At 39.1% G+C, this 52,384-nt stretch overlaps 2 protein-coding genes across 5 annotated transcripts; both read right to left on the reverse strand.

The window, feature by feature from the left end:
• Positions 1-513: 513 nt before the first annotated feature.
• On the reverse strand, positions 514-27,454 carry pabpc4 (poly(A) binding protein, cytoplasmic 4 (inducible form)). 4 transcript variants are annotated; one of them, XM_055656371.1, is made up of 16 exons: positions 26,596-26,735; positions 24,701-24,880; positions 18,834-19,027; positions 17,343-17,458; positions 15,678-15,817; positions 14,684-14,778; positions 12,143-12,280; positions 11,460-11,555; positions 10,568-10,840; positions 9,158-9,248; positions 6,985-7,098; positions 6,416-6,555; positions 5,601-5,694; positions 5,281-5,411; positions 2,703-2,811; positions 514-1,080 (listed from the first exon to the last, which is right to left on the reverse strand). In XM_055656371.1, the coding sequence occupies exons 3-15, from the start codon at positions 19,005-19,007 to the stop codon at positions 2,725-2,727; spliced, it is 1,689 nt and encodes a 562-aa protein (XP_055512346.1). In that variant the 5' UTR covers positions 19,008-19,027; positions 24,701-24,880; positions 26,596-26,735; the 3' UTR covers positions 514-1,080; positions 2,703-2,724. The 4 variants fall into 4 exon arrangements, 3 of the variants coding, with proteins under 3 accessions (XP_055512346.1, XP_055512344.1, XP_055512345.1); XM_055656369.1 differs by lacking the exon at positions 24,701-24,880 and having other exon boundaries at positions 26,596-27,432; XM_055656370.1 differs by lacking the exons at positions 514-1,080; positions 2,703-2,811; positions 24,701-24,880 and adding an exon at positions 4,669-4,820 and having other exon boundaries at positions 26,596-27,438.
• Positions 27,455-30,390: 2,936 nt separating this feature from the next.
• Positions 30,391-49,140, reverse strand: pdia6 (protein disulfide isomerase family A, member 6). The gene is made up of 13 exons (XM_055656372.1): positions 48,955-49,140; positions 47,115-47,250; positions 45,291-45,348; positions 43,070-43,196; positions 41,474-41,577; positions 39,695-39,825; positions 37,773-37,887; positions 37,246-37,389; positions 36,942-37,026; positions 35,255-35,327; positions 33,651-33,809; positions 32,980-33,076; positions 30,391-32,329 (listed from the first exon to the last, which is right to left on the reverse strand). Exons 1-13 carry the CDS (start codon positions 48,986-48,988, stop codon positions 32,261-32,263), a joined length of 1,332 nt encoding a protein of 443 aa, XP_055512347.1. The 5' UTR covers positions 48,989-49,140; the 3' UTR covers positions 30,391-32,260.
• Positions 49,141-52,384: the final 3,244 nt, after the last annotated feature.

A 52,384-nucleotide genomic window follows, 5' to 3' on the forward strand; every position in this document is an offset into this window, starting at 1 on the left:
TATGTCCTGCATGAGCTGGCACGTATTTTTTTCCGACTGCTTGGACTGTTATTATTGTACTACAGGTATTATGGTGACTATAACTATACTAATACATCAAAGTATTAACCCCATCACCTAGTTGCAAAGCATCTAAAAATATACACTCCAGCATTTTGCATTACGATTAATATTAACTGTTCTAGATGAGTAATACATGACCTTTAGAATAAGTTCACTGACAATGTTAATTTCCTCTCAAGGTCAGAATATTAAAATTTGTCAAGAACTCAAATCTCATGATTATGAAGTGAAATCCAATTCAAATTAAACAAAATTGAACTTTAAACATGCATATGTAATTTGTTGTGCAAATATAAAATAAAATATATTAATGCCCAATGAGTGTACAATTTATTTTACATTTTCTCAATTTCACATCAAGTAAGAATCTACTCCCATAATTTAGTCAACCGTGCTCTCATAATTTAATAAATTAGAAAAAACGACTACAAAGTAAATTAAGACAATTGATACATTTTAGACAAATGATTTTTATTTTGTTCTTTCCCCAATCAGAAACACTTCCAGATTTGGGCAAACTTCAGTTTTAGAAATGAAAACACACCCAAATCATAAACCCTAACTGCAAAGTTAAAATCTAGCTCCATTCTCATACCTACAACCTTTCGTATCCTTTTGAAAATAAAAAATAAATAATTTCAAATTATAGGGCATCGACCCAAAACTCTGTTTCTTTCTCCACAGATGCTGCATAACCTGCTAAATATTTCCATAATTTTCTGTTGTTTTCACATGTTCAGCATCCACTGTATTTGGTTTCATGAATAAATCTATCCTGGCCACAGATATCCATGCTCAAAACAAAGCAGAGTGATGCTCTGCTTTGTAATGATATAGTTTGATCTATCAAAATATATTTCTTTTCAATACTTAAAGTACATTAAAATCTTTCAGAAACTGGTTATTTGAAATTTTGCTTTTTTTTTGTTTATTTTCCCCCTCAAAGCTAAGCACGATGCACGCATCCAGCCTGAATATATCTGAATCAAATGTGTGGAGTCGTTGGTTCTTGGCAATCTGCAAAGAAATGAAAAAATACCATAAACATTTTGAAATTCAGGTACAACTTTTTAGTTTGGAATCCTGAATGGTACATTTATAATTCATTTCAGTCATAACTAAATGCATATTCCATTACCTATATAAAAAAAATCATCAGTTAGGTGTGCAACTATTTGACCATTTGTCTCTTATTTAAATAAAATCTCATCTAAGATCCTAACACTGACATAAAACCTAACATCTGTGAAATTGTGGACAATTCTATCACAAGGACAAGTATAATTTGTGGTGATCCTAAAGGGGCTGTCCCACTTGGGTGACATAATTGGCAAGTTTAGATGAGTTTAGGAGAGTTTGAAAAAATGTCATATTGAAGACCTCCTTCGACCATGTTGAAGACTAGCTACGACTAACTTCAGGAAAATTAGACACAGAATAGTGGAGAGTGAAGATGACCTCCTTCGACCTCCCTTCGACTATGATGAAGACTATCTACGACTACCTTCAACTACCCTCGATTACCTACGACTAATATGCCGACCTACTACGACTAAACCTACGAGTAAAAATAATATCGATTTTTTCCATGACGACCTATATTTACTCGCGGGCATTTTTCAACATGTTGAAAAATACGCCACGACCTAGCTGAGGCCACGAGTACACGGGGACTACTCGAGCATGAAGGAGAGTTACATAGACCTCCTACGACCTCGTGTCGACCATGCTGCGAGTATGACTCGAGGGCAAACTTGCCAGAACTCGCAGATTAGGTCACCCAATTGGGACAGGCCCTTAACTCTGATCCTTTGTCAGTAAGTAGTCATCAAAGAAACATCTCTTGTCAAAAGTTTCTTGAAAATCCACAAATATGTCACCCGGGCTGCTTTCATCTACCAAGCTTGAAAATTACTCAATTATTTCATGAAACATGATGTTCCTTTCCAGAACCCATGTTAAATTTTCAGTGACCTTTCACTAGCTAAGAGGTCAAACATGAGATCAGCAATGAAAGCCAATTTCCCCAAATCAAAATAAATTAATCTTGCTTCTCGCTTTGTATGACAATTCAATTTGAATAACAATGTAACACAAACCTTATTCCTGTCCATGGGTCCTTATGGGAAAATAAGAATAAGAATATAACCAAAGGGTTCACAGGCGATAGCTTCCTTTACGCAGTCTCAGTAAGCTCTGTCAACCTCCAGCACCCAACTAGTACTCTGCCTTTGTGAAAAAATGGAAAGCACTACCCTACACCAATGAACATTGGACAAAAAAGATCTCTCCCCCACCATTGTCTAAGAAAGAATTGCAGATGCTGGAAAAATCAAAGGTAGACGAAAATGCTGGAGAAACTCAGCGGGTAAGGCAGCATCTCTGGAGCTAAGGAACAGGTGACGTATCGGGTCGAGACTCTTCTTCAGACTTCTCCCCCACCATTAGTGAGAAAGGATGAATTATGCTGGTATAGATATGATAAATGTTATCAATTGAACCCAACAGAGTATCATTTGAAAGTACATTTCCGATGCACTTGGTCATTCAATTTTCACCAAAACAATTTAGTTGACCAAACTGGTTTTTCACAATTGAAGCCAATGAATTTGAAATAATTCAATGATATAAATGCTCACCGTTGCAAATCTAATTCCTGCTTCAGGCCGTAGCTACAACCGCAGCTGCCTTCTGGGCAGCCTCTTTCTTGGCCTGGTGAGCTTGCAGCACGGCCACAGCTTCTTCAACCTGCAGGTACCAACATGAACCAAAACCAAAGTACTGAGTGCTGCATTGGTTTCAATAACATTTTTATTTGAGTCATAAAGTGATACAGGGGGAAACTTGTCCACACCTGCCACCATGTGTCAGCTACACTAGTCCCACCTGCTTGCGTTTGGCCCATATCCCTCCAAAGCTGTCTTATCCATGTACCTGTCTAACTATTTCTTAAACGTTGCAATAGTCCCTGCCTCAATTACCACCTCTGGCAGCTTGTTCCACATTACCACCACCCTTTGTGTGAAAATGTTACCCCTCAGATTCCTATTAAATCTTTTCGCATTAAACCTGTGCCCCCTTGTCCTCAATTCATCAACTTTGGGCAAGAGACTGCGCAACTAACTGATCTATTCTTCTCATAATTTTATACACCTCATCCTCGTGTGCTCCAAGGAATCCCAGCCTACTCAACCTCTCCCTATAGCTCAGCCCCTCTAGTCCTGGAAACATCCTCGTGAATCTTCTCTCTACCCACTCATGCTTGATGTCATCTTTCCTATAACATGGTGCCCAGAACTGAACACAATACTCTAACTGTGGCCTCACCAACACATTATACAACTGCAACATGACCTCCCAATCTATACTCAATACTTTTGACTGCTGAAGGCCAATACTCTGCGGGTCTGGTGGACGGCGGCACCGGGAGCCCGCGGGTCCCCGGAGGGAGACCGCTTTTCAGGGCTCCCGCACGGCGACTTCTCCCGCCTGAGTTGCGGGGTCGAAGAGCTCCTGGATCGGGGCCTTACATCATCGCCCCGCCCGGCTTGGAATGGCCGCGGGACTCTGCGAGCGCACGCCGGGGGCTCCAACATCAAGAACCCGGTGTGCGACTTGCCCCCCGGCGTGGCTTTAATGGCCCCGGGACCATTCACCATCGCCAGCTGGGGGGCTTTTGACTTTGTCTGAGGGGGGGGGATCCAGCGGAATGCAACACACAGCGACATGGATGTTTATGTAATTATCTGTGTCTTTAATTTGTTTGTAATCCATTACCATTCCTCAGCCCATGGGTCCAATCAATCAATATCCAGCTGCATTTTTTCACAACCATCTTCACTATCGTCAAAAACACCAACTTTTGTATCATCTACAAACTTGCTAATCTTGCCATGTATGCTCTCATCCAAATCATTGATATAGATGAAAGATAATAATGGGCCCAGCAAACATTACTTGAGGCACATTACTAGTCACAGGCCTCCAGTCCGAGAAGTAAGCTTCCACCATCACCCTTTGCTTCCTTCCTTGAAGTCAATTTTCTATCCTTTCAGCTATCTCTCCTTGGATCCCATGCGATCTAACCTTCCAAAGCAATTATAATTGATACAGTCAGATTTTTTTTTGTTGAACCCCTGGATGTAATTTAAGTAGTTTAGTTTATTAAGTAGTCAAGTGATCAAAAATTAAACCAGTTAATACAGTTATGCATTCAGTTGGCTGCCAATTTTCAGACTTAATTCCCCAAATACCTCCAGGTCAATCCCAACTGGAATGTAAACTTTGGCATGGAATCACATTTGCATTCTTCTAAGGCCTACCTACCAGGCCTCTATGTTAATGACAATATTATGTGAGTGCCTCAAGCTAATGAAAGAGACAACGTACGTAAAGCTCAGAAAAGTTTTCCCCGCTGCCATGACCACCCACCCTCAGCCGACACCCACAACATCACATACAGGCGATCACCGCTTACGGCCATTCGGGTTACTTATGGAATTCACAAATCACTACCTAAAAATCAGAGATAGGGAATAATATTTGCTCTTATGGAATTCATGAGAAAAAATATTAACAAAAATGTGATACATAAAATGTGAAAGAAACAACAAATTTTGTCTATATTTACTTTGTTCAACTCACATTTCGTGACGCATGCGCAGATAAAGCTGCTTTTTTTTAAACGCAGTAGTTTCATTTTGCTGTCTAGCAGTTTTCTTTTCAAGCGTTTTCCATATTATTTACCCTCAAGATGTCTGAAACAGGGCCAGCAAGTTTTAGTGCAAGTTGTAAAACTAAACAGCCATGTAAAGGAGTTTTCACTGGATGTAAAAATGTGATATTTTTACAAAGGTAAGATGCTGGAGAAAAACTGTGGGACTTGCTACAGCATCGGCAGTCCCTGGTCTCTACAAATGCAGCTGCTAGCTACTTAAGATATTTGCCTTGAAATTTGACAAGGCAATCAGTTATGTGGCCCCCCCCACATGAACCAGCAGCTGCAGTTCTATCATTGCCGTTGAGAGAAAAAACATCCTATTGGATCACATCTCCACTAATGGGATTCAACAGGAAGTAGGATATTGCATTATGCAAAATCACGATGTGAATGGTTTTCTAAGAATGTAATCCCTTCGTAATGCAGGGATCGCCTGTATTTTTCAATGCACAGCTGTCAGTCGATGATGATTACATGAATGGGCTGACTCAGCATACCTTTGACCGGAGTGATTCTGGAGATTCCAACATATGTAGCAACTCAGAATTGTCTATCTCAAGAAGCATTCCAGTGATTTTTCCAGCTAGGGAAGGGTGCATACTCTGGATCAACGGGAAGAGACGTTCACCTGCAAGAAAACAACAGGAAGGGTTTTTTGATCATTCACAATGGAGGGAACAGTGTATGAGAAGTGTTACTTTTAAAATAATACACATCTGGTTCTACGTATACCATTTAAAATAGGATAATATTTGGAAATTCAAAAGAGTACTTTAAAAAAATTTTTATTGGGAGAGGTTTTTCAGCATTTATTTACCTAGCATCTGTTTCTGTTCCTGAGGAGGAGCCGCTGCTAGCATGGAGGCAGTCAGTGGTTCCTGTCCTTGTACGAGCACTGCAGACTGAGAGGCCTTAAGAAAGACGAATAATTGTTAGCTAAAATGTCTATTTTCCATAAGGATGGCAACGGTTGATAGTGAGGAGGAAGGATGTAGATTACAGGAATGTATCAATGGACTGATCAAGTGGACACAAAGTAATAGGTGAAATTCAATCTGCAGGTACTGTATTGGGAAAGGAACTGCACATTAAATACTTTGATACTGAGGAAAAAAAGGGGCTTGGAGAGCATATATTTATAGATCGCTAACGGTAGCAGCTCAGGTAGAAAAGGTACTTGCAATACTGGCTATATATATATTGATTTTGATTGATCTTCCGTTAAATCCCTGGAAGACTTTGACTCCAAGACTGAGCGGCACAGAGCCTGGAAAGATGCCAACACCAACAACGGAGAGGTCATCACAGACCTCACAGTGAAACCACTGGGTTTTGACCTCCATCGCAAGCAATGACTAACCCAGAATAGAATCCACACCTTCCATGCAAGAACATATGTAGGAGATGACAGTCACCCCTGCTTGTGACTGCGGACATCCAGACCAGACCATCCCACACATCGTGAATGACTGCCCGCTGAGGCTATTACCTGCGGGGCATCAAAGCCATCCACCCAGTAACTGATGCTGTCCTGGCCTGGATGTCTACCCTTGATCTACAACTTTAGGCTGTGCACGCTATATGCAAGAATATTGTCAATATTTGAATGGATACATTATGAACTTCTCATACCTGCTGTACGCCCATTTGAGTTTGCACGACTGATTGCTGTGGGTTCCGGACTGTGGAGGCATATTTATACGGTGGAACACCCCGTGGTGTTGGGCCAGCAATTCCAGGGCGATGCGCCAGATTCTGAGCTGTAGATAATCCTGAAATAACAAAGCCATGAAGTTTCCATAAACTTGAGCTAAAAAAAATCAGCAAGTTTCGTGAATGACTAATTTCACCTTCTAAATTTAAGCAATTCTTTCTAATGAGAAACCATAGACAAACCTGATTCCAACAATTAATATGAAATTACTACATTTAGCACGACACCAGACTCCAATAAGAAGGTTTTTGACAGATAATCTGGTAATTTCATGGTCATCTTTACTGATTACAGATTTACATCAGGAATTAACTGAATTTAAGATCCACAATTAACAAGAGAATGTTAGGATTTTTACTTCATTTGCTAAGAACTTGAATTAGTAGTTCAGTTACATATGCACTATTGTACTGCATTGTAAAACTATTTCATACATTGGAAGCTACATGAAGATTATAGATGTTTTTGTAATTCCATAAACTCTCACCCATTCTTTGTGCATTAGGAACACCTCGAGAACCCTGAGCATTTCCTGTTGGGGCTAGGTGACGAAGAGGCCTAGGACCTCCCTGACGAAGGGCATTTGGCACGGCTTGGAACCCTGTTGAAGTAAAGGACTGACATTGAAAACAATCAAACTAACTGTACAAGAATCATACTCACTTTAGGCTTCTGAAGCACCATCTGGAGCATGCACTAATTTGGAAGATTAGAACTTACACAAAGCCACTCATGCTCTTTCATAAAATGTTAAGGTAGGAAATGAAATGACTTCATTTATAGCCAAAGCAAAAGACAAGATCTTCACTTGCTCATTCAGAAGTTTATTGCAAACTACCCGTGTTATTATTTTCCTCACATTGGGCAAAAGGATGAATTATAAAAGCAGCAGATTAAATTGGGGATGGAAATAGAAACGGATACCAGATCTGCACGTGTTTGGCCTTGAGCTAAGCTTCAATATATATATTCTACCCATCACTAAGACTGAAGACAACTGAAGACAAATTAGTTCTTTAGCTACAAGTTCCAATGCATCTCTTCTGACCCTACTCTCTGCAACTGCCTCTCACTTCTCTATCACACTACTGCATTAAAAAGCATATTCAAGACTTGATTTTAGCCATGATGTCCATCATTCTTTGCCAGCCATTTCACTTTGTACAGTGGGTGACCTACACTATTAGTGGCACTGTATGACCGCCATTAGCAAAGATCTTAGACAAGAGCCTTTGGTCATTAGTGAATACATTCACAGACTAGATATTAAATAGTTTATAATGTTGAATCTTGGTTGTTGAATGGATATTTAATGAATCATTTAATACCCTAAAACCTGAGGAATTGTACCAGGATACATTTATACTTGTGACCTATACTAGCTGTCATCGTACTTGTGCACAAATCACATCTCCAGATTTGAAAGTCAAAAACCTACATGAACATGCAACAATATTACAGATTGTTGTTAGGAACCATAAGTTTGCCACTAAATTGGCAAAATGAAGTAAAAAGTTCTCAACTTAAAAATGTATTTCCACCTTGCAGTTCTAATATTTACTTCAATTTATATTCTATTCACAATCTGTTGCCTTTCCAAAACCAAATTACCATTCAACAACCAATCTAATCAATTGTTCAAGTGGATATTTTCCTAAACATCATCAGGATATATATTTTTTATAACCCATAAAATATTTACTAGCATCAACAATTTCAGCCGTGACAATATCTTCCAAACTCCTGTGTCCTCTCCACTGCACCACCTTTTCTGTAAAATGGTGGCCAGATCTGTCTGTAGTCCTCAGTCTGTGGTCTAATGATGTATATAGTTCCAGGATGACTTCCCTGCTCGTATATTTTTTACCCTGTCCAATAAGATTAGGCATCTTATCTGCCTTTTGAACTACCATTTCTGCAATCCTTAAAAAATCCATAGACATACACTTTAAAGTTTCTCATTCCTCCATATTTCTCAAGATCCTTCTGTTTACTGAGCATTCCCTAGCCTTTGTGTACCTCTCCAAACTCATCATCTGAAACATGTCTAGATAAGAGTTTCATTTGCCACTTTCACAACTGATTAGTTGTCTTTACTTTCCAGAATTCAAAGCACTTTTCATTATTTTTAACTACATATCCTAAGTGTATTATTTAAGGTAGACAAAAATGCTGGAGAAACTCAGCGGATGAGGCAGCATTTATGGAGCGAAGGAAAAAGGCAACGTTTCGGGTCGAGATCCTTCTTCAGACTCAAATTTGTATTATTTACATACTTTTAGATCACTCCTCCTCCATTTAGGCTTATTATGGCATCCCCTGTTAGCTTTTCAGTCACCAGTCAACCCTTTGCCACTGTTTCTTAAATTTAATTGGCATTTTGGGGTTTTTTGACCAGCCTTCGTAATAAGACCTAGCTAAAAGCCTTGCAAAATTCTATGTACATTATATCAAAGGCATTACCCTTCCTGATTCCTCTTGTTAAGTTTTCAAACATTTGTCTCCCATTGTTCTTTCAAATACTACTTGATAGAAGGGATATTTCTTCAAAAAGAAACGTCAGTTTATAATTTTATAGATTTGTAAACATTCAATGATTTTTACATAAACCATACACCTCTTAAATTTCAAGCAAGTTTGTACATAATCATTAAACCTACCTTGGGGTCTGGTTTGCTGCTGTTGCCAACGGGTACTGGGTCTCATCTGGGCCATCTGATTTGGTGCATAATAGGTAGCTCTGTTTTGTGCCTAGAAGAAAACCAGAACATATTTTATCCTTTTTGTAAAAATATTCCTTTCACAACATCTAAATTAAATCAAAGGAATTTCTCTGTTAGACTATTTCAAGCTTTTAATGGGACTTTGTTTTATTTTAGTACAATATCCTATATTTTTATTAAACAACACAATGTGGTAAAGCAAGGAATTATTGCCCATTCTTATTGGACCTTGAGAAGATGGTGAAGGTATCTTTGTGATCAGCTACAATCCACATGATGTGGGATTTTAACAGGATTATACTGCAGAATACCAAGAGGCATAGGGACAGTTGTCTCCTTTATTGGAAAACAGCCATTGAATACACAAAACATAACACACAATTAATAGGTAAAGATTGACCTCAAATCAGACAGACCAATGGCAGGATTGAATGGTGACAGTTGAACTTAAGTTTTGTTGAGCTAGTTAAGATGAACCAAGCATGGAATCCACCCCGACTTGCATCTTTTTTCTTTAATCAGTGCAGAGGCATCTGAACCAAGATTTGTATACATTTTAACCATATGCTTTCATGTCACGTGTGGGACTAAGACACACTTATCAAGGACTTCCAGGAGGTGATATCAGCTGCACTTGTGAAGGACAGTCAATGATGTTTTTCTTCCTACATCTTGTGTTCAGCTACATTCTTCCTGTCATTTCAAGGTTGTGATAGTTATCTGAGGATGTGTGACTAGAATTGAACATTGTGGAATCACCACCTCTTCTTACTCTTTAACAGAATACATAGACAAATCAGATAACGACGGAGACATAGGATAATTTAACAAGAAACTATATTTTAGGATCTGGAGAACACTCATGGCATACACACAGAAATCTATAATCTACTCTATTTCAACAGATGAATACCAGCAATTGTAAACAGAATCAGTGACAAAACTCAAGAAGAACTAACCCATAAAATATCATCTAACCAGTAAACTATAAATCGATGGAGTTATAATTAAAAAAGAAACAAGCACAATACTCATGAAGCTTAAGTTTCAACTGGGAAAATATGTACTAACCCACTTTCCCAGAATCATGTGTCAAAGCCTTCTGTCCAAGTGGACATAAGAGGGTTGAGGGTTGTGTATTTAGACTGATAATGAACAGTAAAATGACTCGATAACCTTTCCCATTTTTTTCATATTTGCTTTGAGAAGAACTTCAGATATCCAATCCACAACTGAAAGCAATATACAGACTGCCCCTAAATCAGTAAGAATCTGTAATTTCCTTTTGATTTCTCAGTCTTCTTTATAGCTGCCTGACCTGGGGGTGAAAAATTATCAAGGTCTCACCTGAGGCACAGCTGGCATAAAATAGCCTCCAGCAGCCTGCTGAAATTGGTTGATGATTGTATTGGCTGGCATGGCACGCATCCCTGCAATTCGTTGCATATACTGATTAGTTAAATGAGCCTTGCGTTCCTCTTTCCTTTGAGCAAGGGCTACATATAATGGCTTGGAACCAACAATACGCCCATTCATTTCTGTTACAGCTTTCGTCGCTTCCTCAGGAGAGGAGAAGCAAACAAAGCCAAAACCTTTGCTTCGACCATCCTCCAGCATTACCTTTAAAGCAGCAAAATATCACAAATGTAAAATGAATATTTAATGCTAGCAATTAAAATGTGCTACAGTTTGTCAATATTAAGCTTGGCTATGGTACCAAATAAGTGGAAAGTCCTGGCCTAAATTTATATCTCAGCAATCCACCTGTTGAAATAGCAAGAGTAGGTCATTTGGCCTCTCAAGCCTTCAACATCCACGTTGATCTTTTACCACAGGCCCAATTACTTGCACTAATCCCATATCCCCCATTTTCACTAATCCCTAAAAACTAATTCATCTCTTTCTTGAATGTACTCAACGACTGAGCTTTCATAGCCCTCTTGGATTCCAAAGATTCATCCCCCTCTCAGTGAAGAAGCCTCATCTTATCTGTGAGTGTGCGACTCCCTTTTCTGGACATCCCAGCTAGAAGAATCTTCAATTCTGCCCCAACCCCGTCAAGCAACTTAATGCAGTATCTGAATCCATGTAAAGAACTAATGGGAATAGCTCCTTAAAGTATATAGACTACCATAAATTCATGGATTATATGCTTTCTTAAAAAAACAATGATGAGTAACAAGGAAGGCAATCGTTCTTTTCAATTTTGTTTCTTATAAAACCTTGTTTATAAACATACCTTGGCACTGGTGATTGAACCAAATGGAGCAAACTCTTTTCTCAGTTTTTCATCATCAATGGTGTCATCTAGGTTCTTGATGTATAGATTCACACCCTAAACAGATTTTAAATAATTTAATAATTGTCAGTAATCCTCGCGGTATTGCACAAATTCATGTTCTCAAATCTGACCTCAGCAACTGGAATACAATTGATTAACAAATGCACTTATATAAGTGTTGCATAATTCCAATTCAATCCAATGACATGATTGTAAAAAGCTTCCAGCTCAAAAATGCTCTACAAATAAATGGTTGCTATAAACGTTGCAAGGTGCTGTTTTGATTATGCAATAAATTATGAGCCACATATTTCCAAGGAAGAAATAATCAAATATTATTGTTATAATCTTTTAAAATTAAATGGATATATTTCTTAAACTTGCATATTCTTTAGAACACATTTGTATTAGTCTGCTATAAGTTTATTGGTAATGCTATGACAGTGAAAATGTACCCATCCGATTAAGGAATGAAAGGAATTTAATTAAACAGACACAGAGTAGGTGTTTCGGACTTAAGTAAAATCTGACTTGCGTAATGGTTCACAGAACTTTACATTAAGTTATATGTCAAGGAGTGACGCAAGAGCCCGTAGTTTATAGACATTCTCAGGACACAACAAAGCAGCTTCTTTACACACCTGATATCTACTGATCCGTTCCTGTTTTAACTGTTCAAACTTTCTTTTCAGTTCAGCCTGCCGTTCCACCTTTTTTTGGGCACGACCAACAAAGAGCATTTTTCCATTTAGTTCCTTCCCATTCATTTCTTCCACAGCCTAAATGCAAATACATAAGTACGTCACCATATTGAAGATAATATAAACATAAGTTATAACACTTGATATTTATCTATTGTACATTAACCAAGATTATTCAAATGGCAAAATACAACAAAATGGCAGATCAACCTACTTGAGGCAAAGCAGGATTTAGATCATCTAAAATCTTTCAATCTACAATAAAATATTATTCTAAGAAAATGCTTCATTTAGTCTAAGCAATCACATTGTTAAATTATTTAAAATCTGTTTAGGGTGTGAATCTATACATCAAGAACCTAGATGACACCATTGATGATGAAAAACTGAGAAAAGAGTTTGCTGTGTATGGAAGAAAATTAAAAAAATCTAAGTTCAAAACCTATTCATAAAGCAATCCATGGAATTTGTTTCCGTAATTCCAGATGGAAATGGGGATTTATTGTCATCTACTTCCTTATTCTCATAGTAATCACTCTGCTTTGGTATGTCAGCTGTACTACTACCTTGAAAGGACTATAATTCAAGCATCGTAGTTGTAAGATTTGCAAAAGTGAAGTCATGAGTCATTCAGTAGACGGAAGGCTCTGTATCCGTGCTGTATTTCTCTGTGACCCAGAGGAATAGAGTATAAAATGAGTGCTATAATGAACATTTATAAACAGCGATTTGGCTATAACTGGAACATTGCAGTTCTGGGCATCAACACTTTAAAAGATGTGAAGGCTTTGGAGAAGTGCAGTAGAAATGTATTAAATAGATTTCAAGAATGAGCACCTTTTGTTATGTCGATAGACTGGAGAAATCAGACTTGTTCTCCTTGGAAAGGAATTTGCATGTACATCTGATAGAAGTATTTAAAATTGTTATTGGTATAGAGAGAAACTTCATATTGCCAAAGAGATCAAGAAGTAAGGAACATAGAACAAATGCAATTAACATAAGAATTAAAACTGAGTTTTCTTTCCCTCAAAAAATGAGTTGCAGCCTGAATGCACACTGTGAGAGGTTGTAATGCAAAAAGTTTCAATAGTAGAGTTGAAAAGGGAGCTGAATGAATATCCAAAAGGAAAGAATTTGAGAGAGAGCCTAGCCTCATTGCTCTAACATACAGCTGGTTTGGACACAATGGGCCAAATAGCATCCTTCTGTGCTACAAAAATTCTGTTATTCTTTAATTGTTCCATTAGACTATTTTTTACTCCCTGTTTTCTTTGCACTTGAATCTTATTTTCGCTCTAACAGATGACAAAAGGTCATCAACTTTAATCATTAATTCTCTCTACATTCTCTTTATTTCACATTTTAAATATTTGCGATTATTTTGTGTTGGAGTATTGCCTGACTACTTAATTACGGAGAACAGTGCAGATTGAGCTTAGGCTTTCCTCACCTGGACTGAATAATAATTTGCTTAATGTGACCATACACGGTCTCCTGTTTTACCCATCATCATTTAAAGCAGGACATTGTGTCAGGCAGAACAGTGGTCAGCAAAAGTAAGATTTTTGCAGAAAAGTGTTACAGATTTCCAGAAGAAAAATAATAAATTGAAGCTAAGAAAAGAAAATCATGATGTGGCAATATTTAAAAAAACACCAGATGGTTGGGGTTGTTTCTGCACCATAGTATTACCATTCTGAATGTTGATATCAGATAATTTTGAATAGGATTCCATTGGAAATTAATTTAAACTCTGAAACTGGTCCAATATTCAATCAACTTCATTTCACCCCACTCTCCCAAACCCTCACATCCAGCATTAAATTATGCGTGAAGTTTAATGTACAAATATATACAAAGATTGGATTGCCCTATTTGATTTCAGCTGTCTATTTTCATTATTGCAAGGATCGCCTATTATAGTAAAAGTGTTGGCAGTTTTCATAAATGGAAGTTCATTATATTCCAAAATCAGATTTTTAGTTCATCACTAAACACAGCTCATAAATATCTAAAATAAAATAAATCTACTTAAATGTTTTAATTACATTTTTAGAATTTGGGGTGATCCAATGTCTCGCTGGGTTCATGTGGAAACGCCTGGTTTTAACAGGTAAAAATCGCGCCTACAAAATACGGCAGGATATAAAAAGCCCAAATGAACCGCTATAGATAACTTTTATTCAGGTTATATATATGCCCCTCCAAACAGTGGCTGCGATAGCCAAAATTATAACTTATATTATCGCCTATAAAACTACACCGGTGATTTTTCCTTAATGATTTACTAGGCTGAACATCTGCGATTAGTACAGCCTAGTAAAAATCGCGTTTTTAAACCCGCCCCCTCCAAACAAATACTGTGCCTAAATAACTATATTCTATATATAAAGTGTATATCAAAAAAAAAAATCTACTTTGTGTCCATTTCCACGTTGGATCAAAAAGTATAACGTTTCTATGAACCACAATACACACCTTGAAGGCATCTTCATGTTTTTCATAGCTAACAAAGCCAAAGCCCTTGCATTTTCCATTTGGATCTGTCATGACTTTAACACTGAGAGTTTTGCCTAAGAGGGCAAAAAGAAACAGAGAAAGGATAGTTGAACATTTGCAGATATAAAAAAAATAGGTGTCAAATAGAAATAGCATTCCTAACAAGGTCTTTAGTAAGGGCTAAGAAGATATTTATGCTGCTCAGCCTCTCTGTGCTCTATTCTATTTTGCAGCAAATATTTATTTTGTTGCTATGGAAGTACACTAGCTCTGTATTCCTTTTATAAGATACTCAAATCTTTTGAGACTCTTAAACAAGCAGTTTGAAATTATCAGCTAAAGAAAATGTAATCTGTTTTCATCCCAGGGCTACCTTGTGAATGCCAAATTTAAATGAGTCCTATCCTGTTCAGCAAAAGGCAATTGATGAGAATGCATAGAACCACTCATGTATGTAGATATTTTTCATGTTATTTTGAGTAGACTATACAACACCTTGTAGTTCCTTTTCCATTCACTAAGCACCATTGCTGACCTGTTTCCTTCAGAACTATTTTCCTGTACTAACCCCATATATTTTGATTCTCCAAATATCTAAAAAATGGTCAAACTCTATTGTAAATACACAAAACTAATTATTACTTTGGTGGCAAATATAGGATTGTGCAATTCACTTGTTATTGTGTGATCAAAGTAAATTGGAAAACTACAGTGTAAATGTATTAAACTTTGATTAAAATTATTAAAGACTGCTTCAATGATACTGAAATCCTTCAATTCTTATTCCAGTAAAGAAATGAAAAGAAAGAGTATCAGGAGAAGAATGAAGAGAATAATGTTTTGTGCTGAAATGCAAATATATTTCACTTCTCAATCCAGGAACCATTTTAAAATATAAATATTGTTGATAAAGTCATCCTTCTCATGGATCAGACATGTATACTCCAGCACATTTGCATCAGATTCCACTCACCAAATTTATCAAACATTTCTTTGAGTCGTTCATCATCCATATCATCTCCAAAGTTCTTTATGTAAACATTGGTAAACTCTTTTGCCTTTGCTCCAAGTTCAGCCTCTCTCTCCTTACGAGATTTAAAACGACCAACAAATCTAAATTAAACAGTTGAGCAATATTTAGTGAAGTTCAAAGGTCACATGTCCCATGATCCATTGAAAATTAATATGTCACCTTTTTCTTCTTGAAAATAATCATGGATATTTTGTTTGCAACATTTTAATATCTCTCATTCTTCTTTCTTCATGATCTAACATTTTTTATATCCTTCCTCAAGTAATCTATGAAGTTTGATACCAAGCAATAACAGTATCATGAATCAGAAACAGGTCAGAAAAGATGAAAAATAAGCCCTCCTAATCTGCTGCAGCCATTCCAGTACCCCCTCAAAACCGCTGCATAGGTGGTTTCAGGATTTAGACCCTGCAATGATGAAAGAAGAGCTATACATTTCTAGGTCAGGATGGTGTGCAATATGGAGGAAGCACACGTGATATTGCTTGCATAAGACTGTAGCCCTTGTACCTCCTGGGGATTAGAGGTCACGGTTTGACAAGTGCTGCTTTTGAGTATACTGAAGTCATGTGGAAAATGTTTTAGATATTAAGAGAATCAGAAAAAATGAAGAAGCTCTGGGAACGCCAATTTGAGGTAGAATGTAAGCTGTAATCTTACTGAAAGGTGGAGCAAGCAAAGGGTTCCCCAAGTTCCTATATTCCTGAGTAAAAAAACATTGTTATAAAATCTTACAACTTCCAATTACTGCTAAACGCCATAAAAAAGAAACATGCTACATAACACTACTTTCTACAGTTACTTCTGTAAGGCCATACCACTCTCGTTGATCTCTCTGTAGCATTCTAAAGTAAGAAATGTTCAATTTTAACACAAAATACGGCATAATTAAAAAAAACAAAGCTTAATTTGCAATGCAGCTATCCTGCACTGAATTTTCAGATCTTTGTTGATTAATTATTCCTTTAAAGAAGAGTTTATTTCCAGCACAATTCCAATACATAAAAATATATTTCAAAATGTGTTTATAGAAAATCTGGTCCAAGCATTGCAACTAAATAATACTTTTTAATGTTTAAAAAAAATTAAAATAAAAGTGCTTAGAATTAAAGGTTGAATATGTATTGTTGAACAACTATTATGATTTTCCAAAGTATAATGGACCAGAAATCTTGTTAGGAGTTTGACAGCCAAAAGGAAGCTGAAAATCTCACTAACTGACACTTATTTCCATTTTCATGCTTTGATTAGGAAAAAGAAATTGTGCTGGCTTTTAAACTACTTCCAGTTTAAAAAATGTAGTAAGATCCATTAGTCTTAAAGCAAAAGGACAGTCCTATTTTTAAATGGTAAAAATGCAAAGTATAAGAATGAAATTAAAAAAATTAAAATAGGAAAAATGAAAGGACAAAAGGGCAACAAAAAAAACATCAAATGGCCCAAATGAAGACATTAAAATGTCAAAATAGCACAATGCAAAACACTACAATTATTTTTGTTAATTTTACTTCTGTGGATATGTAAAATAAGTAATTTTAAAATAAGCTATCAACTTGCAAATAGATTAAAACATGATTTAAATACCTACAGATTCAGAATACTCACACTTTCCTGTCATTTAGCAACATGCCATTCATTTTCTCAATTGCTCTATCAGCAGCATCCTGAGTTTCAAAGTGCACAAAAGCATATCCTTTGGAGCCATTTTCATCACAAACCACCTGAAAAGATGCAATACCAAAGTTTGTGGGCAGTCTCTGAGTTTACTATATTCATTCATGTGCTTTGGAACGAACTAACTACTGCAGGCATGTCTACAAAAACACAGGCAAGTTGGAAAAGCATTGGGACACTACCAAATGTTTGAATTTTCCTCCAGTAAATTGTACTTGGTATATTTCAAGTAACAATGAGACAGGATATCTTGAGGCACATGGTAATTTTAAATCAGACATAATCGCAAGATTAAGTCTTAACAAAATGATTGGCCAAGGTTACGTGAAGCGCAAATAAGGACCATAAGGCAAATGGGAATTCAGTTAACAAAGCAGCAAAAATGAAACAGCAATATTGAATGGCGGTGCTGGCTCGAAGAGCCAAATGGCCTGCTCCTGCACCTATTGTCTATTGTCATAATATGATAATACTCAATTCATATGCTTTTTGTGGTTTGAGTAAGGGATAAATGTTGGCCAAAACTCCAATTTAGTGCCACGGTAAAAGACACACAAGAAAGCTGACAGGTCTCAGTAACAAAGGTTGTCAAAGGCAGGTGCATCATGACAACATCATCAAAATAAGGCTCCTTCCAACTTGCATATTCTGACATTGTCACAGAATCTAAATTCCTGAATCCTTTATCCAACAGCACAGCAGGTGCACGTTCACCAGGACAATGGCGATTCAAAGTGGCTCACTGTCACCTTCTCAAGGGCAGTTAAAAATGAACAATAAACGCTGATCTTACCAGCAATACCCGCATTCCCAAAAAGAAAAATAGCAGTGATGATAAGCAATTTGTATGTCAAACCATTTCAGAATCAATCGAGTACACCACGATAAACAGTAGGTGATTAAAGTGCAACTGTAGAACACAATACTAGATCAAATCTCTAGACCTAGTCGGACTCAACCCCATGGCACAATACATATAAATGCTAGTCTTTACTACACAAGCTCTGTTTAATGGGCAATCATGTAGAAATGTCAACGTCATGAAAATTCATTGGGAGATAAGCTGCAAGATGCTAATTTCTGATGAAAGTAATGGTGGAGGCACAAATTGATTTAAAAAAAAGTTGCATTTCATGATTCCCTGGCTCCCTCTTTTTCTACCACTTTTTGTTCTATTTTGTATAACTGCTTCTATTTCTTTAACAAATCTGGCTACAGACATAATAGGTGTTTCTCTAACCTAATGTTTTTATATTACTGTTATTTAACTTTTACAGTTCCAGAAGTCTCCTGGTGTGGCTTTCTAAGAATGTTCTCAACCTCCAAAACATTCAAAGCTACAAGGAAATCAATATATCAGAGATGGATAGGATAGCAATAGATCCAGGATTAGATTTTACTCTAGAATGCTTGCAGACTCACCTTACACGACAAGATGTTTCCAAATGCAGAGAAAGTGTCATACAGAGCCTTGTTGTCAATGGACTTGTCCAGATTTTTGATGAATACATTACCAACTCCCGACTTTCTTAGCGATGGGTCACGCTGTGACCACATGATGCGGATTGGTCTTCCCTTGATGACATCAAAGTTCATGGTATCCAAGGCACGCTCAGCTACAATAGGAAGAACACTTCAATAGTTTTCCAACCAAAGCTCAAGTTAACAGGCTCACTAACAAAATAGATAATAAGATGATGTTCTGCTCCTTTAATGACAACTAATTTCTCTTGGTGGTGTATGATTCTGACCAGCAAACACAGTTCAGTTTAGTTTATTGTCACGTGTAAGAGGTACAGTGAAAAACTTTTGTTGCATGCTAACCAGTCAGCAGAAAGACAATAATTTACAATCGATCCATTTACAGTGTATAGATACATGATAAGGAAATAATGTTTAGTGCAAGGTAAAGCCAGCAAAGTCTGATCAAGGATCTGTGGGTCACAAAAGAGGTAGATAGTAGTTCAGCAATGTTCTCTGGGTGTGGTAGGCTGATTCAGTTGCCTGATTCAACTGAGAAGTTAAAATATTGTTTGAATAGTGAAAGAAGGTTTCCTTCCCAGAAGCTTTGACAATATCAACAAACTCACTGTTCAAGCGACAAAACATGATGAATAATTCTTGTTCTTGGTCTTTACTAAAAAGATGTGGCATGGAACTGGCACTAAGTTGCCTGATGGATTCATACTGAAGTTCACTTCAGAAAATTAGTAGTATTAACATAATCAACTGGCAGACTATTAACACATTACAAAATACGATAGTGCGAAATTTTATCTGGTACAGGATTGCTTGACAAACGCAGGGCAGATTTGATATGCAGAAGAGCCTTGCTTAATGCCATAATAATTCAATGAATTTAATTTTTGATTCCCCAGTAATTAGCTCTTATTTTTGAAAGCATACGAGTACCTGGAGCAGATATGGAATGCTGTTTAGACAATAACTGAATGGTGGTGAACAATACTGTTCTTATCCTATAACATAGACATATCTTCTGTCTTTGTCATAAAATGCCACATAAAATCTAAGAAAATGGATATAAAACATTATTTAAATGCAGAATAAAATTAGTTAAGTTTCATGGCTATAACCTCTTCTGACATTCCTCTTCCATATATTATATCACACCTAAAGTTCAATATGGGAAGAGGAAATTTCAAACCACTTGGTGTACATACAATTGAACTACTTACAACAGTGAAATAAAATTTCACAACCAGTCCACATCATTATGTTTCAAAAAAATGAGTTAATAGTAATCTGTGGGTTGATATGGCAGTTTGATTTGTTCAACAATGCAAGTAAATTTAAAACATGAAACCTACAGTAACTAAAGTGCCGTTTAAGACCGAAAAGCAAAATACAATACAGATAAGTTTCAAAATCAATTAACTACAATGAACAAAAGCAAACTAAGCAGATGAAATGCATCTCCATTACTAATATTCACCTTTTGATTCACCTATTTCAGACATGGCCAGTTCTATTTTTAAATAAAATCCCCAAGGTCTGTGAAAGTCAGCAAAATGAATATTTGCACATATTGTTAAGCATGGCAGTGAAGCTAGTTAAGCCACTACCTCACAGCACCAGAAACCCAGATTTAATCTGATCTTGCATGTTGTCTGTGAAGTTTTCATGTTTTCCCATTGACCACATACGTTTCCTCCACATTCCAAAGATGTGTGGTCTAGTACACTAATTGACCTCTGTAAAATTACCCCTAGTGTGTAGGTGAGTGGTAGAATTTGTGGGTTGATATGGTAGTTTGAATAGTTCAACAATTCAAGGAAATTTAAAACATGAGACATTACTAAAGTGCCATTTAAGACCAAAAAGCAAAATACATTACAGAAGTTTCAATATCAATGAACAGGAGCAAACTAAGCAGATGAAATTCATCTCCAATGTAGTTAATTTCCTGCTAACCCTGCACAGATTTATGGTATCCAGATCAATTTTGGCTCATCAGCTTAATAATGTATAAAGCTCCCATGTACGTTCCGTTACATTGATGAGAGAGAGGGGGGGGGAAGAGAGAAAAAGAGCAAATACAATTGTATTTCGGCATTTTGTTCCATTTATACACTTAATGTGATTAGACCAAGAATTTTTGCTTGACTTAACCCAAGATAAACGGAAAAAAATAGCAGTCATACATTATAAACCAGAAACACAATTGGCCTTTAAATGGTCACCAAGTGCATGATTCCATGAAGGTCGAGTCGCAGGTAGATAAGGTGGTCAAAAAGGCTTTTGGCACTTTGGCCTTCATCAGCCAGAGTATAGAAGTTGGGAAGTCATGCTGCAGTTGTATATGACATTGGTGAGGCCGCATTTAGAATATTGTTCAGTTCTGGATACCATGTTATAGGAAAGATATTGTCAAGCTTGAATGGGTTCAGAAAAGATTTACGAGGATGTTGCCAGGACTAGAGGATGTGAGCAATAGGGAGAGGTTGAGTAGGCTGGGTCTCTATTCCATGCAACGTAGGAGGATGAGGGGAGATCTTAAAAAAGTATACAAAATCCCAAGAGGAATAGATCGGGTAGATGCACTGAGCCTTTTACCCAGAATAGGGGAAACAAGGACAAGAGGACATAGGTTCAAGGTGAAGGGGAAAAGATTAAATAGGAATCTGAGGGGTAACTTTTTCACACAGAGGGTGGTGGGTGTATGGAACAAGCTGCCAGAGGAGGTAGTTGAGGCTGGGACTATCCCATCGTTTAAGAAACAGTTGGACAGGTACATGGATAGACAGGTTTGGAGAGTTATGGACCAAGCGCAGGCAAGTGGGACTAGGGTAGCTGGGACATTGTTGGCCGGTGAGGGCGAGTTGGGTCGAAGGGACTGTTTCCACACCGTATTACTATATGTACGCAGGACGCAGGAACATGCTGCTGCTATGAATGATATATTTTGCATGAGCAACCAGGATGAATTTCTACTTTTAGTTTTTACATTCAAGACTTCTCTTCTTTAAATAAGTCAAATAATATAATAGCAGGTAAATATGTTTTCTTGCATGATCACAGTATACCAATTCCTTCTAATATTTTATGAGAATGAAAGCTAAACCCCAAGAAAATACACATACACATGTCCTGACAGTTTTAGTTTCAGCTGGCAGCTTCCAGACTGCAGGAATTACCAGTCTTGTATTTTTCAGTAACTGAATATAAACAGTTTTGTAATTTGCTAGGCTTTCTGTGACTCCTAGTGAAGAATATGTTTAAACAGTATTTTATTTTATATGCACGCTGAAAGCTACAATACAAAATTAAAGGATGATACACAGACATTTCACAAAAGCACCACCAATAGACAACATAACTTCTTTTGTACTTCATTGCGGGCTATTTTTAGCAAGTAGTCTTTTAAAGGCATGTGCTGGCTAAAAAGCTGAATCGACATTACACAAGCCACATGGCATGAGCCTATCTCCTTTCCTAAAGTTCAACCAAAATAAAATCTCAATGGAGGGAAGACTATTTCAGTAACTGATTTTGAATCAGGAACATTTGAATACATTATGGCTTTTAGATGATGTATTTAACTCTAGAAAATTATATGCTTCTGAAAGTGATTGCAATACATGCCTTAAAATTGCATTCACATTTTCAAAACTACATTTATTTTCCAAATTACTGCATAAGTATTAAGTTTTTAACGTGCCTATTAAAGTTGTTATTTTAAAAAAAATCAGCTCATGATATTTAAATTCAGCACATTACTTCATCTTTCTGGCATTTCTTCTGGTTCTCAGAAAATTCTGCACTGCACAATGGTGCTATGCCGGGAAGCTTCCACTCTGGGATTCAACTCCATTCAATTATTTCAACATCTAGGATAAAATAATTTTTCCTCAAAGATTCAAAGTTTATCACAACCATATTTGACACATAGTTCACACTTAAAATTAAAGTAATTGCAAAGAAAAATGTTTTAAATTGCCTCAAAGGTGAAGAACAGGAAATGTCACCATTTGCAAGTTCCCTTCCAAGTCACACACCAGCCAGCATAAATTGTCAACAAAGCACCTTTCAGCATCCAATTTAAAATCCTGAAACATTTCACCTGACAACACTGCAGGGATACTTTTACCAAAGGCTGCAGCAATTCAAATACCCGGCATTGAATACCTACCATGATAATGTCCTATGAATATATTTTAAAATGACCTAAAATATACACATGCAATGACAAAAAAAATCAGTTTATTTTGTGAAACATTTTTGTGAAAAATGTGTTTGATGGATAGTAAATAGCCATAACCAAAACAGCCATTCCTTCCCTGCCTGAAATATCACCTATTGATGTTCTCCAGAGATGTTGTCTTTTTGTATAAACCAGCATCTGCAGTTCCTTGTATTTCATATTTCTTTCAACTATTAATGACATTCTGAACAGAGCTATGACAAAGGATCTTTTCTGAAAATGACATCAACGTGCTGCTAAAATTACATGCAGCTTCTGGAAGAAACGTATCTCTTTCTAAAGCACTGTAGTTAAAATAAATTGTTAAAAAGCTCACAGAAATTGTTACTTTTGTAAACAAATTTATTTTCTGACATTTAGTGTTAGCACATCACTTCAGCTTTCTGGCAATTATACCATTTCCTGGTTGCTTTCTACATATTCCTCCACTCCCTGATTATTTTTACTAGTTTGTGCGTAGAAGCTATATCCAGTTCTGGGGTATCAACAAATGTTCAAGTATTCTTCCCTGCGGCTGTCACACAACTTAACTCTACACCTTGGTGATTGCCAGTTACCCCCCCGGAAACTCCCTCCCCCAGAAAAACTGCACTAATGTATGTACATATATATATTCTGCTGTTCATTATTCTATGTTCGCTCTTCTGGGTGGGATGCTAACTGCATTTTGTTGTCTCTGTACTGTACACTGCACAATGACAATAAAGATTTAATCTGAATCTGAATCTTAATGCCAATGGTACAAACATATTTATAATGCCTTCATCATAATAAAATGGATAACGTACTTTGATTTTACCATGGCATGCCTAAATGAATTTATGTTAATAATATCAAATAAAACAAAGCAGATGATGATATAAAATTGTAAAACAGCAGGAAAAATGACAATTTTTGCCTATTAATAATATACCCAGTAAAGCGCGACAAGGACCTAGAAAAATTGACAATTATAGCCTGTGTAAAATGACTATAGTAAAAATTAAAATCATCATCTGGGTGTCTTTCACTCTTAAAAGTGAATTGTTAGATTATAGTAAATATACTTTGATTCCAAGCATGTGCCGCAATTGTGTAAAGAGAATAAGGCTCATTCCTATAAATCACCGAGTCCACTGCACCTGATGCGTGTAAATACTGCTCTCGCTGGTGTTATATAGATGTAATAGAAAATTGAAATTGAATTCTATGACAGGTATGGCAACGGTATAATATTTAGAAATATAATTTTCAATAATACCCATCATTAAAGTGACATTGTTGCAGCAAATACGAACTAATGGCTTCCAAGCATGCTCAATTATGCTGGCTATCCAGGATGGCAGCAGCATTCCTTTAAATGTCACTTGGCAGAAAGTAGACACAAAAAAAAATCATAAAATACATAAATTGTATTAGAGCTGGTGCTGTGATGTCAGGAGGATCACATAAATCAAGTGACAAGAAAAAGTCTTCATTAAAGGAGAATGGAAAAAAAGGGATACTTGAAGATTGAACGTTGAGCATATAAGAATACTGCTTCATACTTCAATATGGATAATGTGTAAGTGTTCGAGTTGCTTCTTACCATGCGTGTAGATTGATGGAAGTTGGACATTTATTTCTGAATAAGATAAAGGAGGATTCCGATTGGCTGAGAACTGTGGTTAAGCCCACGACAGTTGCACAGTTTCGCTCAGCATCAGAACCTTTCATTGTTTTGTATTAGAGCTGGTGCTGTGATGTCAGGAGGATCACAGAACAACAACTGAAAAAGATTTTTTAAACATTTTAACAAACATTTAAACAAATAATCGAAGTGCAATAATGAAATCAGAAAGATCTTGTTATCCACATTTCTCCACAGTGGTCACTATCTTAAGCACTCCATTTTTGCGTTATAAATAATACTTGTATTGAAATTTGCAACTTTGGTTAAGATTTTCTGCTATCTGTTAGGTGGACTTAAAACTCCACCACAAAACTTTAAATATTGTATCATATAGATTGTGTGTGGCTATAGGCTGATTCATCAATAATTCAATGTCAGGAGTCAAAGTGCAATATGAAATGGCTGGAAACCACTCCCTAACGTGAATGTTGATCCCCACCAGTTTCAAATACACAAAACATGACCCCATCAGGAAAAAGAAAAACATTTACATGACAATATTACTGTGCACAAAATAAACAATACCAGATTAGAATGATTGAGCATATTCCATAAAGCAGATAGATAGAAAGAATTTATGTTAATATCAAAGAACAAACTACCATAACCAACATTACAGTATGAAATACATATATCACTGACGATCAAAGCACTACTTGATCATTTAATTGACACGGATACCCAAAAGGTTGTGGATTATGCATCTAGGATTCAGTAAGTAGCCTAAACCAAAGGTGAATTTTACACACGAGACATTCAAGATTGATGAACGGATCAGATTCCTATATTTTTCTCAAATTTATCATTGGTTCAGTAATTGAACAATTACAAAATTCTTCCTATATTAAACCCCGAGTTTGCATTAGCAGCAAATGAGGGTGAGAGGTGGGTGAATGCCTCAAAGGAGAATGGTGCCGAATGGGTGGTGGATGTGGATAGAATCCCAGAAAAGGGGAGCAAGGTTGGTGTAGAAGGAATGCACGGAGGGACGGGGACGGGGACGGGGGGGGGGCATGGAGGGTGGTTCCTGTTGGAGAATGTACCAAAAGGGAGTGGACGAGTGGAGGCAGTGCCATCACACTGAAAAGGGACATGGTTGGAGGGAAAATGTGACATTGGATGCCGACAATATACGAAAAATAGGCGACGCAGATGCGTGGTTGTGGGGTACTTGCACTAAGAGAGGGCAGGGAATAAGTCATTGCAAAGTCAATCTACCTAAAGGCAATGAATTGGAATCAAAATGTGTGTATGGAAAGTGCAGAGTTTACACTGTTGTCAAGGTAACACACCAAAAAGGGTCCATTGGTTGAGGTAAGACGTATGTGGATGCAGAGATTATACATTGAAATGGGTAGGGACAAAAATGTATGGGTGCGTATATGAAACACCAAGAGTGGTGGTAGGTGCAGAGATAAGTGGGGATGTCAAAAAGTGGGCGGACGCATAGAGAATGCACAAAATCGGGAGTATATGGAGCCAGAGAAACGTACTGAAATCCCCTGTTCAAAGCCTTGATATGAACGGTGAGGTGCGAGACTGAATGCCAGAGTGAGTGCTTATTTAGTGAACGATTTTCATCAATGTGACATTGGTGGGAAGCGTCAAGCGATGTGCAATCTACCCCAGTTGACATTTTATTAAACTGCCTGGTGAAATAACAAAGCGACGATGACCCATGAGTCTGCTCATGAAGGCCTCTGTGTGTTATTTAAGAGGCATCGGTCAGGTGTTTTATTTTTGAAAACCAAAGGGGGCTTATTTATTGATCTGCGGAGGTCTTGAAACATAAGGAAAGGCATGACGCTCACCGTCTGCGGGCTGCTGGAAGTTGACATAGGCGTAGCCCAGCGACCTCCTGGTGATCATGTCCCTGCACACTCTGATGGAGAGCACTGGCCCGGCCGGGCTGAACTTCTCGTATAGCATCGCCTCGGTCACATCTGCATGCAGGTCGCCGACGTAGAGCGAGGCCATGGGGTAGCTGGCAGCGGTCTGGTTCATCCTCAGAGAGGCGACAACTTTCAGAGGGTGGAGGTGTGAGCGAGTGACACAACACACCGGGGCCTGAGGGGGTGGGGGACGGTCTGACAGAGAGTGGTCGACTCAAGCTGGGCTCCTCCGGCCGGCAACAAAATCGCAGTCTCGTTTCTTTCTTTAAACCGTTTCGAATACTTGTTTCCAGAAACTTCGGAAGGTTTGTCCGGTTCAAATCTCAAGAGCGTGGCTAGGGCCTGGTTCCGTTTCTTTTAAATATAAATTCACTGGTTTTTTTTTTTAATTTAATCCACTTCTGAAACTTAGTTGCAGTTTTTTTTCTTTTTTTAATTGTTGGTTTTTAATTTTTTTGCGGTTTTTGGAGTATGAGTGTGCGCTGCTCCAGCTTTTGCACACCCACGTTTATCAGAGTCTGTGGCCAGGAGACGGAGGCAGCGCCGCGGCCGCGCCGCCTTTTATACCCCACGCCCGCTACGGCGTCATTTCCGCCAGCCCGCCTGCGTGGAACGCCCAGTGAAAACTAAAATAAATGCTGCAGATGCTGACAAACCCGAAACAAACACTAAATACTACTGCAGGAAGGGACTGCAGATGCTGAAAAACCAAAACAAAAACAGTAAATTGCTGTGGGAACGAACTGCAGATGCTGGTTTACACCGAATATGGACACAAAATGCTGGAGTAACTCAGCAGGACAGGCAGCATCTCTGGAGGTAGGTGATGTTTCAGGCCGAGACCCTTCTTCAGAGTGAATGTAAGACTGGGGGAAATTGATAGGATGAGTCAGGGCATTATCTGCACTTTAAGGTGTATAGTCTGTGCAATAAATTGTCAATAGTGGGACTTGGCAGGATTGTCATACGAATAGTCTAAGAGAAAAGGGAGATGAAACTACAGAAATGTGTCTAATAGAGTGAAAACGCGTGGCAGATGGAATCGTTTGCCCTTACAAGTACCACAGCTCAAAGGTTCTCTAACTTTAGTTGCTATGACATTTGTATTGTGCTATATATTATTGCTATGACATTTTACCAAATATTCCACTATAAAGAAAAAATCCAAACTGTAAATTCCAGTTTTTCACTTTTTTTATTTCCAAAAATAAACTTTATTCTGGATAAAAATATACAAATCATAAAACTGTACAAAGACTCATCATGTCTTATCCTTAATGTCTATACATTCAATAGCGTCATACTCAGTAGTGCTTGCCCTTATCTTCACCAAAATACCTTTACCATTCATGTGGCCCTCTGGGGTGATATCCATTCCCTTGTTTGAGGGATGTCTCCACCGGACTCTGCCTCACAATGTTCAACAGCAGAAGAACCCTAGACTATGGATCTCCCCCCACTAAACCTTCACGTTTACTGCAGCTAGTCCCTTAGTAAGTCACTCAGTACCTACTGAGGTCTGGAATGGGCCAGTTAGCAACGTTCTCCGACAAGACATCTGCTGAGAAATCAACAAGTTTTGGGCAGACCAAAGAGCATCTTTCACCAAGTTTATGATCATACAGCAGCACAATGTTTGAATGTGTTAGTGGGAATAGCCTGCAAATCAGAGTCCTCTGTGAGAGCTGTTTGGGATGAACTGTGACAAGGAACCTTGTATCGTTCACGAGATTCTTTTTTTAAATCCATAGTCTGTGAAGAGATGGGCAACCATCTCTCCATAGCAGCCGTCCCAAGGGCAACGTGCATCGATAGCAAGATTCCTTCAGCACAGGATCCGACTGGAGGACCTTCTCACAGCCAGAGAAACAAGGTCTTAGTGCTTTTTGGTTAGCTCCGACAATGAGGATTTTCGCTAGACAAACTGGGCAGTCTCCTCAGAGAACCATGCCACATGATCCATTAAGTCTTTGTCCTGCAGTGCCTGCAAGATGTTCCATGCTGACCACTGCCCGATGGACCTGTGGGCAAAGGTGTTGGTCTGGAAGAACCATTCCATAAAGGACAGGTGGAACAGCAACGTCCTTTCACTTATTTCAGATTTTAGTTAATGTGGGCTGGAGCCCAATCTCTGAAGAAGTCCACATTGACATGCTGGTAACCTGCCCTTCATTTCAGGAGAGTGGGAGCTATTCAAATAATTTATTCTGATATACATCGCTGAGGTATGCATTCTCTTATCAGTGATTTGAGTTCATACTAAGACTTGATATTTATCACTAACATGTATATTAACATAGTATGGATCATTAAAAGACTCATAACAATAATGTTCAGTAAAATCATTAGTCCCACCCCCACCACAATCAAATCCTACAAATTAAAGGCATTAAGTTAGTGATGCACAAGGTATATTTGTTATGAAGGCTCATACTTTCTTAGGCCTTCTTCAGTCATGGTTGACCATGGATGTCTCCAGGGTGCTATTTCCTATATGGAGGATGCCTGTGCGTGACTTTGTTTAACGTGGGGAGACGATTCCACAGACAACCATCCCACAGTCCTCGACAGATTTGGGTCAGGATCCAGTGGCATGGAGTCCAAGATGACCGGAGACCCTTTTCTGCTGCAGCTTTCATCTGCCTTCCCAGCCGTTGTGTCGCTCCACTAAGGTCAGCCATCGTCCTCCGCCTGTTCCACCGTTGAGGCACTATCAATATGTGCATGTGATCCCACAACACTAGAGAAGATTGTTTTGGTAATCGTGCAGAAAACTGCAGATGCTGGTTTATATCGAAGGTAGACACAAAGTGCTGGAGTAACTCAGCAGGTCAGACTGCATCTCTGGCAAAAAGGGATGAATGACATTTCCTTCAAGGGAATGTAATTCCCATGTTGTTAGATGATTACCTAATTCTCAGATTAAGAGTAAACTAAATATTTCAACTTTAACTGGTGGACAGTTACAAGACACATTTTGTCCAATAAAATGCAGTAAACATTGCTTTAAAATTTGGAGTGTATATTTTCAAGCAATTTAATACCTGTACTTGGGAGTCACATGGAGACTATCAATTTGTTGGCCAGTTTACGGAAACCCAATCCAGTGTAAGGCCTTAATTTAGTACAACTTGAGTAGTAGACATTAAAAGTGGACATGAAACAATGTCATAGCAATGCAGTCAGACTACTTTTCTCCTAAGTAAAGCAAAGTCATTGGGTTAAGGGAAAAATAATGATGCAAATTGCCTCAAATGGAAGCAGTTCCATTTCCCAGCAGTTAAGTTTAAGAGGAAAAAGCATTTCTATCATATAGATTTACAAATGTTTAGACAGTCAAAACAGAAAAATCAAAGTTAATGACCATGTTTCATAACTAGAGTGAGCAAGAAAGATCAGGCTGGTATACAACTGCAACATAATTTAATTAAGCTGTTAATTTAACCAGTTTGATTGTTAACTCTAAAGTTAAGGATAAATTCTCTGACACACCATAATAAATATCAAAACAAATTTCATGCTCTTGCAAAAGAGCGACAGCAATGTTTCCTCAATGCCGACTGATTAACATGGTGGTTTTGACTGAAGGAACTTGCCTATTCAGCTGTATTTTATATTTTGTTCAACTTACCCAGTATGGAGTGACATGCATCCAACTTGTGAAAAATAATGAAGCCAATTGAGAGTTTAAAAAAAAATAACAGAACAAAGTAGACTGGGTCGAAAAAATAATTTTATTAAGGGAGCAGTTGAAGCATACACTTTTCTTCCCCACTAGGAGACAGTGATGTTATTAATACATTGGTGTTAGTTTGTGCACATGAAAATGGAAAATTTCAATCCATTAAAATTTTCTTCAAAAAACATGTTTATGAAAATAACAGGTTTAGAGATATCTGCATTCAGTTAAATTGTTGGAAGCTGTAGAATCCTTCATTCTTATTAGCACCAATGCCAATTTGCACCCCATTAAAAGCCTATGTAAAGACCTGCATATCTCTACATGGCAATATGCTACTGATTTAGTTACATGCTGCTGTCATTACAATTATTGAACAGAGTTATAAATGGGGCTTCTGCTCCGTATCTGTGGTATATGACCCTGGACTTAAAATACTACACAGCCATACATGGGTCATGTTCACTTGAACTTGTTGAATGCTGACTTAAATGTCTAAATCTCCCAAGATTATCCTTAAAATTAGAAATCTATTTAGCATTTAAATTGGCTGGAAAGTAAGCCGTAATGTTGTTTGTACTTGAACAATAGCATTGAATAACAGTATAAAAATGCTGTCTGCATTTCACAGGTGTTGAGGATAACGGTAATCAATGATGGGGTGAGACAGACTTCAAATCCAAAGACTTAAGTTCAATTGAAATCTTGAATGCTATAAACTTGCAGTCTCCCCATGACCATCCGCCCCAGGTGCTGTAACGTCATCATAAAGATGTGTGCTGAGTGACCCCAGCATTTTGTGTGGTTAGTTAAATGGTTTTTGTAAATTGCTCCTAGTATGAGCAAGGGATAAAATAAAGCAAAGGATGGAAGAGAGAGCGAGCGAGAGAGGTTACAGGGAAAGAAGAAACCGAATGTTAGCCTCCTGTCATGATAAGGCAAGTATCAAGTACTACAGTAACCTCCATGGCCTTCGGTATAAAGTCAGTTATTAATTAACGTGTTTAAAATGCTTCCGACAAAATCTATTAACCTTTAACTTGGATGCAGACCATTATAAAAATTTCAATCATTTAACTGAACCCAAGCCAAACCTTTCCCACAACACACACATGCTCATCTGATACTATGAAGTCGTAGTTCTTAAAATCAAAACAGAAAATAGTGATCCAAAACTTGTGCTAATTAATGATTGATCATCACAAAGCAAATTCTGAGGCATGTCCCCATAATAATTGATCTGTACATGGAATATAATTACTTGGAGTTCAGCAAGAGAGGACTCAACGCACTGGAGACAACGCAAATCATTGGACATGTTTTTGTACTCCAAAGGAGAGACGAGTCTCTGGAATATAGGTTTAGTAAAAAAATAAATAACCATACTTTCTTTACTATCAAACTTGCTTCAGCTCTTAGAAGCATCAATTTATTTCATACACACCACCTTCAACAAAATGTAATAACTATCCAAGTTCCAAATGCTCAATCCCAGTTAATGGCTAAATCACCATGATTTTACTTGTCCTACGTAGAACAGATCACATTCTTTGGAATAATAATTGTTCAAATACATGCAAGAATGTTAAAAATACATTTGCAGGTTTACACCACATCCCACCCCTCAAAAGAGACCAAATAATCCATTTAAATAGTCAGTGAAGTGTAACAATGTACAATAAATGGCAACTTGACTGGTCTATTAAATGAGTTTATGTAAAAATTTTGAAACGTAACATTCAATTTTCTTTTTTTAATAGAAAAATCCCAGTGAAACTTATTTACACGATACAGTAGAAATACAGCAAGCCAGAAAGATCAAATAAGGCTTTGGTGCAGACAGATGATCAGTCCAATACTTCAGATAAAGCATGCTGTCTGCCAATGAATGGGAATGCCATTAATTCACAGCTCATCTTTGTTATAATCTTCAAGATCTACATCACTTAAATCAATGTCTTCTTCTATTGGTAACTGTGGAAGATGAAATGCATTATTAGAGTATGTTATTATCTCAGCTTTTATTTCTATTTTCTCAAGTTGTGACTCTTCACTACAGTCCCACGTGACCCTCTCATACTATGTCTAGGCAAATCATTCTTGTTTAGCCACAGAATAAGTAATTCAGCACTGCACCAAATTGCAGCAGTGAATTTCACTTAATTTCTATTCATAAAATATGAAAAACTTTGAGCCCGTTTCCTAAGATAGACAATTTGTAATAGGCATTCAATTTTAAACATCCCGTGGACTGGATGCAGTCTTCCTGCAAATGGAAACTTGTTCCATTTCAATATGGTATTGTGACTATAGATTTTATAGGGGGACTGTTGAGAGCACATTGACCTACGGCATCACTTCCTGGTTCGGGAGCTGCAAGGCGTACGAACGGCACCAACTAGACAGGATAGTGAAGACCGCCAGCAGGATTATTGGTGCTCCACTCCCCTTCCTGCTGGACATATACAGGAAGAGATGTATCAGCAGAGCCATCTCCATCATCAAAGACCCTTACCACCCATCGCATGACATTTTCTCCATCCTGCCATCTGGGAAGAGGTACATTTTAGTGTTAAAAGTATAAGGTGCTCACGCAGGGGCTTGTTTGCCAGTTATTAACCTACCTGACCATCTTTGCCATCCCATGGATCCACCATGTTAATATTGGGGAAAGCAGCTCCTTTGACAGGAGAAGTCGAACCTCTCCCATATGACAGCTCCCTGCGGAAAAGTGAAAGTTTAGTTTTTCGGTCATTTAATTGAAATTAAAAATAAAACAAGTATATCAATAAGAAAACCATATGTAGAGCTTTTGAGAATCATCTAAGAACTGGAACATTAAATACACATACATACAAACAACATTATCAAGGACCCAAATCTGAATAAAAGTAACTGTGAAATGATTGTTGCTATAGACAAAATGGATTCCTTTTCAGAAAATAACATCAAACATCTCAAATAGCTAAATAAAGTGCAATAAATAAATAACAAGTAATTTTAAACGTTATAAAAGCAAGCTCAATAAGGGTATGTCCACAGAAATTCCGATTGGAAATTTATTAGGTATACAAACTGTTATTTATGAGAGTCTTGAAAAGGAGTTTTTCCAGCAGCATTCATTTAATAGAAAACGTGACAAAAGCTTTGCTGGAGTGGCAATTCCTCACCCATTATCAAAGCCTCTTTCCTGGAATTGACAATTCAATAGCCAAAATATTCAACATGACTTGGTTCAGCTCAGCAAGCAAACAGAATTTACACAAATTTCAACATTGTTATTATACTGATTTACCTAAGAAACTCGTTGATGCCCTGTTCACTAAAGGAGCCCTTCAGCAGAGCGTACTTCATTTTTCTGGCATTAATTGCAGCCATAGCTGGGTAACCAAACCCACCAATACCCAAACAATCTTCAAGTTCTGTCTGCGCACCTCCCTCAGTCCACAGCCAACTAAATAAAGGAAAAAAAAAAATCATGAAAAAAATAGCAAACTTAAATGTCAAGCAATTTTATCCAACATATTGCAAAACAGCACAGGAGATGTGAAAAGCAGCCATTAGTTTCCAGCACTGGAAGCCCCTGGTGGCTTATAAAAGGCGGGCAGACACTGGAAGAGCAGCCAATTTAGAGTAGCTGTTTTTGACACTGCCTGTTATTGAGGGCAAGTGTGGAGGCAAGTCCAGATGCCTTGTTGAGGAGATCAAGGGGAAAGAAAGTAAGGTTGTGTTTTTAAACACTCCTCCTTAGTCTTTGTGCATTCAGGGTGGAAGTTAAGGCAGTGAATCTTCCATTGTTCCAGATGACTAGACCGTGGGATGTGTCCAACTGCATCTCCTGGCTGATGCCAGGAAGGAACTGGAGGTGCATACCCCAGGATCATCTCAGACATAATCATACCCACAGGCAGAAAATAGCTGGGGACCACCTGGAAGGCAAAAGTAGGCGGAGTGCAAGAATTCCCTATGCCCATTTCACTTTGAGAATACAATTTTAGATAATATCAGAGGGGGGGAAGAGATGGCCAATAAGGAGCAAGTGGCAGGCATCAAGACTGGGTTGGAGGCACAACGGGGAAAGATAAAGTCAGACAGGGTTATACCAATTGGAGACTTGGTAGGGGGACAGACGGGAGATTTTCTGGTTGCAAATGAGACTCAAGTAGAGTGTGCTGCCTCCTTGGTACCAGGATTGAGGATGTCTCTGAGTGGCTAGAGCCTTCTCGGGGAGTGTGGAAGGTGAGCCATGTTGTTTTGTGCACTGGCACAAATGAGATGGGTAGAAATGGGATGAGGTCAGGAAAAAAAATGTGAGGATGTTACCAGGACACAAGTGACTGTGATATAGGGAAACATTGGGCTGGCTTCGACTTTATTCCTTAGAGCACAGGAAATTGAGAGGTGGCCTTACAGAGGTGTATAAAATCTCATGGGCATAGATGAATGCACACACACGTCTTTACCCCACCCCCCCCGTCAGTAAATTAAGAACTAGAGGGCATAGGTTTAAGATGAGAGGGGAAGATCAGAAAGGAGTCAGAGAGGTTTATTTTTCTATTCAGAGGATGGTACATATTTGGAATGAGGTGACAGAGGATGTAGTCGAGGCAGGTATAACAACATTTAAAATAACATTTGGACAGGTATATGGATAGGAAAAGATTTTAATGGGATATAAAGATCAAACAAGTAAGTGCGTCTAGCTTATATGGCATCTTGGTCTGCAGTGACAAGTTAGTTCATGTTTCCATGTTGTGTGTTTACATGACTATAGCTTACCACGTGTGCAGCCTGAATATTTGTACAAAAAAAAACATTTAACACATTATTATCCATGAATGAATTTGCTATCTCGATATTTGTTGCATTATTCAAATATTTCTGAACAAGGTTATTTACCCCCAGAACTTCTTCTTGTATTTGTTGGCCATAGCCTTCATAATGTTCAAATAATCATTCCTCCCATTAGCCCCTGTGAAAAGATAAAGCAGACAATTGGTCAAGTACACAACAATTATTGGATTCAATGTTGCAAGTATTTTGTTGAAAAGGATGAAAGGGTTTTTTAAAGTGAGCCAATAAATTAAGCAATGGGGAGAAATGGTCTAAGCCAAATGAGTTGATTACAGAGATATTGAAGGATAAACAATCCCCCCTGTACAGAATAAATCCATCACTCTTTGAAAGTGTAATGGGGTCTTTTAACTTTTCCTCTGACTGAACCTCAGCACCCCTCACTATTATCAGACTAGATTTGAAGACATACTGGAATCCACAATTATTCTTTCCTTTTCAGAAAATGGGGTGCTTCTTAGGAGCTAAACCCAACACTTAAGTACCTAAATCCAGGCATGAGACAGGAAAAAAATGAAAAAAAGAGGAAGTTGGCAGTCCAGGGGGCAGCGCCCCCTTAATGCAGCAAATTTTTGATAATGATACCTAGAAATGACACAATTTCCTTGCTTGTTTACCCTTAATTTATACTGTAATTTAAAAACATTATGTTTTCTCAAGATATATTTTTTTTAATTATACCTTACAATAACACATTGAATCAGGTAATTTTTTTTTGTTGTAAAAACAGGTTCTTGAATGCTTTTGTTTTTCAAATGAAAGAAAATATTTTAAACTGAAACAAGTCATATACTAGATGGATGCAATGTGTTCCCATTATTTTTCATAGGTTTGCCAAGTTGTGATAGACTTCCTTTTTGCACAACATGTGCTTCTAACATAAGTGGGGGGGGGGGGGGGGGGGGGAAGAGTTGTACCAGGGGAGTGGGGGGGGGGGAGGAGAAGAGTTGTACCATGGGAGGGGGTAAGGGGAGAGTAATGCGAGGAGGGGGGGGGGGGGGGGGGGGGGGGGTTAAGGGGAGAGTTGTACCAGGGGAGGGTGTGGGGGGGGGGGGGGGGGGAGAGATAAGGGGAGCATTGTCCCAGGAGAGGGAGTTGGGGGGAAAGAGTTGTACCATGGAAAGGTGTAAGGGGAGAATTATATCAGGAGAGTGGGGGTTGAGGGGAGAGTTATAGTAGGGGAGGAATAGAGAATGGGGGAGAGGGGAATGAGCATATATGTGCTCAATGGAGGGGGAGGGGGTAGAGTTGAGCCAACGGGGGGGGGGATGGGGGAAAGAGCAGCAGCAGCAGTGGCGGCTACTGCTTGCCACCCAGATTGGGGCCCTGGTTGAGGGTGAACCCTCCCTCCTCCCTGCGGTCCCGGTGCCATGCTGGGTCTGCTTCCCTTCCGCCGTCGCCACCATTTACCTCAGCCACTCTCCTGCCAGCGGCGCCATCGTGGCCCAGCTCGAGCTGACGCGAACGCTGACGACGACGCCAGACGTCGTGACGCTGGAGAGAGGCAGACGTTGTGACGCTAAAGCGGAAGGCCATTGAAAGCGGAAATTGACAGAAATTTTTTTTAACCGATTTTTCTTTTATTTAGTTTTACCCAATAATCAAAACCCGCGGATTTCCGCGGAGAAATCTCATGCCTGCTAAATCACAACATGGCAGGCAGTGACAAACCAGTTCAACTATTTGTCGTATACTCCATCAACATAAAATAGTACGAACAGCTAATGCTCACCAGTATCCAAGATATGTGGTAATACAGCAACAACACATAGTTGATGATCATCACATGTCTTCTTTAGTACATCCCCATCAGTAATCTATTTTGAAACAATGAGATAATTTGTTATTGCCCATGAATATATTTCAACACAACTGCCCATTTTACAAATGACTAGGAATTCAAAGATGGATAACACTTTTGAATGGCTTGTATTTCAGTAATATCTTAGGTGTTCCACTTTTTCTTAATGGTCGATATGGTCTTTGTTTCTATATGAAAGAAAACAGTTGTACTCATTTTCCAATCCACTCCTTACCTCTTGCAGTTCTGGAGCTGGGGAACTTTCAGCAAACATCTCAAGAGCACGAGCAACAAAATCACTTTTTGATCTTCCACCTTCATAGTCAACTGGGGCATCTTCATCTTTGTGAAATATCTTAATGGAGGGGTAGCCACGAACCTGCAGGCAGAAATCAAAATAGCTTTTGTTAGTGCATGTTCTTAATGTTAAACATTACTTTAGATTAAAAAGTCAAAAGGTTGGGACACGAATGAGATAGCCGCACTTTTCTTAAAATGAAACAATGGGAAACAAATACAAAAACAACTTTTTGGTGTGTCATGCATTTTTACAGACATATTTTCCTGAGCATTTGTAAAACAGCTGAATATTTACAGTGCGTTTATTAATAAGTTCAATTATAAAGTAAACCAGTTTACTGGTACCAAAATAAGCATTGCTTTGGTTCTTAAAAAGTTTAAAACATTAATACTTGTTTCAGTTAGAATTTCAAATTATAAAAACATTAGTGTACTGTGACCCCAGAGCTTCTAATCACTTACCCCATATCGACCAGCCAACATCTGATTAGCTGTGGCATCCACTGCAGCCAATTTCACCTTCCCACCTGTCTGCTCATTGATCTCAATGGCTGCCTCTGCCCACTCTGGTTCTAACCTTTAGAAAACCAAGTACACATTTATTGAAGTTAATAAAAGCATTTAAAAAAAAAAAAAAGCATTGTGCATTGATCACTTCACTGTATTTTGTATGTAATTATTCACCGCATTTGCTAACCAAATCATGAAGTGCTATAAAAACAAGGAATACAGCAAACCCTCACAATGACTGACCACGGGTGTGGGGGACCCGCAGAGTCGCCCGCCCCACATGTAGTGCGCCACGGATGGATCCAGTACTCGCATCGCCTTCATGCTGCTTGCTCTCTTTGCTCCAGCTCATCAACAAAGAAACTGACAAGTTACTAGAGAACCTGCGTAACTGGCTGAAGTGTGGGGGGGGGGGGGGGGGGGTGGTGTGTGTGTGCGTGTGCGTGTGTGTGTGTGTGGCGCGTGGGGAGGGTCATAGGGCAAGGGGTCCGCTATAACCAAAACCCACTACGAGTCCATTATTGAAGGGCTTTACTCTACACAGAAAGTTTTTAGAGACCCACACCATATTTTATTATACCATTGTCTCATCAAAGATTTCTAATCAGCCACATGTAAACACAGGCAAATGAATCAATTGTCCATTCATTCATTATAGAGATAAATGTACTTCACCATCCACTGGACATTTTGCGATAATTGACAAACAGTACATTTCACTAATGTATAAAAATTGAATATGTACAGTGATTTTGCACCAGTGGCTTAACACCCAAATGCTCAATATTGCAGATGGCATTTCACTCACAGCTTCCACCCTAATTTAGACATTCCCTTTGTTCTCTTCTTTCTCTTAACTAACACGTTCTTAATCTATAATACTAATGTTATTCGTCGCACCAGATGCTACCTGCACTGCTGAGGAATTCCATCATTTTGTGATTAAGGAAAAACATAAATCTATTTTACTCACTAAAAATGCAATTAGCTAGATATAGATTAGAATTTACCAACTGATGCGAGCAGCTAGCATGCTGGGAAATAATGTGACAGAAGATAGCACGTGGAGAGGGGTTGCAACTGTTTTGCTTTGGTTTAAGTTTAAATTGCAAAGGAAAGCACATACAAGTATACAAGCATTAATTGTACACCTCAGAACAAATTAATGAGAGTTTCTCAATTTATTCTCACACTCAGAAGTGTTTTACTTTGGCACTCCTTCATTCTGCATTTTCAACAATTAACTATTCTTTTGAATTATCTTGGCCTAACTTTACCAGATGCCATAATTAACATCGTTTGTTTTATGAAGGGTTTCTCCTGCAATCTTCTCAATGTTTTTGGCACATTGGTTCCTTGTTGAAATGCAGTCTCATGGGTGGAAACTGATTTATTGAAATTAACCTGTGGATATTCTTGTGATGAGAATCAAGTATTGGGAGGCTCTTCAATGCAGGAAAAATTAAATACAAGGTAGATATACAATATCTGTAGATCTCTTCACCAATTTAGACGAATATCCAAGGTATTAGATTAGTGATTTTAACTGAGAAATACCAAAAAAACAGATTTTGGAAATAAAACCAATTAATGTGATATTGTGCATGGAATTATATATTGTACATGTGATATTGTACACATGAATTACATTTCATGTAACTGATGCTCACATTTCTGGGAAAGGCATTTCATGGTGCATGATCAAACCTGAATAATTTACTGATGTTTCTTTAGTATCCACATGCTTGCCACCTTCAACACAAAATGACCCTAATTGAATGCAAAGATTCCATCAGATTTCACGGTTTCAGTTTTCACAGCCACAATACATCAAACACATTTCTCCCAAGTATATGATGATCTGAGAAATTTACCTCTTACAGTGTCCGCACCAGGGTGCATAGAACTCCACCATCCAAATGTCACTGCTCCCGATAACATTTGCGTCAAAGGTATCATCCGTCAGCTCAATCACAGCCTTTTTATCAGATTTACTATCACTGCTCTGTAATCAGACAATTAAAACTTAAGCATGCAAAAATTGACACACAGGCACGCTCCTCTCACTTCATCCAGCAAGCCAAATGTAAATTCCAAATAAAGAATGTTCAAGCTCTGTCTCAACTACAGATGATTACTAGTACATTTTCCCAGTCTCATTTTCAATTACATTGTACATGTCCCTATACCTCCTCGCACGACTCTGTCCAGGGACCCCGCAAGTCCTTTCAGGTTAGGCAGAGGTTCACTTGCACCTCCTACAACCTCATCTACTGTTTCCACTGTTCAAGATGTCGACTCTTATACATTGGCGAGACCAAACGTAGACTGGGCAATCGTTTCGCAGAACACCTTCGCTCAGCCCGCCTGAACCAACCTGAACTCCCGGTCATTTTAATTCTTCCCATTCCTACAGACCTTTCCGCCCTAGGTCTCCTCCATTGTCAGAGCGAAGCTAAACGCAAATTGGAGGAACAGCATCTTTTTCGCTTGGGCAGCTTATAGCTCAGTGGTATGAATATTGATTTCTCTCACTTCAGGTAGCCCAGTATCACCTCTCTCTCTCTCTCTCTCCCTCCCACACCCAAGTTGCACTAGCTTCTAGTTTTCACCTTACTAACAGCTAACAATGGCCTGTTTCCTTTATCATTGTTACTTTTTTGCATATCTTTTATTTATTGTTCTTTATCTATGCACATCATCGTCTATGTCTCTCCTTTCTCTTATCCCTAACCAGTCTGAAGGGCCTCGACCTGAAACGTCACCCATTCCTTCTCTCCAGAGATGCTGCCTGTCCCGCTGAGATGTCTATTTTTGTGTCTATCTACGGTTTAAACCAGCATTTGCAATTCCTTCCTACACATTGTACATCTCAATACAAGATAAACATTCATATTAGACACATTTTAAGCAAACTGTAATTATTGAAAGTATTTTTATTGGTCTCAACCAAATCCTCAATTTCTCTATGGAATTAATACCAAAACTCAATTATGATTAATGCCTTTGGTTAAGGTTCTCACCGAAAATAATTTACATTAATTTGTAAAAGATCTCTCTCCCTCATATGCCACAATAATTATTTTGGAAAGTCCTGGAGAGCAAACAAGGCATAAAAGGTTTGTTCTTTCTTCCTACCTGCAGACTTAACTTGCATGCATAAACATCAGAAGGCTAAGATATTATCACTGAAAATTTCTGATTAACATCCCATTTCTACAGCCACTTTGGCCCCAACACAATAGACATGCCCCTTGTTCCCCCGCCCCCCAAATTTCTCCCCTTATCGTCTCCACAACCTAAAAATCTCTCTAAACCGGTTTTGACGAAAAATCTTCGAAAGCAATTATTTTCTTTCCAAGAGAAGATGCCTGATCTGTTGAGTGTTTCTAGCATTTTTTACTTATGCTACTTGTATGTGTATTGATTGATGCTCATTCTTATGCATCTAGTCATCACAGCACGACAGATATCCTGCCTTTCAAACTACTTTAGCTCCTCCACTGCTGACCATAAACAAAATGCTCGTCTGCAGGATCCATTGAATATGATGGGCAGTTCATAGATAATGCCACATTTGTATTTGTATATGTACGGAAATATCAGTTACATTTCCAAATCAAATGTCCATTTCTAAGAGTTATAGATTTTACCTTTTTGCCAGAACCTGAGCCGCTCTTGCCTCCAAGTCTATCCCGGACAATTGACCGCAAAGAGTTAAGAGCCGCGTCAGTGATTCCTTGAGCAGATCTTGCACCTGTATGTAATTACAATCAACATTAATATCAAAATAATGTTTTTAGATATGAAATTCTAGTTCACCATTTTTTTAAATTTAATGCTTTTATAAGATTTTTTTTTTCTTGCCAATTTCCCACAACCCAAATCACAGAAAATATCAAATATGTTATAGTCACCAAATTACTATTAAAACAAACAATTTTCTTTGTTTTTGCAATTTGGTTAAGTTACAGCTATAAACCACTACTACAACTACGAGGTGTTGTAGTAGTGATTGGCCATTTAATAGAACAGGAGGAATAAAACAGTTGTAATAAAAAGTAGGCCCACAAATTAAAATTCTAAAATTGACATGAGAAATTTTGAATGCATTAGACAGACTTAAAGATTGCTGGAATGTATGGCATGTGCGAGGCTTTTAAAAGTGAGATAGGACAGCATGTTCCTGGTGGAATGAAATGCAAGGATGATGCAATTTAAAAAAAAAAAAACAGGTTGATGAGTGATACTGAAACAAGAGTCAGGAAAAAAGTCTATTGACAGCTGGTGACAAGCAAATCTATTGAGGACAAGAGATAGAGATATATATAGATATAGATATAGGTGTATAGATATAGATATATATACACATACATATATACATACATACACTAAAGAGGGAAATTAGGACAAAAAAGGACGAGATAGCTTTGGCAAATAAGTTAATCTTAAGAGACCCTACAAGTATATTAAGACCAATGGGGTAACTAGGAAGTTAAAGGTTGATTGCAGTTGTCTATATGTGTGGAGTTGCAGGAGATGGGCGAGGTATCTCCATTTACCAAGGAGGCTAATGAATTAGGCAAAATTAAGAGTGACGTATTAGAACATATCCACATTACAGAGTTACAGTAGTTGTCTTGAAGAATGTCAAGGTGGATAAACTCCCAGGGCCTTATCAAGTGCATCCTAGGACTTTGCAGAAAGCCAAGAAAGAAATTACATGGGATCTGGTAGAGATATTTGCATCATCGTTATGCAAGGACAAGGTGCCAGAACTGTAGGTTGGCTAATGTCTTGTCTGGATTTCAGAATGGCTGCAAGGGCAAGCTAGGGAGCTACATGCCGTTGTGCCAAATGTCAACAGTGGAAAAGCTATTGGAGGGCATTAGAGGCTGAGGGATGACCTTATAGAGATGACAGGAGGCATAGGTAAAGTTGATGTTACAGTTTTTCCCCCAGGGTAGAGGAGTCTAAAACTAGAGGGCACAGTTTTAAGTAAGAGGAGAAAATTTCAAAGGGACCCACGGGGCAACTTTACCTGGGGTGGTGAGTATATGGTTGTTCTAGGAACGCTTACAATTATAGCATTAAGAAAACATTTGGATGGGTTGAAAAGGTTTGGGAGGGATATGGGCCAAACGTTTAAATAGACATTGTGGTCAACACGGGCAATTCAGGTTTAAGTGCCTGTTACCATGTTGTATGACAACGACGATAATTTCCATACTGAGTTCCCCATAACTTACCATTATAATCATCGGGTTTATTCTTGTTTAATCCAAAGATCTTTATGGTTGGAAATCCCTGAACACCATACTGCCCACCGAGAGATTGATGTTTGTCAGCATCTACCGCTCCAATTTTTACTATTCCCTGCAACATTATAGCAAAGTTACAATTTAGTCCATTCCCAATTTAAATTAAAAATTCAAAATTGCAGAGCAAAAAACCGATTCCTACAAAGCATGAAAACATTGTTTGGGACTGCACTATTAAGTAATGTGGAAAAGGAAATTAAGTGGCTTTCAAACCACAAATGACAAAAATATATATAATTTCAAAATCATAGCATGCTAGCCACAGAACACTAGAACAGTATATTAGTGTTTTTTTCACCAGCTAAAGGGCTGCCCTTTTGCCCCAATAATTAAATAGTGAATGAAGTAGAATAGAGCAAAGTAAATTAAAGAGCAATAATATACATTGTAACAAATGTTTAGCACACTACCAGGACTCGTGCAAGATCTTAAACCAGTAACTAGCAACAGCAAATATTATTTTTCCAAAACCCAAAAGCAAATATGATGCATGTTAACAAAGTCAGACTAAAACTATACAAATAATCAAAGCCATTAAGTTCTCATGTGGAATTATATACCAACAAGTACTCAAGGAAAACCAAATGTAAAGTTTTTTTTTAATTAAGTCACACTCATCTTTAATTAGGAAAACTAATTTGAAATTACAAACCAATTTAGTTAAACTGCATTAAAATAGTTCACATCTCCCGTTGCGGTCTGTCCTATGCTCCCAACTCCCCCTTCCTATAACATCTGTGGGTGCAGGCCCAATTGCGTCCCTCTTGCTCAAGAAATGGCGTCAACTCCGGAAAAACTTCGGTTTACAAGGCCCTTCCATCTTGACCCCACTGCTTAAAAACCACATCTTTAAACCTTCAAGTACAGACCACGCATTCAAAATCTGGCATAGCAACGGTATCAGTAGTATCAAAAACCTATACAAGGATGGCATCTTTTCGTCTTTTGCGGAGCTCTCGTCCAACTATAGCCTCCCAAACTCCCACCTTTTTCGTTTTTTCCAGATTAGGGATTTTGTGAAGAAGACATTCCCCCATTTCCCAAATCGCCCCCCTGAAACCCTGACCGATACCATCTTAGCTCTAGATCCCAACAGGAAGAAATGCATCTCTGTTTTGTATAACATGTTAGGGTCGGTTATATTGAAACCTCATACCTCATTAAAAGCTGCGTGGGAGGGTGAGCTGAATACGAAACTAACAGACCAGCAATGGGACTCTGTCTTGGATTTGATCCATTCATCCACCATATGTGCCAGTCATGGCCTAATCCAATGCAAAGTCCTTCACAAAGTCCACTACACAAATGCAAGATTATCTAGAATTTACCCCGCTGTTAGGGACACCTGCAACAGATGTAATCAATCTCCTGCCAACCATAGCCATATGTTTTGGTCTTGCCCTAAGCTAGCAGCCTTTTGGAGGAGTGCTTTAGACTTGATAAGCAGAGCCTACGGCCAGACTATTCCTCCAAACCCACTGCCGGCCATTTTCGGTACCCCTCCCAACACCAACCTCTCTGTTGCGGTGAAACGGGTTCTAGCTTTTACAACCTTGTTAGCCCGGAGACTGATCTTGCTTAACTGGAGGCTCATCTGTCCCCCGACACACACCCGCTGGATTAAGGAGGTGCTTTACAATTTAAAGCTTGAAAAACTTAGGTTCTCTCTCAAAGGCTCTACCAAGACATTCCTAGATACATGGAACCCTTTCTTGTAACTTGTTAACTCCCTCAACTTGTCCCCGGACTCGGAAGAGGACCGAGTGCTCTCCACCATTGTTCTGCTCTACTGCAGCTGCTCTCCCCTTAACTCCCCCCACCTCCCCACACTTATTTCTTTAATCACTTACTTATTTACTGTTATTAGTGACCCCCTTTTTTATTTATTTATTTATTTTTAAAGTACTTTTTGTTTAGTTTATCCTACCATATTTGTGTGGATGTGTATTTGTGCGAGTGTTGTTTGCCCCGTTTGGTTTCGACCTGATTCGGGTGGGTTGAAGGTGGGTAAGGGCAAGGGCTTTGAGGGTCGCTTACATACTGTTGCACAATTATGCCTTGACTGTCACTGTCTGTTATCATTGTACGTATGCAAATTGCTGTGAAATTCAAATAAAAAGATTTAAATCAAACTGCATTAAAATACAACCTTCAAGGCTGATGCAGCTTTCTTCCACTCTGGGGCCAAACTCTGACAATGTCCACACCTGAAGGAGAAAGTATTCTTTAGGAAACTAAGACTTTAAAATATTAAAACTTAAAAATATACAAACAATATGTAATAAGTAATAAGCCATCAGAAGATCTAGTCTTCGAAGCCCACCAATTTCATTTTTTCTGTACATTAATCAATTTTTAGAAATATTACTCAACCATAAATAATTTCTAAAAATTAGTTTAATTTGAAAGATTTTGCCTATTTATTGTTCAGAGTTTTTACCTTTATTGCAGTGGATTGGTTAGTGAGTGATTGAGTAAATTTATACCCGACTGGTTAGTTACCTACCTCCCAGTATAAATCCACTGTACTCAGCAAGTATTCAGTACACTGCAATAATGTAAAAATGGTTGGAAAATAAAGTGAAACCCAAAACGTCACCTATCCATGTTCTCCAGAGTTGCTGCCTGACCCGTTGAGTTACTCCAGCATGTGTCTTTTTTGATCTCTGCAGTTCCTTACGTCTACAATAATTACAGTGACACAGTGAAATTGGAGCAGGGTGTAGAATATGTTGCTAAGATGGAAGCAAGTAACCTCCGTTCTAAATGGAAAAGAATGCTCAGATTGCTTCAGTTCAAGCCAGTGACCAATGAAATAAACTTGATTGGAAGGACAACAAGTCTGTGGCATGAGAGTATGGTGCTTTAGTCAAGATCCAAGACTATAACGGAATCATGAAAAAGCAGAATTACGATAGTGCAGTGGTAGAGTTGCTGCACAGCGCCAGAGACCCACGATCCAGACTACCGGGGCTTGTTCGTATGGAGTTTGTACGTTCTCGGCATGACCTGTGTGGGTTCCCTCCGGGATCTCTGGTTTCCTCCAACACACCAAAGACGTACAAGTTTGTACGTTAACTGGCTCAGCAAAATTGTAAAGTGGCAACAATTAAAACAATCTGCCATCTATCTGCAGAATGTACAAGCACTTCCTCAAAGTGCTGATAAACAAAATTATAGTGCATAAATGTTAATACCACAGATCTTTGGACAACAATCGGAAGCTGAATCTATCTTCTACACTCTACTACCTGACAGATGTCACAAACATTTTCATGCTTCACTGTCAGCATTCATCACAGCTTCAATCTCCTATCATCAAACCTGCCATTTAGAAGTGATCTTTATATTAAGTAAATATGGGGGGGTGGAAAATCTTGCAAATTAATGTATCTGTCATTCTGAATTCGCTCTCTTGATGACCTCTTCCTTCTCCAGACAGATAAAACTCCAGGTGAATTTGTCTTTCAAAATACGGTTAAAATATTATTGTGCACATCAGATTTAAACAGAGAAGATCTGTTCATCCAGTTTCATTTTCAATAAAATGAACTTGATTTATAAGATTAGATGTTACTACAAGAATTAATGCCATTTATTAACATAATTACACTTCCGAATCCAGTAATGCAGCATTTCTAGGTTTTCGTCAATCACTGCCAAGCATGTTTAATTGATGATCACGCAGAAAGAAATTTGGAAAACAACTTTTACAACTGCTATTTTAACATAAGTGTCTATATTTACATCTTGGATTAAAATGCTAGGTTTTTCTATACAAGACTTGTTCCTTGTAAGTTTCTCAATGTGAGAGGCCATAAACTAAAATTTAAAAAATACAGGTGGAGTGACCATATAAGTACATAACTGAACTGTAAGGTGATGGGTTTTGTATATTACATGTATTTCACCTCGACTTGGTCTATGCAGTTACAGCAGATCCATTTGTTAAGTCGGAGTCTTTGGAACTCACCATGGTGCATAAAACTCCACCAACCATAGTTCATCACTTTGAATAACTTCGTTGTTGAAGTCATTTTGGGATAATTCTACAACATCACTCGCCGAGTAAAAAGCATTGACAGTGACAAGCAATGTGCCAAAGATACCTGCAAAGCAAAACAGAACTTGTGTAACTGAAACAACCTTTACACTTAATTTCAGACCAGAGTAGACAAATGTAATTTTAATTTACATGCATACTCAGTAAAATAAACCTTTGCAATAAAATTCAAATACCTGGAATACTCCAGTCGGGCAATGCTTATGCAGAGATAGTTAATATTTTTCACTGATTTGAAACCTCAAAATATGTTACTCCCGGGCCCCATGGAATCCAGCCATTAAAGTTTTAGAATGGATCCGAGGCAATCCCACCACCCAAAGTACGATTGAAATTTGGAATGCACTGCTCCAAGTACTCTCAAAATATTAAGCAGCAACTAGACAAACACCAAGGTCAAGACCCTAATGCACAAAATGCGATTAGTTGAGTGGAACTGTCAGAATGGATATAGTTGGCAAAAGTGTCTGTTTCTGCACTAGGAATCTTTATTCAGATTGAACTATCTGTAACACTTTGTTGTTGGATTATTGATATTGCTAGAGAGCCACTCACGTGTTGCAGTTACTAAACCAATGTCACAACTACACAATAGATTTGTAGGGTACAAAAGAAAGCAAACATCAGGGTAGGCACCTTATAACAGCTGCATTCAAAACAGATTATGAACATCTTTAACTGGCCATTCCCAAGTATTTAAAAAAAACAACAAAATATCACCAATTAAAATCAGGCATCTTTTCATTATTATAAGCTGGTTTGAAAGTCACACAATATTGTATTGATAGTACTGCTTAGTTTCAATGGACAATTGTGGGCTCCACCTTTCCTTGGTCATCGGTGCAGAATCCGATTTGTTTTGAACCTTTTCATACCTCTAGGTTCCCTCCCTTGACCCAGTAGGTCGACCCGAAACGTCACCTACTCCCTTTCTCTAGAGATGTTGTCTGACCCGTTGAGTTACTCCCACATTTTGAGTCCATCTAGGTAGTTTGTATTTCAGGTAGGGCATAAAACAGTGGCCATAAAGGTCAGTAATGGAAATCATTATCGTCGTAAACTGTTCATATAACTATGAAAATACGACAAAAGGCACAAAGAAAACTAATGTTGGGGAACAAAAAGTACATTAGTTTCAACATATATTAATTGTAGCTTAATGTGTAAAATGGTCTGCACACAATAACTAAAAGGAGATGTTTCACTCGAATATGCTAAATAACTCTCTTCTTGTGCTCATTGTAAAGTGTTTGAGTAACTGAACGAATCAGGCAGCATCTCTGGAGGATACGGATAGGCGACGTTTCGGATCGGGACACTTCGTCAGACTTCTTAAGTCTTAAGAAAGGTCCCGACCTGAAACGTCGGCTAACCATATCCTCCAGAGATACTGAAGACGGGTTTCGGCCCGAAACGTTGCCTATTTCCTTCGCTCCATAGATGCTGCCGCACCCGCTGAGTTTCTCCAGCGCTTTTGTCTTCCTCCAGAGATACTGCCTGACCCACTGAGCTGAACGAGCACTTCAGATTCTAGCATCTGTAGTCCCTTGCAATCCCAACTGTGTTGGTAACCCTCTGGTTAGCCCAGATACCGTAGAAAGGACGCCATGCCTATCATTAAATATTTATTGGAGATGAATTCGGGCGTGGAGATGAATCTGTTCTCCGTCGTTTAAAGGCCTGGAGGAGCCAAGAGTAAATAAACCCGTCGGTCGCGTACACACACGCACGCACAGTGATGGACACTCACCTAACACACGGAGCGGTTCCTTCTGCCCTCTCATGTTGGCCGTGGCGGTGTGTGAGTGTGAGCGGCGTTAACCGTGGCGGTGTGTGAGAGCGGGAGCGGGAGCCACGTGTCCGGAGCCGTGTTGGCGACCAGTGATCCTATGGCTACAGGACGCGACTCCCGCCCGCACCAGTGCCGTCGCTCTGCTCCAGTGCCACGCCTACTCCTACCGTGGCCGCAGCCCATTGGCTGCCCCTCCCCTCCCCGCAACCCCCGCCCCCCCCTCCTCGCTGCTGACCCCGGCCCGGGGTCAAAGCAAGGCAGCCAACCAGGGGACGGACACGTGTCGGCAGCAGCGGGGCGCCGCGGGCGGGCGCGCGCGGAGGGGGAGGGGGCGCGCGGAAAGGGGTGGGGGGGCGGGTCGAGGGGGGGTGGGGGCGGGGTCGAGGGGGGGTGGGGGGCGGGTCGAGGGGGGGTGGGGGGGGTCGAGGGGGGGGTGTGGGCAAGATCAGAATCAGAATCAATTTATTTGTCATTTGGACCCCTGGAGGTCCAAACGAAACGCCGTTTCTGCAGCCATACACAACACACAAATAGACCCCAGACACAACATAATTACATTTAACATAAACATCCATCACATAACTGTGATGGAGGCCAAACAAACGTATCTCTCCACTGCACTCTCCCCCCCCCCCCCGATGTCAGAGTCAAAGTCATAGCCCCCCGGCTGGCGATGGCGATTGTCCCACGGCCATTAAAGCCACGCCGGGTGATGCAAGGTCGCACACCGGGTCTTGGTGTTGGAGCCCCCGGTGTGCGCTCGCAGAGTCCGCGGCCATTCCAGCCGCGCGGGGCAGCGGTGTCAGGCCCCGCTCCAGGAGCTCTTCGACCCCGCAACTCGGGCGGGAGAAGTCGCCGCCGCAGAAGCCCCGAAAAGCGGTCTCCCTAGAGCTTTATGATCTATGGGTGTGGGGAGCGTGACGGTGGTGGGGGGGGGGGGGGGTAGTGTGCCGGCCCATCGTTACCAAAGATCTTTGGCACCCTACTGGGCTGTGTGAGGAATGCCATCAACCAGAAACAGTTCAGCATGCCCTAGTTGCATGTAGGAGATATGAGACAGAAAGAGGGTTTATGATCATTGAAATGAGGAAAATTGGATTGACAGAAATATCAGTAAAGAACATTCTAGAGTGTGGAGGGAAAGGAAAAGGAATAAAGCTGTTGTTTGATTTCTTGAGGGCCTCTGGGCTTATAAAAAGGATCTAATGTAAAGACATGAGTACTGTGGAATGAAGTCAGAAGGTGGCAGCAATGCAACATCGCGGATGCCAGCTGCCGTAAAACTCCAAAGAAGAAGAAGAAGAAAGATCTTTGGTCGTTACCGCGCAGGAGGTGGGCGCTTAGTGCGGCCCATAGATCCTATAGCGCTTATAGGATCTTTGGTGCGGCCGATTACTGCAACTTGGAGCCTTTGATTGACTAGTTTGATTGTGTTCCATTTCAAAAAAATAGGTGATTCGGGTTGAATCCTAGGCCGATTTTCAGAAATGGGTTCATCATGAGAATGCGGTGCTTCAACTCGTATGTCTCACTTCAATTTACATTGCACGACAAACAGTGTCAGGACCTTGTCAGAGCCCTTTCACAAAAATCTGCTGTAGTCATTGAAAAGGTTTGGTAAACCATGGTTATGATTACACAAGATTTATGGTGGCTTATTCAGACAATTCCAATTTCATAAAGGTGATTGTGTGTATGCAGATCCTGGTTTACACCGAATATATACACACAAAGTGCTGATGTAACTCAGCGGGACAGGTAGCATCTCTGGAGATAAGGAATGGGTGTCGTTTTGGGTCAAGCCCCTTCTCCAGACTGTATCCGAGTCTGAAGAAGGATCTCCCCTGAGTTACTCCGGCGTTTTGTGTCTATCATAAAGATGATTAGTTTATTGTCAGGTGTACCAAAGTACAGTGAAAAGCTTTTGTTGTGTGCTAACCAGTCAGCGGAATGATGATACATGACTACATTTGAGCCGTTCACAGTGTGCAGATACATGATGAAGGGAATAACGCAAATAACGTGTAGTGCAAGATAATGCCAGTGAAGTTCAATCAAAGAAGGTCCGAGGGTCTCCAATGAGGTAGATATTAGCTCAGGACTGCTTCCTAGTTGTGGTAGGATGATCACTTGCCTGACAACAGGTGGGAAGAAACTGTCCCTAAATCTGGATGTGTGTCTTTTCATACTCTACCTTTTGCCCGATGAGAAAGAGGAGAAGAGGAAGTGGCCAAGGTGCGACTCGTCCTTGATTATGTTGGTGGCCTTTTGGAGAATTAGGCTTTTAGACCCATTAAGTCTACTCCCGCCATTCAATCATGGCAGAACTACCTTTCCCTCTCAACCCCATTCTCCTATCTTCGCTCCATAACCCCTGACACCCGTTTTGAATCAATGTTCAGCATGGAAACAGGCCGTTCGGCCCACTAAATTCACACCAAACATCCATCCATATGACCTAAAGATAGACACAAAAAGCTGGAGTAACTAAGCAGGACAGGCAGCATCTTTGGAGAAAAGGAATAGGAAACGCCTCCTATTTTTTTCCCAGAGATGCTGCCTGAACTGCTGAGCTACTACAGCTTTTTGTGTCTATCTTTGATTTAAACCAGCATCTGCAGTTCCTTCCTATAGAAGTATGAAAAGACACATCTGTACATACTAGTTCCTCTTCCAACTTTCTCCACCCTACCAACTACAATCCGTCTGAAGAAGGGTCCCAATCCGAAATGGACGCATTGAAGCTTGGTGCAGCCAACACCAAGGTTCTGTGGGGGAAGCCCACAGAAGTTGAAGGTAACTTCTGCTGTAGGACATTGGGGGACAGAGTCTGGTGGAGATGCCCCTCAAACAAGGGAAGGGATATCAACCCAGGGGGCCACATAAGTGGCAAGGGTGCCTGGTATAGGGATAGTTTTGGTAGCACTACCAAATATAACGCTAATGAATATGTATAGCCACTGAGAATGTGGGAAGAGTTTGTGCACTGTTCTTGTTTTGTATTATGCTGAATAAAGTTTATTTTTAGATAAAAAGGTTCCCGACCCAAAATGTCACCTATTTATGATCTCCACAGATGCTGCCCAAACCACTGAGTTACTACAGCACTCTGTTCTTTATTGTAAACCAGCATCTGCAGTTCCTTGTTTTTATATGGACACAGGCCATTCTGCCCACCGAGTCCACTACGACCATTAATCAACTGTTCACACTAGTTCCTCTTCCAGCTTGCTTCCCCCAACTAAAATCAGTCTGAAGAAGGGTGAATGATCAATGTACTTCAGAGATGCTGTTTGACCCACTGAGTTACTCCAGCACCTTTCAACAACTGCAATTTCTTGCATTTCCACAGAATTATATGTTAGAAACAAACAACTGCAGATGTTGG

This window comes from Leucoraja erinacea, chromosome 26 (assembly GCF_028641065.1).
Source record: "Leucoraja erinacea ecotype New England chromosome 26, Leri_hhj_1, whole genome shotgun sequence".
In the NCBI taxonomy this organism is placed as follows: domain Eukaryota; kingdom Metazoa; phylum Chordata; class Chondrichthyes; order Rajiformes; family Rajidae; genus Leucoraja; species Leucoraja erinaceus.

What these genes read in the sequence shown, in the direction of transcription:
- pabpc4 (XM_055656369.1), bottom strand. Translation starts at nt 26,788, where the DNA reads ATGAACCAGACCGCTGCCAGCTACCCCATGGCCTCGCTCTACGTCGGC. An exon ending in CTTCCAGCAGCCCGCAGACG is followed by an intron (nt 19,028 to 26,595) that starts GTGAGCGTCATG and finishes TTCCTATTGTAG; the next exon opens with CTGAGCGTGCCTTGGATACC. An exon ending in AGAAATGTTTGATAAATTTG is followed by an intron (nt 14,779 to 15,677) that starts GTGAGTGGAATC and finishes TTGCCCTCTTAG; the next exon opens with GCAAAACTCTCAGTGTTAAA.
- pdia6 (XM_055656372.1), bottom strand. Translation starts at nt 48,988, where the DNA reads ATGAGAGGGCAGAAGGAACCGCTCCGTGTGTTAG. An exon ending in GTGGAGTTTTATGCACCATG is followed by an intron (nt 45,349 to 47,114) that starts GTGAGTTCCAAA and finishes TTTCTCCTTCAG; the next exon opens with GTGTGGACATTGTCAGAGTT. An exon ending in TGGTGCGGACACTGTAAGAG is followed by an intron (nt 37,888 to 39,694) that starts GTAAATTTCTCA and finishes GGTTTTCTAAAG; the next exon opens with GTTAGAACCAGAGTGGGCAG.